The sequence below is a fragment of the Colius striatus genome, chromosome 4, assembly GCF_028858725.1.
Source record: "Colius striatus isolate bColStr4 chromosome 4, bColStr4.1.hap1, whole genome shotgun sequence".
Lineage (NCBI taxonomy): Eukaryota > Metazoa > Chordata > Aves > Coliiformes > Coliidae > Colius > Colius striatus.
In genome coordinates this window covers 37,982,470-38,046,833 of record NC_084762.1, presented here as the reverse complement: position 1 = coordinate 38,046,833, position 64,364 = coordinate 37,982,470, and the positions used below count along the sequence as shown (strand labels likewise).

The 64,364-nt window shown below is 37.2% G+C and overlaps 1 protein-coding gene across 9 annotated transcripts; it reads left to right on the top strand.

The window, feature by feature from the left end:
• The first annotated feature begins 15,571 nt into the window (after positions 1 to 15,571).
• SOCS6 (suppressor of cytokine signaling 6) lies at positions 15,572 to 43,182 on the top strand. 9 transcript variants are annotated; one of them, XR_009818676.1, is made up of 4 exons: positions 15,572 to 16,192; positions 16,664 to 16,830; positions 20,331 to 20,470; positions 23,544 to 23,622. XR_009818676.1 is itself a non-coding variant. In XM_061995715.1 (4 exons), the coding sequence occupies exon 4, from the start codon at positions 37,308 to 37,310 to the stop codon at positions 38,910 to 38,912; it is 1,605 nt and encodes a 534-aa protein (XP_061851699.1). In that variant the 5' UTR covers positions 15,572 to 16,065; positions 16,664 to 16,830; positions 20,331 to 20,470; positions 37,183 to 37,307; the 3' UTR covers positions 38,913 to 43,182. The 9 variants fall into 9 exon arrangements, 8 of the variants coding, with proteins under 8 accessions (XP_061851699.1, XP_061851697.1, XP_061851702.1 ...); XM_061995715.1 differs by lacking the exon at positions 23,544 to 23,622 and adding an exon at positions 37,183 to 43,182 and having other exon boundaries at positions 15,572 to 16,065; XM_061995713.1 differs by lacking the exon at positions 23,544 to 23,622 and adding an exon at positions 37,183 to 43,182.
• The last annotated feature ends 21,182 nt before the right edge of the window (positions 43,183 to 64,364 follow it).

The window sequence follows — 64,364 nt, the reverse complement described above, 5'->3', positions numbered from 1 at the left end:
GAAAGTTACCTTCATTCATTACCTTAAGGATTATGTAACTCATTTGTCATGTCAAAGTGCTGCATGCCAACATCAGCAATGACCTGGATGAGGGGACAGAGTATACCCCCAGCAAGTTCGCTGACGACACCAAACTAGGAAGACTGGTTGATTCCCCAGAAGGCTGTGTTGCCATTCAGTGGGATCTTGACCAGCTTGAGAGTTGGGCAGAGAGGAACTTTATGAGGTTCAACAAGGACAAGTGCAGAGTCCTGCATCTGGGGAGAAACAACCTCACGCATCAGTACAGGCTGGGGATTGACTTGCTGGGGAGCAACTCTGCAGAGACCTGGGAATTCTGGTTGATAACAAACTAACCATGAGCCAGCAATGTGCCATCATGGCCAAGAAGGCCAATGGCATCCTGGGATGCATCAAGAAGAGTGTGGCCAGCAGGTCGAGCGAGGTTCTGCTCCCCGTCTACTCTGCCCTGGTGAGGCCTCATCTGGAGTCCAGTTCTGGGCTCCTCAGCTCAAGAGGGACAGGGAACATCTGGAGAGAGTCCAGTGCAGGGCCACCAAGATGATCAGGGGACTGGAGCATCTTCCTTATGAGGAGAGGCTGCAGGAACCAGGGCTGTTTAGTCTAGAAAAGAGGAGACTGAGGGGAGATCTCATTAATATTTACAAGTTTATTAATGGTGGATGTCAGGAGTTTGGGGCATCCCTTTTTCTATGGTATCTAGCAACAGGACACGGGGTAGTGGGATGAAGTTGGAACACAAAATGTTCCATTTAAATATAAGAAAAAGACATTTCACTGTGAGAGTGAGGGAGCCCTAGCACAGGCTGCCCAGGGAGGCTGTGGAGTCTCCTTCATTGGAGGTCTTCAGGACCCTTCTGGACATGTTCCTATGTGACCTGATCTAGGTGAATCTGCTGCAGCAGGAGGGCTGGACTAAAGGTCCCTTCCAACCCCTACCATTCTGTTATTCTATGATGTCCCACATACATATGTAAATGTATCCTCAAATTTTGGATTTTTTTTCCTTTGTGATTAACAAGGTAAAAGAGATTAATTTTTGTTTTTCATGGAAATGTCAATAATGGAAAGACAAACTGCAGGGGACAAATACTGCAAAGACATTTGGCTCAAAGTGTATTAAGTTTTATATAATGCAAACTTATTTTATAAACATCTGATGAGTCACAAAAAATTATGTAAATTATATATAGAACAAATTTATAAGCTCAAACAACCTATCTCTTTGCTGTTACAGGATTGTTCTGTACTCTCCAGTAGAGTCCACTTCATTATCATCAAAAAGAGTGGTTAATGCAGTCTGAATTCCTCCTACTACAGTTTTTGCATTTCAGTGGATCTATCATGCCTAAATATTTAGCTACTTTAGGACAACTCTAAAGTGGTTAGTTCCCTTCTCCTTGCTTCTTCAAATTTAATATAATTTAAAGGGGCATCTTCAGGGTATGGCACATATCCTTTTTCTGGATCCTGACATTTGACAGCAACTGTCTCCATGAAAAACACTCTACAGTATATGCTACACTGAAATCAGTGCATGTTGTTAGTCACATTTAGCATCCTTTAAGCATCTCTTGTGAGAAAATGATATATGAATAGACATCTAAGAACATTTAGAGACTGTAATAAACCTGCTTCTAAACGTAATGCTTTTTTTTTTTTCTTCTCCCTGGAGTTTTGACAGATCTGAACCCTCTGATAAACTGGATTCACATATTTTCTTCCTCTTTCTCTGCAGGCTGTTCTCCATGGTTTCTTAGGTGCAAGACCCTTATTCCTCCACCCAGGATAGGCTAATTTATTTTTAGATATTTCTGCTATTAATGCCAAGAGATGTGGAAAACTGGGGAAAATCGATGCTAATTTCATGTTTCTTTCTTTGTATCTGTCTATTGGTTATTTGCATACACTGTCATGTAGTTGTGTTACAACAATGACTGTTCTAAACGGCACATTGCAGCAGATTTGCATGAATAACAATGATAAACAGTAAAGTCTCACAAATGGCTTTGTTTGCTAATTTGTAATGTGGAGGTCGGATATAATGGAATCTGACCTTTGAGGTTAAGAGGAATTGCCTATATGTTGTTCCCAGACCCAGAAACAAAAGCTCTACACATAAGTGAAACTATTGTTAAATGGCTGTTACATGGAGAACACTTGATTCTTTATTTCTTTGTTTATTCTGCAAGCTATTTTTTCAAAACTTAGTTACATTGGTGTAAATTGCAACCAAGATCTGCTCTAACTTCTAAGCTGTCTCAGTTGAAATTAAAAAAAAATTAAAAGATTCAATTATTATAGGAAATTTGAATTATTTTTTCAGAAGCTGAAAGTAGTCAAGAATGTAAAACATAATTTATCCAAGATAAAATTAAAATTGAAGCATCACAAAAGATATTATTGTTTTGTTTGTTTTCTTCAAGGAATTTAAGTGCTGTTACACTGAATGAGTATACTTTTATTTGTATCATTTCATTATTGAAAGAAGTAGTGAATGCTTTAACAGTAGAGCTGCATGGGATTGTTCAATTTCTGGAGACAATCTTTGTGAAAATACGTTTCAGTTTGAATTAAGTGGAACCCTGAAACTCAAATCATAGCCAACTAGACACAGTTTATATAATTGTGGATTTGGACTTCAGAGGACTTCATGGTCAACGAAATTGCTATAACTATCAGACTGTATCAATATTGAGGAAAATATAAATTTTAAAAGTTTTATAAAGCTACCTTTGAACGAGTCAAAACCAAAATTGACTAAGTTACTGAAAATTCAGGACAAACCTAATAAAGATTCATATTTCAAAATATTTGTGAACTTGTTGGCAAAGTACACTGAGGTTGTAGTTCTTGATTTTGTTACATAAGAAATAATTTGCTTAGTTTTGTTGCTTTGCCTTTAATGTATCTTGAAATAGGTGCATTTAAAAAAAAAATATTACAATTTCAAACTCCTAAACATTATAAAGGCTATTATTCTGAATGTTAGATAAGAATCAATAGTAATTAAAAAAAAAAAAAATCAAGGCTTGGAAAATTCCATATTAAAAATTTAACATGGTTGATTTTTAGTTTTATTCTTGGGTGTAAGAGAAATAGAGATCTATATTATCATATAGATTAGATCTTGACTTTAATATCATAAATTCATATGTCTCTTTTATTTTGTACATTACTAGTACAAAGATTTTACCATGGTCTTTGACTTAGGTTTTCATGTTATACATGTTAGAATATGTGGATGTTTCTTTCCTTAGTCTTTTTTCTATAATGAATATGGATTGGACAAAAGAGAGAGAGATAACTTATCCAGTCTGTCTAGAACTTGGATCACTTGACACAAAAAGCTGCTTTTCCAAGAATCTTTTAAATTTACTTTGAATTTATGGAGGATTACAAAAGGGAAGTCCAACTTCAGTCTAATGGGCTAATGTGCTGTGACTGGGCAAATTTTGACTATTAGCAGACTATTTGATAAATTAAATAAATCAGTGTTTAGTAAGGGAAATGGTACCTGGACTGTAAACACTGATTTTTTTTTTTTTGGCAAATGTTCCCAGCAGATGCTCAAGCATCTGTGTAATCATTGTTTTCTTCTTACTATGTTGCTAGCAGGTGGAAGAGAGGCTATTTATGGTTAGACCTACAAATATGATCTTGAACCTCATCAGGTAATAATATACTTAGTTCTTAATATTAACACTTTAACAATTAAATGAGCATGCTTTTCAAATGGAGAGTGGAAGTGCACAATTTTGAAAAAATTTTCCTGACTACAAAATTTTGTAATAAAATCCTTCACTATATACTGCTCCCCCTCCAAACACCCTAACCACTTTGCCTGTGTAAGACCTAACTGCAATAATGGAAAGGATGTGTCATGAAGAAAGCAGATACAGCTATTTAGAGACAGAAGAGCTGAGTAGTTTGTATCTATATTTGATTCTGTGCTTCTATACAGTTAAAAAAAACCTTCCAAACCCAATGCTTACACTGTTAAACTTTTCCCACAGTTTTACAAGAACTGACAAGGTCACAGCCTGAGGTAGTATGGTTGCCAGATGTAACACCATTAATTAAAATCTTAGACAGAATAGGTGTAAGTAAGGAGAAGCAAGACTTAAAATAACTCTTCATCCAAGGCTCTTCTAACAATGTAAGAACTTTTTCTTATTTCATAGTGTTAGGAATATCTCAGTATTTTTATTTGATGAAAATTAAATTTTTAGCTCAATTTATGGGTAAGTGGAAAAATAGCTATTGATCTTATACAAACTGTGTTTTTAATTATCAAGCTTTTCATAGGAAAAACACCCTTGACCACATCAGATCCTACCAGTGACCTGTAATTTCTTTGAACTGAACATTTGTACAATCACTTTCATATCTATATGTCATCCATTTCACTTTAATGTATCGTATTCAATAAAAAACCTAGCTTTTTTCTGAAGCAGAGACAATATTTTTTCAAAACACCTCTCTTACCTTTGAAAGTCACTTTCTAATACTGAGATGCACATAAATAAATCATTGCCTCGCTTCATTGGCTTTTGATGCAAGTTTTCTACAGGTCATTTTTCACTGAATGAAAGCTGTATATCTTTAGTAGCAAGCTTGGTAATATTAAGTGCATGGTGCTTAGATGTTCTGAAACTTTGAGAGAAAAACTGGAAAATTGGAAGTAATTTTCTATACTTTTGATTTTGTTCAGCCTGTCTCTCCTCAACTGTACATTCTTATTTCTCAAATAAGATTTAGTACAGGGAACTACTTGACCTGCTGAAGGTTTTCTAGAAGTTTGTCTTCATTATAAAATGACAGTTACTCTAATTTTCTTCTATAAGAAAATTAGTGATGCAAAAAAAAAAAAGAAAAGAACGTCTACAGATAAATAAATATATGTTAAAATACCTATATATGTCTGTACCTGTATTCTGTTTGGAAAAAAAAAGCTTCTCGTTATATCATTGTATTCAACTAATTGTATGCACCTGCATATATATGTAAAGGGATATGTAAGGGATATGTAAAGGGATAAGTCCTCTGTTTTGACATAGACTGGTGGAGGCCAAGATCTGGCACATTTCACAGAGTGGCTAGTGCTGCTATGCCAGTGGACTCAGGAAAACATATACTTCCTGGCATGGATTCAGTGCAGCAGAAAATGCTAGACTGGAAAGCCAATCTGTGAATCATTGTACTTCATCATCAAAACCACATCCAACCATGGATGTTTAATACAGGAAAATCTATAAAAATATCCATTCCTCTTCCAATGTGCTCTCAAAATCATCTTTAACCAGGCAAATGAGAAACTTTTAGCACCAGAAACAATAAAAATTGTGATGTTATCGAAGAGTAAATCTGAATTTTGAAATAAGGAAATGAGCATGATTGACTTCGTAACACTTAAAACTATTAAATATTATTGCTCTTTGATGTGTTTAAGGCTGGTAAACTATACACAACAGTATCATTCACCATTACACAGAGCATTATAACTAAAAATTCAGGTCAAAGTAATAAAGAAATTATTATTGATTAAAAAAATTCTTGTAAATAGGCTGACCAATGTAATATATTCAATGTCATGGTGAAGGAAGTAGTCCATGTACGAGACCCTAGTAAATCACTGCATGTAAGTAAATAGTTGTTCTATGCCTGTCTTCATATGGTATTCATTAGAAAAAGAAAAGAAATGCCTCCAGCATTTTTTCTCTAGAAGCAGACAATACAGCTTTTGTCTTTTGAATCTGAGTAAGAGAGTCACAGACTGGAAAAACATCTAAGTTTCCCCTGTGAATTAATGATATCTAAAAATAATATGAATGAAATATGTTTTGATTATTAGATGAATACTAAAGTGCAAGTAACGGTCTATTAAATTTCATTCTTAGAGAAAAATGACCCTTTTCAGATGCCTTGCCTATTTGCTTAAGGCAATCTCGTTAAAAAAACGTAACAGTAAATTATCATATACAAATTAAACTTTGATATGAAGGGAATCCTTAGAGAACTGGTGAGAACTACTTGCATATAAATAGTCACAATATGGTATGGAGGAATCTAGTGACTTACAAAGTAGTTTTAGGTAAAGAGGGATAAATTACTACAGAGAAATAAAGGCAACATAGTGATTCTCTTATGTGCCAGTAACCTGAAAGTTTTCACAGCAAGGCTTACATTCACTTTCTATTGCACCAGTGACTGACTAGTAAGTGATTGGCTGGAAGTATACTCTCCACTAGCATCAATTAGTGTAATTTCACTGAAATGAATCGATTTTCTTCAAAGATCATTCACTTAGCATACTTCCACAAGCAGACTGGAAAATCCGAAATCACTGAGCAGTCCCAGACGAGTCATTCCCTGGCATAAAGTGAGTAAAGTTATTTTGATAGTTGTGAATGAGGTTACTTCTAGAATCCTTTACAGAATTTTTCCTAAAAATGCTTTAGAGCTCTTACCTGGCAGGGAAGATAAATTCAGGAACCAGTACAGCAGTAGTCAGATGGAAAAATACTCTGAAAAGTATGCTGCTGAAATGCTGTGGAACCTTGCTTCTTCTATATATCTTTTGGCTATCTTGCTCATTCACATAGTAATATTTGTAAATCAGGGATTTCATCTACTCATAGTCCAAGAGAGTGAGATCTTAATGTCAGTTAGAGCTCTTGAAAGTCAACTCCCTGTCAGGACTGACAGAGCAGAGGTATGAGAACAGAAATACTCAGAACTGCTACAGTCCTTAGTTTGAGTCTTTCCACACAGGTGTAAAACACCTATAACTCATTTATTCTGTCCATATCGTAACAATGTAAATCTCCAGAAATTTCTAGAAGAAATTCTAGAAATCAGTTTCCATCAGTGTGCTTCATTACAAGCATGTTTTCCCATTTATATTTGTGGATGTGCTTTCTGCAGAGGAAATCCCATTTCATATATTTGTGGAAAAAGTGCAGTTTTTTTCCCACTGTATAAAATGATGCTTCATTAAGCGATTTATTAAATTATTTACAAATTGATTTAAAAGTTCCAACTCTTTTTTTAAAATGCTTTAAATATATATATATATATATTTTAATCTCTATACTATTGAAAACCTATTTTAAGATGTTTGACCAGCTCTTGCTTCACTAGCAAAAAAATTTCATGAAGGTATTCCTAAGAGATATGGCGTAGCTTCGGGCTCACGACCTGGATTTCATTGCACTAAGCAGCAGGTGCTGTCCCTTCTCCCTCTTCTGTCCACCAGCATCTGGACAGAATAGCCTCTGCCAATGTAATCTTGACGTAACTCATCTCTGTCCCACTCTCTGTCTTTCTGCCACAGGAATTTGGCTTTCTGGGACAGGCAGAGAAGGATGAACCCAATAATGAACCAGAAGACAGGCAGAAAAGACAGGCTGTGTCAGTTGCAGCCCATGTCAAAGATGAGGAAGGGTTAAGTACTGGGAAACTGATCTTTCTAACGTGGCAAAGTAAGAGTAGGATGGTAAGAGGAAATGGCTAGCAGGCTGGAAAGTCATAAATCCCAATTCTTACCAGGAAGGTGGGACTATTTGTAATACACATAAGACTGTGTTTTAAGGAGCAGGATTTTTTCTCATGTGCGCCCCATGTCAAATCTGCACTGTGAACCAGGCTGACAAAGTGATCTGCAGGGGACAGGAGTTTTGACAAAAACAAAGAGTTTCTTAATTTTTTTTCCCCCTAGATTATTTTTTCATCCTGTACCCTGTGCAGCTGCATAAACTATTGCCCTAGAAGAGCCATGAGGCTGTGCAGGGCTGGGAGGCCTCAAGAGAATGTGTATGGCTGCTCAGGAGGGCAGCAGTAGGGTTGTTAATTGAGATACCTCAGCCTAAGGATGAGGTTTCAGCTCACACTTCATCTGGTGGGACTGTGAGCTGCTGATAAAAGGGTGATCTCACTTTTCCTCTTTCCTGTTGGACCTTCAATCAGATCTAGCAATCACACATCATTGAGAGTTGAATCAGCTTGTTGATCTGTCAGAAATCTAACCCACTTCCCTGACAGACATGGGTATGGTTAAGAGACTGAATTGATTCTCCTTTGCAGCAGCACAATCTCCAGGCTCAGTTCAAGGGAAAGATCAGGGACACTTTGCTGGGAGCAGAAAATGAACAGATGTTTGCAGATTAGACCAGTTTAAATATAATATGTGACACCAAATCCCACACAGCATTATAACTGGTTTCAAAATCACAGTCCTGCTTACGGGTGTTGGTTTAACTTCACCTCCTGAAGGATGCCCTCCTCCCAGCCTGGTATGTGCAGGCTCAAGGAAGAGCTGCAAACTCCATGTTGCAGAGACCATACAGATACAATTACAGTTGTATCTTTGCCAAAAAAAAAACCCAAAAAAACCAAAATTACACTTGATTTTACTTAAAGAGATAAACTTAAAATGCTCCCTTCATCACTAAGTAAAATCCAAAAAGGTTCCTCCCACCACACACATCCCCACCCCTCTTCCACATACAAGTTTACTACTAATCAGCCACAGAGTTTGTTTTGGTGTTTGATAAGACTAGAAAGAGGTCTAGAAAATGACTGGCTTGTTTTTCAGTAATAAAGATCTAAAAGCTAGAGAAATAGAATTATTTGCTAAACATTGTAAGTTAATGAGATAAAAGTCTTATCAAACTAACTAAACTTTTTGTGACACTAAAGTTTGTCTGCTAAGTGAAATAGTATTAATATAATAGCCTGGCACTTATCTGACTATCAAATAAGTCTTTGAATAAAATTTAATAGACCTAAAAGAAAATGCTGTGATAACGAGTAGATGAAATCTCATTGAAATGATATATTTAAGGATTTTTTCACTTGCAATGCTGAACAAAAAACAGCTACTTCTATTTACAGCAATTTGCTTTTGACGTCCCATTTAGCTAATTCTGATGTTTTTAATTGAAACAAAAAGTAGTTTGACTTCGTCTGAATCTGAAGCAAGAGGATTTTAAAAAGAACCCCATTATCATTGTCTTTAGATTACTATAGGAAGGGTTTACTATTCAGCAGTATATGTAATAATACTATTCTAGTTAGTATTTAAGGAAGAGTGAGAAAAATACGGTCCTCCTCAAGTCAAGGTCAATTTTTCTAGGGGTTTAAATGGACTAAAGACTTTATTTCAAACTTCCCACTATACATTATTAAATGCTGATTGTTACTTAAGCATCTACCTTTAGTTATTCATATACAAAAAATTGCTCCCACAAGATACTTAGATATTACAAGCTTTTTCAGCATTTCCTTCTTTTTATCAAACATAGCTATCATTAAAAAAGTAGTAGTTTACATTTATCTGTGTGTTCTACAACTACTTAATAGTAATGTTTCACAATATAGTTTTTAATAACTTTATTTCACAATCTTTTTTCTTCAGATTAGGCAAACATTTTATTTTTCATGTATAAAATGGCTTTTCTGTTTTAATCATAGTGAGATTGCGGAGCATTTTTTGTAGCTGCTGAATAGTATCTAAATCAACATTCCTCAAATCATGCTCTTCACTTTTGCTAAATATCCTTCAGTATTACAGTGATTAATGTTTTCCATGCTGCTTATCAACATACTTATAAAACCAAGAGAATGTTTTATTTACAGCAAAGATACGATCTAGATGAGTCATAAAAGAAAATAAATTCTGCATTAAGAAAATCTTAACAGAGCAAGGAAGGATATTTTTCCAAAGGCCTGAAGATGCATAAGGCACCTAACTGATGTATGTAAGTGCCCTTCATGTCTTTAAAAATCTGCCCTGAATGCATGCTCCTTAGGAGAATGACATTGCTTCCATCAAAGGAAACATTTTCTTTTCTATGGCAAAATTGGATACACAGCTAAAGACTGAATTTTTACCCACAAGAGAGACTTTGGTTATGCATTCACCATGTGAGCATGTTTTGCAAACGTATGAACTTCTTTTTTTCTAAATGAATAGCCTTATTTATCAGTTTCATCTGAAAGCCCTCAGTTCTGGGGTTTAAGATTGTATCATTCTTAATATTGTTTTGACCAACGTAGATTTTAGTGGTGTATTGAGGAGCACATTCAAACTCATAGTATTTGGTGTGGGAAGAAGATGCAATGTTATTTTACATCAGCAATAATTTCCAGCTTTGGAACAACACATTACATATGCAGTGCTGCCCTTTTCTTTAGTAAAGAAGTATGATCTTCGGAATGTCCATGTTGTAGTCATTAAGTCTTTCTTTTATTTTTCTTCCAAAAGAAGCCTTCAGTCACAGAATCACAGAATTACAGGGGTTCAAAGGGAACTCTAGAGATCATCTAGCCCAACCCCCCTGCTCAAAGACGTCACCTAGATCAGATCACACAGGAACATATCCAAGCGGGTTTTGAAAATCTACAGAGGAGATTCCACAACTTCTATCCAGAGCAGAGTAGAATGATTAAAAAGAGGTTTGCTATGCTATAAGCACAGTGACAAAAATTATTGCTTCATAAATAAAAAAGTAGAAAAATGTTCATGCTTTTGTGGAAGAGGGCTTATTTGGGTCATTACTAGCAAACAAAGAAGATGATAGAATATTTCCTGGCTGTTTTGTATACTGAAAACAACCTGTAAAACCAATCACAATTTGAAGATTTTTCACCCTTTTGCTTCTGAAGCTGTGAAATATCATCTTGTCCTCTTATATTTTTCAAATTTGCAAGGTACTTTGTGTGAAGAAACTTATTTCTGAAGAACAACCCAAATTCAATGAACAGATCATAAAGCCTGCTCATATTTAAATGTAGACTATATTTCAGCCCAGCTCTATACTTGCATAGAAGTCTTCATAAATGTTGTCAGGATGTTTTTGAAAATGATATGCAGAGGCACAGTAGGCTATTTCCTAATGAATGCAATGCCATTTCAGGATCTTACAGTGATCTGACTTGTGACTGAAGTCTATCAAAAACATATAATGTGGGCAAAATGGCACATTGCTGGTCAGCTTCACCTCTACTGAGAGATCAGTACATACATTAAGTTGTAAAATCCAACTTTAATGAGAAAGGATGTTTTAGGGTACAACAGAGCTTTTAATGTCAATATTTTATTACTTGTTGGGACAACAGTAATAAAAGTGTTCTGTAAAATGTAGAAGTTTATATTGTAGACTCCTTTTTGAAAAACGAGACAAAACATATTGAAATGTGCATGTTTAGAAATACTTCACCAATTATGTCTTCTCTGCTATCTACTGCAGCTCATTTTCTATTTGCTATGTAACAGATGTCAGTTATTGATAGTTTTAATTTTCAGGTAATGAAGACCATGTTTGAACTTGTGACCTAAACGTGAAGTTACATATGTGCCTCTGTGAGTCATCTAGATTTTAAAATAGTTTCTTCTACAATAGGAAGTTTTATACCCAAAGGCTGTTAACCGTATTGCTTGACTGATATGGCCTGAAGTTTGTGGTTTCTTTTTTTTTTTTTTAACTTATTTCACCTTTATAAGCCTAATAGAAATGGATAAAACTATTTACAAACTATATTCAATTAAAACTAGCAGGTGCAGGTACATCGTCTAATGATAAGCTCTTGAGAAACAACAGTATCGGGGCAACTCTTGATCTACCTGTAGTCAGTGGAGTTCAGAAATCAAGAGAATTGCTCATGGTATTACAGGCACAGCCTTAGAGTGCTGAAGTAAATGTGGATGTTTCCTGTGAACTGGAAGGAAAGGACAATGAAGGCCAGACAAGAATTGCTGCTGGCATTGTGAAATCTGCTGACTTCCTGCAACCATTTTAGGGTACAGGTTTGGGGTTTTACTGAATATGTTTCTGCCCACTAGTTATTTTATTTGCTTTTATGCTTGAAGAAGACTGAAAAGAATCTCTTTTACCTTCTTTTTGATAACTAAGGAAACGGCTGCAACACTTAAAGCCAAGAGAGACAGTCGTTACTCAGAAAGTAGAACATTAACTCCTAGGCACATCTGCTACTATTGTTTTTGGCATTCTAAAATGAAATATAATCTTTTGTAGTGAACATTCTGACCTAATATCTAATATCTTTACTTTGCTGTCTTTTATGTAGTCTAATGAACTAGGTATGATTCTTGATTAAAGAATCCATCTTGTAATGATTTATTGTGTCTTTTAACCAGCTTTTGACCCACAAACAACTAATAACCAGAAAATTAGGCCACAGTTACCACAATCAATCAGCAATATACAGTGATTTTGTGTATATAGCTTTCTTTAAGATTCTATGATTTTCCAAGGCCATTTGAACATTTACCATCTATCAAGTTCCTGGAAAGTCTTACAATCATTTTTCATCACTGTATTAAAATTTTCAAATTGTTTTAATGCCTTTTCTGAATTATACTTAACTGAAGTGGAAAAGAAGACATTTGTGTCCTTAAAATTCGATTACATACAGTTACATACCTGCAAAGGGCGGGAAGAAGAGAAAGCACACAGCAATTTGGGCCAAAGAGTCAGGGGGATGGTAACTTATGCCAGGCAGGTAGACAGCAGTAAGATAAAAAGTGGATATGGTGGATGTAACATTGGCTTTGTTGTCAACGAATACTCATAACTTAGGTTTCCAACCTTCAGATTTGTAGACATACAGATTGTACTCGAAAGTAATGAAATAATTTGTAATCTAAAAGGAGAAAAAAATATAAGTGTGTCAAAATAGGGAACTCATCAACATGCAGCCCTCTATCAAAGTAATGAAAACTGGATTTGAAGCTCCTGCTTTTAGAAAGCTGACATGTATAAAGGCATTGGATATGAAAGATTTGAATTTTATATTACTAAGCCCAACTTTCTAGTCTTCATCATTTTGAACAAAAGCTAGCAACTGTGAGGCAAGTCTAATAGATGATACACGCAGAGAGTCTTAAAATAAGATGTCTGAATGTTTGAACTGCCCTATTTAGTTCAATACAAGTTTTTAACTTGAGAAGAAATCTGAGTGATCCTGCTAACACCTTCCCTATCTGCCATCCAAGTTGCAACACCATTGGTACATGTAGGTGAGTTCACCCTTGGTTGCTCTAAACATCACTGTTGCTCTTTCTGGGATATGGCTATTTGCTGACACACAAGGATGGGAAAAGGCCTATCCTCAACATGAAGCTGTATGTTAAGTTTGAGATAAACCAGCAGCACACTGATAGCCTGTATAGGAGATTGCAATCCACAGTTATCTCCTGGCCTTTCCCTCTCTACCACTCTAAATGCACAAAGTACCTCTTTTATTTGTGTAGACTGTGATACTCTTCTGGTAACTGGTGGAACTACATCAGCTACTAATACAGCTAGAAAGCAGTTTGGTTTTGTTTACTGAGCTTGTGTGTCTGTCTTGAAAGACCTGACTTGTCATAAACTGTTAAATACTAACAATCTGAAAATGCTGTCTTGTGAACTCTTATAGCAACAGATGACAGTTTCTGCATGATGGGACTGAAAAATAAGGCACCTGTTCTAATTTTATGCCACGATTTATTTATTGTTAGGTAAATGAACCTCAAGAGATTTAGTTATCTGACATGGCTTAAGATAGGTCCAATGAGGACTGGAGCTAGTATGAAGAAAATCAAAGGGATGTACGGGCAGGAGGAGGGAGAGAAACACAAAGAGAAAATAAGGAAGGTCACTACTTTGAGTAGTGAAACTAATTTAAGTCATATTTAGCATCATACTTTGTGAAAGACAAACTGAGGGAAAAAGCTGTAGAGTTTTTTGGATTATTTTCCTTAAACTCTGTAAGTTTTTCAGTGCCACTTCTACAAAAAGCTAAGCCTTTTGATTCATGAGTGACAAGCAAGCAGTTTTTGACACCTTTGGTCAACACACAGGATGGAAAACTTCAACATCCAGAACCAACTTTTTTTTAATAGTGTGGAAGGCTGTGGAATAGGATTCCCGAGACTAATTTAAAATTTTTGTCTCAAGTGCAGTATAGTCTGCTGCAAAAGTTGTTTATGGTAAAAACTGGCTGAAAGAGGGAAGACATTTTTAGCCCAGTTGACTTCTTCCCACATGGCTGCTATTGTTTCACAGTTGCTGTTGAAGACACTGCTTAAGGTAAGAATGTAACCAAAAGAAAGACTTGTTTGAGGAACTGACAGAATTGTACAAGAATTAAACTAAAATATTCCAAGTCAAGGCCTTCCTTTCTTGCATGTCTGTCTTTTGATTCCCCTTTTGGATTAGGCTGCTAAACTACCAAGTTTGTCTAGGAAGGGAGGAACTTACAATGTAGGGGAAAAAATGTTAGTCTTTTGTTACTTATTTAATTTTCTTTCTTCCTTTGAATGCCATTGCCAACCTAGAAAGTCGCTTATGTTTTTCATACTGACAGTATTGATACAAATTAGTATTACAGGCAAGTGTTATAATTCATAAGGTTTCCAAAATGATCCACTTGGAGCTATTCTTAGCTTTGCTTGTTGCACCACTAATAACATACAATCGTAATTGTAAACCAGACAGTTTTAATATAAAACAACCATAAATCATTCTAGATACATCTGAAAAAGCTGAACTTCGTATTTAAAAAAATATATATATTTTTACAGCTCTTTAAAAAGAGCCCTTATCTCCCGAAATGGTCCTGGCCTGCCAGCAACTGAGGTCAATCAGACACATAAAGAGGCATATTGACCCTTGGATGAGACTCAAGAAGTCTTTAACTCTCAATAAATGTCTGAGATACAAAAATGTAAATGCAGTTAGGACACAACTTGGCCTCAGATAACTTTAGCAATTAAACAATTCACTGACTTCAACTAACACCTTGGATCTCAGCAGAATTTAGGCAAAATGTGCATGAATATCTCACAATCTTGTGAGTTTCAGCAAGATCTTTTCAACTTTGAAATCATTAAAGTAGTTGTGTAACAAGTCACACAGTCTCACTGCCTCTCATACGATTACATAGGTAAGCAAATTATGCATTATCTTTGCAAATCAGGTCCTTGATTTCCATCAGTTATGTACCATAGGCAGGAAACAGGCAATGTTTCACTAGCTTCATATGGTCAACAAATATGACTTGCAACAGCTTTTAAGACCCATATTGTCCACAGATTTTAACTCTTTGTTCCCTGCTAGTTGCTTCTATTGGTCTCACATATCCTAAATTGAGACTCGTTTTGCTGTTCTCGATTTAGCTTTTTATTTTTAAAAAAGAGACTGGCAAACAAGCAAACAGGCCTCTTGGCTGAAGTTGCCTCAGCACAGCTGATGCAGCTGAAAATGAGTGGCACTCTTTTGTCGTGACGGTCTGTGAAGCAAAGTTACACACAAAAAACAATGCTTCTTGTCGCGCCTCGGGTTCACGCCAAGGGAGGTGTAAGAGAAGATCAAGCGCGGGAGACCACCTCTGTACCTAACTCCCCCTTGCCAGCACGGCGCCTCCGGGCGGGGCGGCAGCAGGCCTAGCCCGACGCCCCTACTCGGGGCGGGGAGTGGCCGGGGGTGGATCAGGAGAGCCCCTCCGGCCGTGCGCTACCGACATGGCGGTGCCCGTCGCCAAAACAAACGGAGAGACATTAGTTGCATGTGAACTTTATTTGTGAGCCAAGGGGAAAGGTCCAAAGCCAGAGCAGGATGGGGGACGGAAAAACGGGACGGGGCTAACAAAAGCCAGCCGCTCCTCCCGGCTTTCCCTCGTCCGCCGACAGGCGCCCCGAGCCGGGGAAGGAAGAGGCCCGAGGCAGACGGGCCGCGGAGGACCGGTGGCGGGGCAGCGGGGAAAGCGGAGGGCCGGAGTGGGGGCGTCCTGGGCCCTGCTGACCCCGCTGGGCCGAGCACGGGCGCCGCAGCCGCAGGCCTACCCCCGGCAGGCGGCGGCCATCGCGGGTTCGCCGCCCCCGTGCGCCCCTCCGAGGACAGAGGGGTGGGGGCAGAGGAGGCGGAGGAAGCGGCGGCGGCGCCAGGAACAGGGAGGAGGCGGCACGCCGAGGGAGGGAGCCGGAGCCGGGCCGGGCCCCGCAAGAGCAACAGCAGCGCCAGCTCCTCCTCCTCCTCGGTGAGTCCCGCTTCGCCACGCCGGGAGGTTGCTCGCCGCCGAGCCCGGATGCCGGCGCAGGCCGCGCCGCGCCGAGGTGTCCAGGGAGAGGCCCGCGCCAGGAGCGGGACACCGCGGCCTCCGCTGGGTGAGCGTCCCCAGAACAACGGGCGAGCGCTCCACGGCCCGTTTCACCTCTCTGTCTCCGCGGTAGCCGGGGAGGGCTGGCGGGCCAGGGGGAGAGCCACGGAATGGGGTCGGCACGGCTCGCGGCTTACCCTCCTCCCTCCTCCCAAGCCGCGGCCCCAGCCTCCTGTCTCTTTGTTTGCTTGGCTCCCCGAGCGTGCGGCGGCGCGAGGCCCTGCGGAGGCATCGGGGCCGCGGCGCGGCCTGCACGGCTGGCGGGGAGCGGCGCGGCGCCGGGCCCGCGCCGCCGAGGCGCTGCCCGATCCCCGCCGTGACGAGAGGGGCCCGCGGCCGGCCTCTCGCCTCACCCCCCCCCACCGTCGCCTTGGCGGCATAGTCCGCCGTCCTACCCCTCGCCTCCCTCTCCCCCAGAGGCACCCAGCTCCTACCGGTGCTATTAACGCAGGCGGATTAATTAGGTTGTTCCCCCCAGTTCACTTTCCGTTTTGGAGGTCGGAGGATGGCCCCGTCTCCAGGTGTGCAGGTGTCCCCAGGTGACGGTTTCGAGCCGCCAGTGCGAGGCTTGTGCGGCGGAGGAGCCCCGGGGTGCGGGGCGTCGCGTCGTTGTAAGGTGCGGGTGCGCCAAGGGCTCCTGAAAGGGTGAGTGAAAGGCTGCTTTCTGTGACAGGCGGCACCTGAAAACTTGCCTTTGACCAGAAAATAACACCAACCCCCCTAACTTTGCTGGCTTTCATTGTTCTGGAAGCTGCTTCCCACATTCTCTTTCCCTAATGGTGCGGCTTCTCGCAGAAAACAACTGGTCCTGGCCCATGCCTCCACTTTCGCTGAAGTTTTAGCCTTTGCAAAACACTGAGATTTTAAGAGGTGCAGAGGATGACACTTCTGTAATGTGAGATGCTTTCTTTCAGCCTCCTTTATTCTTTCCCCTTCTTATCTTTTCAAAATCATCTTGGTAACTTTTTTTTTTTTTGAGGTGCAGGGTACTCTCTTGAAGAGGTTGTTTGCAGAACACATTTCAGTCAGGAAAAGCTTCTCTTCTTATTAAATTATTGTAACTCTCTTACTGTTAGGTTCCATATCCTCTTTCCTATGTGCCAGGAATGTTTACACCATATCCTATTAATATACCTGTAGTTAAAAAAATGCCTGCTGTAGGCCTGCTGTCTTAGGCAGATGCTGTCTGCATAAGTGCTTGAGGAATAGTGCATCTGCATTTCTGTTTTGGGTGAAAAAAAAGCAATGTTTTTGTTTGTTGTTGATAAACACATCACCAGATTGTAGGAAATATGGAAGCTTTGGTACAGTTGTGAAAGAAATAACTTAGCTTGGCTGGAAGACTTTAACCAGTGGAGAATGTGTAGGTATTTTTGGAGCGTTCTACAATAAGGCAGTAATTGTAGCTCACAGTTTTATATCAAACTTATGAAAAGCAAACTTCAGCTTTTTCAGAAGTCTTATTTTAATGAAATATTGGAGTCTGCTACCTGTTACATATTTCTTGCTTTTATAGCATTGCACTCTGTTTGGAACCAGGCTTTTACATAAATCACATTTACCTGTTGTTTGCTTAATCAGACATATTCCCTATATCCTGAGTTTTGAGATTTAAGTAGACTTTTTTTAAAGTTGAAATTCAGTTCACTTAAGCCTGAATACTTAAAAGTATGAGTGGTCACAGTGTAGAGTTACATAGAGATACCCCCATTTGCCAGCTCCCTGAGAAGCTGAAAGGCTGTGGAGTCATAAGGAAGAAGCACTGTGTTGTTTCCAAGGCCTTTTTAAGCCTCACTTCATTACATTGCCTGTGTGCAGCATCAAAGTGTTTGTGTGGATTCAGGAGACATGATGAATAATCCTAAACTTCCTGAGAAGTTGACATACTGAAATCTAAAAAAGATTTATATTAATTTATACTATGCAGTTAACTTCTTTGATCCTAGTTTGTGAAGTCCAGTCATATGCCTGGGGTTACTCATAGAGAGAGATGGTTTCAAGAAATAAGTGATCACATTGTTCGGCAAGTAGATTACACCTCCTAACCTTTCTTAGTGCTGTAGAAGTGGCACAATGAGAGTGTGAGCTCTTAATTAATAGTTCTTCTGAGGAAGCAAGTTAATTCTTTTTGCTCTTATGAAATTTTCTGTAGTCTCACAGTAACTTGAACATAAACTTTTTAAATACTTTAATAGTGTTGCTTTGAGTTCACTACTTATTTGCTGCTTTTTTTTTTCTGGCAAAACTGAAAACAGTCCACTCAAGTACCTTATTTGCTATTGCTTTACTGCACTTCTGGGCCTACACAACACTAGTTGGGTAGTGCATACTAGTGCATCATGTTACAGGGAGCTGAGTGAGAACATAAAGTAGCTAGAAAGGAGATTGTACTCTCAGCATTTTGTTGGTAATGCTTTAATATGTATTAGCCACAAATTAGAGTGTAGCTGAAGTGGTTGGGATGCTCCAAAGAGCATCATGACACAAGTAGTTTAAAGGTAAATGTAGCCTAATTTAGGAATGCAAATGTGAAAATTTATTGAATATAAATTGGATAGGACAGACTGAAAAGGGGAGTAGAGTCTTATGCAACTTGACTTCATATTGTAAAGGATTAAAGTGAAAAAAAATACAGAACTTTGAGTTAAAGAGAAATAACAATATCTAATAATGTTCCTTATGTTTGTGCCAAAATCTAATTTCATTCCATTATAGTGTATGCTTATTTTTTCTGCAAATATTTATCAGTTTTCAAAAGATAACAGATGCAAAGCTCCCAAGTTCTTACAGATTCTCTCTCAGTACCTCCCAGTAAAGCTGTGGTAGTAGCAGACAAGGAAGTATGCCTAAAAAAAGAAAAAAAACCCCAAAATCTCAAAAATTTTCTTGAAGATGTCAGATGGCAGGTTACATACAGTGGTATTTGTCTTTTGTTTGGGTGTTGTTTTTGGTTTTTTGTTGTTTTTTTTTTTTTAAGAAAACAAGAAGATTGTGCTTGTAATGGAATATTTATTGTCCACAGTTAAAAAGCATACCACTCAAATATACTTCTGGTACCACAGAGGATAAAGATTTATGGCACACAGTGAATTCCTTCTTTTATTGTTATTTTTGCTTTTTCCTCTAGAAAGAGTTGATTTCTGAAGTAAAACTCTGTACTATTTAAGTTGAATAAATTTCTGTATTAGAAAGTTAAATTAGTTTTGAAACAGACATTTTAAAACTCATAGCCTTGAGTATTTGTTGCAGCAGGGTTTTTTTCCCACTCTTAACTCAATATTCTTAAGCTATTAAAACAAAAAATATGTCTCCCACCAACCTTTCCTGGTGTTTAAAACCAAAAAAAGCTGGACTTGAATTACTGCTGTGGGTGAAAATGTAAAGCTGACAGTACATTAAGCATTGTCTAATATATCAGATATATAAAGAAGGTTACACAAACTTTGCCAGAGTCTACACAGGATGAATGTGAATAGACAACATGATGCAGAATCTGAATCTGCTTATCATGATAATTAAAACTTTCAGATTAAAGTGTTAGAAATTTAGCTGTCTCATCGCTTAAGCTCTCTTTTAGTAAAAGTTACACCAATTTTTTTCTTCTACCAGTTTTCATGGCCTGCTAACTCCTGCTTTTGTCATGTACAGACATGCAAACAATAAGCATCTGCAACTCCAGGTAACTTCCAACAGGTTTTGAGGTGCATGGGTTTGCAAACCTGTTATTCTTTCTAGTCGGTACGGACTTACAGACCTATCTTTAGATATTTTATTATAAAAAAAATACTTAAACCAATATCTGTCATGAAATTTTCTTTTGAAAACGATAAAGCTAAAATACTCTAGAAATTATTGGCCCTTTTTTGTGTCCTTAAGCATTTGCATAACTGAGTTCCTCAGAGTCCAAAGTGTTAGCTTCACTTATGACAAGAATGTTACCTAAAAAAATTGTTCCTTGTTTGCTGCATCACCAAGAAAACTCTGCAAGTTAAATACAAGGCTTTATTTGTTTATTGTGGATGCAAGTATGTCTGCTGGTGCTTCTGCCTTTGACTTGAAAAATCCATTGGAGGAATTTGGAAAAAAAAATCTTGCTTGCAGGTAGCTCCAACCTAAGGATTCTGTGTATATGTATTCCTGTACAGGTGCTGCTCTCCAGACATTGCTTCCTATTGTGTATATATGGGGCACGTGGAGTTCAAGAGGCTTCCTGTCTTCCATGGAACATTCTTTTATCCTGTCATCTGCCAAGTGCAATAGGTTGATAATTTAAAAGAAATCTCAGGTCTGTAAAATATGTGGAATTTTTGTTATAAACATGAAATAATTTTGCTGTAAACTGCTGTAAAACAGTTTTGGATTAAAGCCATTTTCTCTGGCAGTGAAGGTATAAATAGTATATGTTAGTGTTGTTTTTTTTTCCAGAGTTTTCTTAAATAGTCTCTAGTTAAAAAAATTTAAACAATAAAAATGAATCTATATGTACTGTTAAGTAAATCACATCGATATGGGATATTTTTCTTGGCTTCCCAGTGCAATTTACATTTAGCAACTGTATTTGAATTATTTAACTTGGAGTGGTTTACAATACTGATCTGTGAGAGGACTTGTTTAAGATTTTAGTGGTCTGAAGTTTATATGGTAAGTGCAGTGAAGCAGATAAATTGATAAATTTTACGATTTGAGGTTGCAGGCTTAACACTTTTGGTATTGTTCCTCAAGGATATTTTGTATTACTTAAAACAATAAACAGAGTGCTACTCTTGACAAAAGAGTTGGAAATGTTGTTCCAAATTGTTGGAAATGAAATTCCAGTCAGGCTTGATTTTATAGTGTGTAATCTCTGTTTTACTTGAGTAGTTTTATTCTTAATTAATCTTGATATTCTCTGGTAAATGTGCTAAAACAGCAGTTTGTAGGAGTCTTGAGTAGGTGATTGTTTTTCCTTCTCTAAAGCAGTCTGCATTCCTCAAATAGGTTGAGAACAAACTAGTAGGCTACTCGAGACATTTCCAAAGCATGTTTGTTTGATTCCAAGATGTTTCTGATACAGTGGTCAAACTTGCTCTTTTTTTCTTTCTTCTCATTTAGGGAACCCTATCTCTCCCAAGTATGCCTTATTAAGTATTACAAGACCAGGCAGTTACAAGCTATAATGTTGACTGTGTGTTTTTGGCACGAGTAGTGACTTTCAGTACCATTGGAATCCTGTTTGGTGGTTAGTCAGGTATCAAATTAGGAGGTTTAATAAAATAGATATAGGTGAGTGATATGAAGTCAAAAGGTTTGGGTTGCAGATGATGTGCCTTTTGGGGTGAGATTTATGGAAGCTATACTCTGAAAAACAGGGTAGGCAGCTTTTCAGATTGACTTTCTTCATTTGGGATCTGGTGGAAACTGCAAGTGAAGAATTCTTGCTAGATTCACTGGAACAGAAGCTGTTTGTACAGATCTACTGAGAAGGGAAAAACCTATGCTGACGAAGTTTGCCAGGCTGGAATTTTGGTCAGCTTGAGGAGACAGACTCCAAAATAGTTGGTTTGTGCATTCAGAGGTATGAGTTGCTACGTTATGTGTAAGATCTTAAGACTGGATCTCTGTAATATAGATGACTGGTGGCTATTATTTTTTTTCCCCTTTTCCCAGTTCTCTCTTCAGTTGAAAACAGAGGCAAAACAAATGCTGATCCAAACATTGCTCCGAAACATTGACTTTTCTCCTCTTCCTGGCTTTTGAAAGGAAGAGAGCTATTGGTTAGGAATGACCAAAGAATTAGCCTAGGCCTTTGGTATGGTTTTGTGCAAAAAAAACTAGAGTTATTTGGGAAAATGATTACATTCTGCAGACTTGTATTGAAGGGGTAACAGACCAATGCACTAGTCTTAATTTGCTGTTGAATCCAGTGGTGGTCAAAAGATGACTGAAGGGAAGTTGTTACATCAGTACTGACTCAGATGTTCTGTATGTTACAACAAAAAGTGGTTTTTGAGATCTGCAGTATTTTAAATGTTGTTTGTCATAAAAAACAGGAATAAAAATTGTTTCAGCATTGAGATGTATTGTCTAGTCTCTTAAAAAAATTGGGCTGATCCATTTTTTCATTTTATTTATAGTGTATGTACGTTTGAATGTATGTCGGAGAGAACAGGAGAAAAAACAAGTGTGTGTGCATATACATGACCCTCTCTGTCTTTGTTTTTTCATGTGTGGACTTTCAAGCTTAGCTAGCTTTTTCAGATGGGCTTCTGCACTCCTGGCTCTGCAGAAATTTGAACTTGCTCTAGAGTTAGCTATCTTAAGGGCTTTGAGTTTCTGAGCACATTACTTCATGTGGACCGTGAAAATTTTATCTTTGATTCTGCATGCGAGAATTTGTACAGTAGTGTGAAGTTGCTTAGGGTAAGGCCTGAATTCATGTGCAAGCTAAGCATAATGTACTATGAGCAATCTCATTGATTTAAATATCTTCTTAAACTTAGTTAATCTTTACTGGATTGGGACTGAATATTGGCAAAATTAGTTTAGGGATATGTGGAAAATTATTGTCTGCTGATGTGGAACATTATTTAAGCACCCTGACCACCCCATCCCCACTCCTTCCCCCAAAACAATAAAAACCCAAACAAACAAAACCTAACCCCAAAAGTCTTCCAGTGTGCATCAGGACAAAGCATTGTGTGTCTAAAAGATTTAACTAAAATATTCTCCATCAGACTGTCTGGTTGAGTGAGATGTCCTATCTGCAGGTAATGAAAGTAGAGGTGTTGGGGGGGGGCGGGGGAACAAACAAACCAGACTTCCTGATGTTAATCATGAGTAATTAAGAGTCTATTTAATTTTGACCCAAAGTTAGAAAATTTGCATGTAGCATAAGCCTTGTCAGAACTGATATAGTCACATGAAAAGCTTTTATTCTGACAAGTCAGGACTTTCTCAAAAAGATGGCTTATCAGAGTTGCCTATACTGTCAAAATTCTGTTCCCATTCTGGTCAGTGTGCTAGTTGTGCAGTGTTAATGTATGTGCCTTCTTAAAAGCACCCCTTGGGCTTTAAAGGACTGTCAGAGAGCCTATTTAGAGAGCCTATTTAATGTTTCACCTTCTGTTTCAAGGGAAACAAAAAATTAAAGTTATTCTGTGAGATTTGACTGAGATAATGCTCTCTGTACAGGTGTGTTTATATATTTGACAGTACTTCAAGCACAGCCATGTCTACTGTTTCCCATATATGGGTAGGCTTTAAACCATAAAGAAGATAATTAATTTACTCTTTGTCCTTCCTAAGCCTCCTGCCAGTGAAAATGGAAGGGAAATATTTTAAATAAGATGTATTTTGCATTCTCACTTTTTCAAATACAGAGCTTTGGTTGCTTTCTGCAGTGGATCCTAAGACCTTGGGAGGAGCAGCTAGGCTGAACACAAGATGAGGCAGTAGGCACACACTGGCTGCCACTTCTGCTTGACTCATCCAGGTTCTGCTGCTGGAGTGTGTTCCAGGGGCAGCTGCTTAATTAGAAGAGGTACCCTATGAAGATTTCCTCTTAGGCACGTACCTGACTGCAGATCCCCCAGTCTTTAAACAGAAAGAAGGCACTCCTTTTTCTCTGATTTGTTTTTTTGTTTGATTGGTCAGTTTTTTTTCCTCCCCTCTAGTTTGTTGCGTTGTACTGGCTTGTCTGTAAAATAATTTACTGATTGTATCCGTTTTACTGACCATGATAGACTGATCTTCAATAGCTGATACTGTTTGATATTCTGTACATAAAATTGTTGGATTTGAGGTTGACAGTGGTCCTAACCTAATCTTCCTGTATGTGGTTTGATACAGGTACAAACTTTCTTTAAGTGAGGAATGTTTGTGCTCTTAGAAAGCTTTAAAACTGTCTTAACTTTGTTTAGCAGTTGACAGGCAAGTTTATAAATCAGAGTCTAAAGGAGGAAGTAACATGTTGGAGATAAGGGAAATAAAATACATTGAAATAAGGATTGCAATAGAAATATTTTGGAGTTGTAATAGTGGAAAAGAGCCTTGTTTTTGCGTGTTGTGCTGCTGAGAAACCTGATAATATGTGACCCTTCTGTTGCCATTTTTTATGAAACATATTTTCTGATTCTGAAACCAATTTCAGAATCAGTAATGAAACATTAAATGTTATAGTATTGTTTTACTTGGATTTGTTAAGGTGAACATGTGAGTAGCTCTGTTTAAAACAGTCTATCTTTTGGTGCTTAGAGTTTTGGAAAAGTGAGTGAGACTTCTACCCACACACACATTCCCTCCTGCCCTTGCAAATTTGATTGTTTTTAACGGAACTTAAAATAACGATTGGAGTACTTAAAATTGAAGGTCTTATTATAAGTATTTATATAAGTACAAATAGTGGGGAAATAGACTTTTCAAACAAGAGGAGCACTTGGATTTGTTTTCACATTACTTGTTCAGAGGCAGTATGAATTCTGTCTTGTATCCCTCAGAAGTGGCTTTTTTCCTCACTTCAGAATATACCGAATAAATCCAGTGTAATTAATCACTTTCCAAGTACTAATAGTTTTTCAGAAAATTTATTTCAAAAAAAAAGAAAAGAAAAATATAATAAAATTAATATTTTTTTAACTTTGTGGATTAAATTACTTTTGTGTTGTACTAGCTTTTGTCTGCCACTGAAAGACTCGGTGCTTATCACTTTGTCTCTTTACTACTACATAAGTCAACTGAATTTTTAATGGTAAGTAGTATGTAAATTGGACTTTGGTTTAAAAAAAGAAAAAAAAAATTAAAACCTCCTCTTAGAATACTTACACAAGTGTATGGGACATTAGCAGTAAAGTAGTTCAGCAGTGTGGAACATGTATTTTTCTGGGTGAAGTGTTTCTTTGAGGCTTAAACTGCAGGTGCTTACAGGTGCATAATGGATAAATCCATTCTACTAACAGTGACAAAGGCAGAAGTGTGTTCACTTGGAAAGAAGTTATGAATAACATTTTTCCGATAACATTGTTTATGTAAACTTCGAGGAAATTTTCCCTTCTATTAAGTACAAGCAGAGCATAGATCTAACTAGTATTAATCTCAACTGAATTGTGTCTTGTTAAATAGGTTTTCCAGAATATAAATGAGACATAAATATAACTATGTGAGAGTGTGTTCCTTATGCTTGATATATTAAATAATGTTTCACCTTTAAAATAGATTCCCAAGCATGTATGAGTGAAGTATATTGTTGTCACTTACTGGGGACCATATAATAGGTGGACTTTGGGCCTAGCATCCATGTGATGAACAGAATTTATTTGCAATGAAATAAAATGTAAAATTATATAGCTAAACAATCCCTTGTCATTTCCACATACCAGTTTCACAGCCTGCAAGCAGTACAAGCTGCATTTCCCAGTGATGTAAAATACAGGATGTAACAGCTGGGTAGCTAAAGTCCTCATTTATGGTGTAAAATAGCCAAGTTTAATTCTCCATTTCAGTCCTTTCTGGATAAGAACTACTCAGGAAGTCAGTCTTTTGGCTGCTCAATAGAGAAACAGAAAGTTTCCTTTTCCTCCTTTTAAAGCTGTTATGTAGAAGATTAACAGAGGTGAAAAAGAAAGGGCTAGAGATGGCCTGTTTTCTCATCCTGGTGGACTAAGCAACTGCCTTGGAGAGGGAGAACCTGAGACTGATGTTCTGGCCTGGTTCATTCTGCATCTGAAACTGTTGCTGCACATTTTAATCAAGAATAAGTGAGAATTTCCCTTCCTCGATGGCTAAATGACCAGTATCCCAGTTGCTAGAATTTGTAGTTCCACTTCCATTGGTGCAAGCTCCTTATGTGATCCAGGGGGTTACTGTGGTCATTCTTCCACTTCTCATGATGTCCATAAGAAGAAGTGGTTGTCACAGTGTTTTTGAGTCGTGATTCTGTGAGGTGATGATAGACAGTTTTAGAACATGCCTAAGGAGGCAAATGAAGGTGTAGTCATGAGGTAGGCATTGATACTGTTCTACTAACACTTCTGCTTTTATATGGAAAAAATAAGGCTAAGGGCTACTGAGGAGATTTTAAAAACCCCAACCTTTGAAATTTTTGTACTTCCTAGGTTAAGTAGCTTTGTGCAAGTGAAGGGGAGAAGGATTTTGATGAACAACATTTTAAGGGTCTCATGTCTGAAGAGTCTTAAAGAACCTAGCTCTTCTGGTGTGACCTAAGTAGTTAAAACTTCTGTTGATTTTGAGAGGAGCTTATTTTAGGGGAGCCTAGTGGAAAAAAAAAATCTTAACTTGGACAAAAATCAGATGTTTTATAGGTAAAACTGGTTGTAGTTCTGGCCTTTGCAGTTTGTCAAAATGTACTTTCCTTTGAGTTGTATTTTTGGAAAGCAGGCCATCAGCCTCATATCTATTGTGTTGCAAGCAGAATATGATTGGGTTTGTGAGAATACTATGTGCCTCACTGGAGACACCGGTTTAGCAAACTCAGAGTTTGTGTCATGTAAAGGTTAAAATCTGTGCAGAAATACTGTTGGTCTGTTTGTTAGTCTGAAAATAATGGAAGTGCAACATGCAAAGAAAATAATGATGTAGAATTTTGAAGAGTGGTTTAGGTTTGGGGCAGGGGGAAGGGGTTGGTTTTGGTCTTTTTTATTAACCGCCTCTGTAACTTTGGTGTCTTGGTCTTTGTTTGTGATTTAGGCTGTCTTATTGTTTTATTTTGTTTTCCCCCACATTTTAAAGTCCTTTTGATAATATATCACTGATGGATCTTCTATGTGTCATCCAGCTACCTGATACGTCTTTATTCCTGTAAGATGGGTGATTCATTTGCTTACTGCTTTGATAAGTGAAGTAGTTGGGCTGAAAAGACTTTTTAAAATATCTGCTGAATTGCAAAGTTTTAAATAAAGTCAGGAAGTTGAATTATGACTAACTAGAGGACAGTGACAGAAGATATCCTGAAAGGTTGCATATGTCTCCATAGAATGATGAAACCCAAGGTCTTATGTTGCTTATTTCTTCATTGTCAGCAAACCCCTGAAAGAGACCACAAGCTTTAACTGGTCTCCTTTAGTGAGTGACTGGAATCATGGTAATTTGGTTCTGTTGTCATACATACATGGAGAGATGGGGGAGATTACGGATTTAAGTAGGTAGGTATTCACTCAAAATTTCAACAGGTCACACACCACCCGCTCATCATTCTGTCTTCAGAATTCAGGTTTCAGAGTTAAATGACCTTACTTTGGCCTGATGGTGCATATTATTCAGCTTATCGATCCATCTAAAGATATAGAAATTGAGCTCTCGATGTTCTGGCTCGTGAAGTGTTGAATAGAACATTAAATGCCTGCACATTAACATTTGAACATCAGATATAGAGGCGGCAAAAATTCCCTCAGTGAAGCCAATAATTCTGTCTGTGAGAATTTGGAGTTTAATTAGTATACTGTAAGTAAATGATAGGATCATACATTTTAAAGAATGATGGAGAGTAGAATGTAGATTTTTGTCCCATATGTGAGGCAAGGAAAAAAAGAGAATTGCTCAGCCAACTCTCTAGGCTTTTCTCAACTTCGAGTTCTTGAACTTCTAGTGTAATGAAATAGCCTCCAATGTTTCTTATATAAATAGTTCAGACAAAGGATATAAAATGATTTTTCTCAGTATTTTGTTGTTCAAGAGGGAAAATATAAAGGGTTTTCCTCACTGATAGATGTTGTCTAGGACTATTTTAGTGGTTGTATTTTAAATTTTCAAGAAAGTGAAATTGCTAGGGGAACTTACTGATCACTTTCAAATAAAGACTCAACACATGGAAATTTTTTAAAATTTCGAATTTTTTTTTTTTTTGCAAATGATTTATTATCACAGTGATTACCTTTCTCAGTAACATCTGATTAGCAGTTAAAAAACCAAATCATAGTAACAAACCACTTTTGCTTCTAATGAACAAAGATGCAGTCTTAAGGGTTGGAGGTTTCTATTACAATAAAGAGGTCTCTGTGAGGAATGGAGTTGTTTCATGCCACTTTCCTCCTTGGTTTTGGAGATACTTCTGAACCCCAGGGAAAGCTTTTCCTTTATTTAGAAATGTCCATGCCTTATATTACTTTTAACTTCAGAGTAATTTGAATTTTTGCTATGGTTGCTCCCCCAGTTGAGACATTACCTATCTGCTTATTTGCTAGAACTTTTGTCAGGCAGCCCTGAAGAGGCTGCAGGGCATACAGTCAGAAAGAGCCTTGCTTGGTCAAGCTTTGTTTCCATGTGTGAACATTGTACAGATAACTGTGGGAAAGATCCTTGCACTTTTGTTTCTCTTTAATCAAGGCACAGTGGTCTCTTTTCCCCGAGACTGTAAATGGGTCTACTTAATCATTCGATTTATGTAGACTTAACTGTATTATAAAGGATTGCTGCATCATGGCTTAAATTGAGAGGATAGAGTGTTATCTTCTAATAAAAGAAAGCTTTTTATTGGAAATGGCATGGTAGATGTGGCAGGAGTGATAGTTGCAAAGAACTCTGAGACTTTACCTGGTCCTGTGAATTTAAAGAGTAATTCAGCCCTAATCATAAACTAACCTAGCTGAGATTAGTTTGAAACTAATCCAAGTTCCATGAGAACCAAGGCAGAATGGTAGATACAAAAGCAGTTTTAAGACTGCGGTATATTGGCATTTGTTCATAGCCTTCTAGAGAAGTTCAAAAATAGGAAAATGAATCTTCCTTCAAGCATGAGTCCTCCAATTGTGCTTCATATGGTAAAAAAGTGTGATTCTTTTTTACTGAATTTGCAAACAAATTTATTTTAAAAACTTTTTTAATCTACTTTTGTTTCAGCTCATGTGTTAGACAAATTTGTATCAAATCAATTTCTCTTAGAGTTTAACAATATTTCTATTGCTCCTAGTGGAATAGATTAGATAACTGAATTTGGATTATTGCTTGAAGAAAAGTATGTTCTTAATTTGATATTTTTGGGGGGTATTTTTATGAAGATAACTTTTTTTCCTCTGGATATTTTGAAAGTAGTTATACTACCTTGAAATACTTTGTACAGATTTTTTTTTTCTGTTTTTGCATATCTCTGATGCCAAGTGAAAGTTATTTGTAGGAACAAAGGCTAATTACATACGTTTTCAGTTGTCTATTTGATAAGCATAAATGGAAGAGGGAAGATGAGCAGTTCACAAATTGCTAGTCAAAATACCAGTTTTACAAATATGTGCTATGGAGACCTCATTTGGCTAGATAATGTAGCTTCTGAGGTGTTTGAAAGTGAAATCTAACTTTTTTTAAGAAAACAGTTCTATATATGTGCCTTTAAAGCTGTTCTGATATGTTGCTTAGGGTTTTTGTTTCTGTTCCTTAAGAAGAGAGTATCCCATGTTTCACCTTAAGGAAAGCATAATTCTTATTATCAGTCATACTTGCTTGGTGCTACAAGGTGTAAATGCTACTTCCTCTCTTTTCATTTTCATGTCCAATGAATTGGACAGTCAGACGCAAATGTGATGATTGTAACAAATGAACAGCTTGTAATTTAGGAAGAATGGCAACATAAAAAAAAAAAGTTATATCAGCAAATAGTACAGTGAAGTATGGGAAAATCCTGTGTAAACCCTTATAGTTTTCATCAGATATATGGTGTGAGGCTTCTTTTTGTTACTTTTCCTGTATTCTCCTTCTTTCTCTTATAATTTCTGCACTTGTTTCCTTTCTTTTCTAGCGTTATTTTCCTGGATGCAGATAAGCACATATTCATGTTAAAACTGAGTGGTGTATTTCTGTATTGTCTGTTGGTTACATGCCCTGCATACTGTGGGGTTGATCAGTGGCGGAGGTTTGGCCTGAGGAGCTGAATGTCTCTCCTGACAATATTGTAGGAAAAATCATTCATGATACCTGTTTTATGTCTCATCATCAAAATATCTCTCGGCAATAGGCTCTTTTTCAGCTGGCTTTGTTCTTGTTTCAGAAGTTGCACAGTGACAGTGTTTCTCTGCTTGCTGTAGAAATAGGAGCCCAAAGTAGCCCAACATAAACTTTGAAAACGAAACCAACATAAATACAAGGCAATATGAAGTGGTAATATTTAGCTGTTGCATGTCTTCTAGGTGTTTCCTTTCCTTTTTGGGAAGAGTTGGAAAACAGTTTCTCACAATTATGTTTTTTAGTCACTAATATTAAAAGAATTGCTGACCACAAAAATCAATGTGACTGGTTTATTTTTTCTGTCTTTCTGGCATATGCTTTAAATGGAAGGGCAGTATTTCTAAAATTACATTCTGAAGTGCACCAGGATTCAGAAACAAACTGTGTTTAGAATTAGGTTTTAGTGCATGCATCCGTGCAATTAGATAGGTTATGTTATTTTCAATACATGTTGCAGCATTTAGGTATTTGTGGATACTTGTTCATAAAAAGCACAGAAGTGTTTTTTCCTGAGTGTCTTTCCCTTCTTCCTTTCATTTTCACTGTATTAGTTTAAAACAAACTTCTCAAGTAGCAGGCATAGAATCATATTTTCAAAATGATTAATTTTTACAGAACACTATATTGATCCTTATTGCTAATTGAGAAGCTGGCTCATAGACCACTGTAGTCTTACAAGTTTTCAGACTCCTAACAGAACTGTGTTAAAGTTTAAGAGAATTGCTCAAATTTCCTCCATAAGCATAAAGTCCTCCTTGTTATCATGCTGAAGGTACCACTTTACCTTACAACTGAGGAGAAACATTTTGGTGTATCCACCTTTTGTTAGGATGGAGAATTGGGACAGACCCTTACTTGGAAAGGAATTCTCATACATGATCTCCCAGCAAAGTTACATTTCCATATGAAAATAAACTTAATTTTTGCTGACAGACAGCCTACTTCAACGCTGATTGCTTGAGTCTTGTAAAACAGACAGAAATTAAAACTGAGCTTGAATGAGCATCATTCTCATTCTTCATCTGCTTCTGCACAACTCTGTGGAAAAAATTAATACAAAGGTTTATTTGCCATCCATGTCCTGAAATGAAACACATTCAAATGGAGTACACACATCAGATTTCTTCAGTGACTTCTCTTTTTTTCATTGAGGAAGATTGTTTCTTTTTTTTTTAGTAACTTGGCATATATTGATCTGTTGTGTTATTCTTTTGTTTGCTCCTTTTTTCCTCTCTGATGGTTTATCAGGGTCTTAGAGCCAAGTTGTGGCTTTTTTTCCTGAAGTTTCTCAGCATGAAAGATTTGGTTAGTGTATTTTAACAGATGTCTGCCTGAAAGAAAGTGATGAAAGGTGGTATTTGTGCCAGTCTTCTAATAAGTGTATAACAAATACAGTCTGCTTTGTTCCCCTATTTAGGTGTTGATTCTCAGTTGGTTACTGTTCTGGCTGTCATCCATCCAGCTCACCCAGAAGTTCCTACTCGAACAGCAGCACTGGTATCGTGATGTTTTGTGTGTGCTTGAGCTGGTACCAGCTGATATCAACTGGTACTGATTTCAGTTTAATACACCAGGTTAGTGTGTCTGTGGCAGCTCAGGAGCAGACATGCATCCCAGTCAGCCATCCTTCCGTAAGGGAGATGTAACCTTGAGTGAGGAATGTGAGTGTTAGTAACTGGTTTTGGCGATTGTAGTGATGAGATTATTGTAGTTACAACACTGTATATACACAGAAGAACTGTAATACAGAGATGCCATTTAACACTCTTCAGTTACTCCCCAGAGGAAAACTACCAATCAGATAGAAATATTCTGTCCTGCAACCAAATATGGGAAAGAAGAGCAGGACTTAGTGCAAGCAGCCATGGATTAAGTAGTTTAAATAATAAAAAAAAAAGTCAGGGAAATTCAGATGTTAAGGGACATCCGTTTTCAACAGAAGGCCATAGGCAAGCAGTCAAGGTGTTCAGACTTATTCAATGGTTCTGTTCCTGGATTTGTATACAGTTAATTCCACTAATAATGCTGAAGAAAAAATGCTTTGTGTCAAGTTTTCATTATTACTTTACCTGGCTTTTCTACTTATGTCATGCTTTAGGCCCATCAGGGAACAAAAGACCACAATTAGCCTCAAGTACTGAAGACCTGAGGATTGCCAAAGGGCAGGGAGAGCTTAATTGCTACTTAAGGTCCAGGACAAAACAGACCAAGCTACTCGGTTTTGGGAAGAAAACAGAAAGTAATTCAATGCAATACCAACTAAAGCATAACCATAAAACTGCAAAACATAACCAAAATAAAACAACACACAGAGTGGTACAACAATGAAGAGTCCAACCAGCCCTTTAAGAACACCTTCTCCCCACTTCTCCCCTCTTCCCGGGCTCAGAGTCCTGGTCCTGGTGTTTTTACTTCCTCCAGTCCCCTGAAAGGCCCAGGGGGGCAAGGAGTAGGGGTTTCAGTCAGTCTGTTCCCGACAGCTTCTGCCGTTTGTCTCTCCTCAGGGCAGGCTGGCGCCGCACCAGTCCTCCCTGTAAGTCCGTGAGGTACCTCACACACACAGCAGCCCTGCACGCGCAGCTCTTATGTGCATTTATCCCAAAAGCTGCAGCTCCATTCTGCCTCTTGTGTGGGTCTGTTCTGCAGCCTGCAGGCTCTACAGGATGGCCTGTGCCATGGCCACCTCCCCACACAGTCCCTCACCTGTCTGGGTGCACTCACACAGAGCTGCTGGGGGCTCTCAGTCCTGCCATGGCCCTGCATGGGTTGTAGGGGTACAGTCTGCATTCTCACCACTGCTTGCAGAGGGGCCTCTGGTCTGTTACTCCTCCTTCCTTCCTCCTTCTCTGACTGTGGGGTCCACGTGCTCGTCTCCATCTTGTATCACTCTTACACCTCCTACCAGCACTTCAAATTCCCATACCTAAATAATGATTGCAGACGTGCCACATTGGCCCAGCTGGGCTGGAGGTGGATCTGAACCCAGGAGCTGGAGGAGAGTCCAGAAACTCTTCACCAGGTCTTTGCTGTGACCCACTACCCCTGTTACCAAGCAAAAAACAGCTTCTTGCTAAACCATGACAACTTATTATGAAAAGCATACCTTGCTTATTCTCTGCTAAAGGTTACTAATAGTGGTTAGGGTTACTCTATATGTTGTTAGAACGTTAGTGCCCGTGAACGGCTTTCCCTTTCATCTTTGCAAAAGGAGGAAAATTTTAAAAAAGAAATTACAAGATTACTGTTGGGATTTTTTGATTGTTTGAAGTTTTCATCTATGTAATAACTACTAAATTGTATTGGCCTCTAGAGAAGCTGACAGTACTTTCCTCATGTGTTCAAATCTTACAGGGTGAAAGTTTAAATTTGCAGTAAATAACATCTATTCAGTGTTTAGGTCTTTGATTAATTATCTTAAAAATAAGAGTCCTGAAGTACTTTTAAATTGTATAAAGTGCTGTCAGGTGAGCTTCTGATTTGTTTTTTACCTTGTTCCAGTTTTATATGAGGGTGTATATCTGAGGTTCTCCACACTTGCTAGAGAAACAGGTACACAGTCTTAATACTGAAATAGTTTATCTGTTAGCAGGCAAACAAGTACTAAAACTATCTCCCATTTTTTGTTGTTTTCTGGATGTAACAGTATGCAATGGAATTTAGATTACTGTTCATAATACAATGTAGGAATTTATATGAAGCTCGGGCAAACTCATTACCATCTTTAACGTTAACTGTGTGTATAGTGAGAAAGCTGAAAGCTGCCATATAGTGTATGCATTCTATCAGAAACTGTTGATGTTGTAAATAGCTGTTTAATTTCTCATTACTTAATGAGTATTGTATGTGTAGTTTTTGTACTCACATAGACTGAAACTGCAAGTACATGGCAGGAGACAAATAATATTTTGTTACTGATTTGAAGAACAACACCAAACTATGTGGTGCAGCCAACACGCTGGAGAGAAGGGATGCCATCCAGAGGGACCTTGACAGGCTTGAGAGGTGGCCCCATGCAAACCTTGTGAAGTTGAACGAGGCTGAGTGCAAGGTCCTGCACAGGGATTGGAACAATCCCAAGCACAAATACAGGATGGGTGATGAAGGGATTGAGGGCAGCCTTACAGAGAGGAATTTAGCGGTGTTGGTGGATGAAAAACTGAATATGAGGCAGAAATGTAGGCTTGCAATCCAAAAAGCCAGTGGTATCCTGGGCTGCATCAAAAGAAGCATGACCAGCAGATTGAGGGAGGTGACTTTTTCTGCTCTATTCTTCTCTTGTGAGACCCTACCTGGAGTACTGTGTCCAGCTCTGAGGCCTGCAGCGTAAGGACATGGATTTGTTGGAGCAAGTGCAGAGGAGGCCCGCAAAGATAATCAGAGAGCTGGAGCATCTCTCCTATTAAAGCAGGCTGGGGTTGTTCAGGCTGGAGAAGGCTCTGGGGGGACCTTATAGCAACCTTACAGTACCAAAGAGGCCTACAAGAAAGCTGGAGAGGGACTTTTTACCAGGGCAAGTAGCGATAGGGCAACAGGTAATGTCTCTGAGCTCTACAGTGCTCTACTGTTTCATTTTATGGAAATAAATGAGCAGGTAAATATCTGTGTTAGGAAAGTCTAAGTTAACTGAAGCATCGTTAAGGATTCCAAGCTATTTTTGTGATAGTGGTTTCATTAAACTTTTTGAAAACAATTCTTTTTCAACCATGAGTTATATTTTAGTGTATGTCTGCAGTATCATAGAATCATAGAATGGTAGGGGTTGGAAGGGACCTTTAGAGATCATCTAGTTCAGCAGTGCTACAGAAGCAGGTTCACCTAGATCAGGTCACATAGGAACGTGTTGAGGCAGGTCTTGAAGTCCTCCAATGAAGGAGACTCCACAACCCCCCTGGACATCCTGTGCCACTGCTCCGTCACACTCACAGTGAAATAGTTTTTTCTTATATTTATGTGGAACTTTATGTTTTCTGTCCTAAAAGTTAATGCTGTTCTACTTACGTAGTAATGTATTCTAGCAGCATTGTTTATGGTATTTGTCTTGGGAAATGAGTGTGCCTAACCAAGAAGTTTGAAAAAATAAGAAATTAATAAAGGCCAGAAAAATATAAACAAACTTTTTGTTGAACTACTTTTGCAAACACTGCATTGAGATAGCTTTATGATTATAGTCCATAAATATATTGTAGTATCAAACTGAAACTACTATGCAGTGTTAAATAATCAAACTAGATTTGCACAAACTGCCTTTTTAAAAAAAAAAAAAAGTCATAAATTGCTGCTGGCCACCATAATCACAATTAACATGTATGATTGCATGACGTAATCTTCAAATTTCTGAGAATCAATCTGTAAAGTTTTAGGTTTAATTCTCTTTACTAATAATTTCACGTTTGTATATGATTATTATAAATTGCTCTATAAAATGAGGTGAGCAAATTTAGGGGTTTTTTTTTTATATATAAGCATAAAGGGAACCATGGGTAGTAACATGGTAGTTTACTAACATGTTATTTTTTGTCCAGAGGTCTGTGTTTCGTCCACCTTTATAATTTTAAAGATCCTAAGATGCAGAATTTGTGACGAAAGTTCATAAGCCAGAGTTTCATTTAGCCTGTAATTCTGTGTGTTAACATCTCATTCCTTTTCTGGATCTGATTAATCTCCTATTTTCCATCTGTATATTCCAGGTATTTCAGCATGCATAGCCACCAGGCTTTGAGAGTGCATTAGCATAGTTCAAAGTCTGCTTATAGTTGCAAATACCCACCAGGAGATCTTCTAGAGATGTCTCTACTGTTTAAATTCACTGTACAGCAGATGGCACTGGAATATCATGAGGTGGGAGACTTCAGTGGTGGTGTAATTAGTACAAAGTACTAGCAAAGCTGTTGTAATGCTGAGTATTGCAAAGAAGTTGCATAGCTCATATTAATGTATTCCTGTGAGGGGTGCATGCTGGACTCTTCTGCTTCAGCTTCCTCTAGATGTAGACCGTGGAAAATTCTACACTTGCAAATATTGCAGAATTACTGATATTCTTAAGTACATGCAAAAAAGGAGGAATATCTGGATCAATTAAGGTGTTTGACTTCAGAGTATATTTACTTCCTCCTATCTTGGATAAAATATGTGCAAGAGATGTCAAAAAGTAGAGTGGTTATCATATGGAAGACTTGTTTAAAGGCTTGCTCTCACTGTAGGTGTGTTCGGTTTACTTCAGAAAACTTTGACCTGGCTAGCCATTCCCTAGATTTTTATGATCTTTCCTGGATGAATGAGCTGAAAAGTCAAATTTATGGAGGAGGTAGGCACCTGACTCTGAAGATTCCAGATGGGAGCAGTTGACTGGGACTTCAGCAGATGTGTCCACTTGGCAGAGATGCTGGAGGAAGAAAATCTCTTAATAGTACTAAGGAAGGGAAAGCCTGTGATTTTTCTTTCTCTATGCCTAAAACAAGAGTTTGGAAATTAACTTTTCATAGAATCATAGAAGTTCAGGAGGGGACTTCTATGACTTATTCTAAACAGATGTTACTTTTCTGTTAATGTCTTGATTTTTTTCACTAGAATTAGTTTTCCTGTAATTTTGTAACTATTTGAATATTGCTTAACTTTCCTATGTAAAAAAGTATGACCTTTTAAGACCAGATTTTTAAGACAAATCACAGTTTAACCCGAATGTAGGAATCCTGTTATTTAGGGTATCTTCTATAGTTTCATTTTCTATAGTTATTTTTGTGGGGAATCTTTTAGGAGCCTTCTGAAGAGTGAAGTGTTCCAGTGCTTCAAAATTTTATGTATGTCCATTAAAACACATGCCTATGAATGTGATCTGATATGTGTGTATATTTAAAAAATGATATGCTGAAAGCAGAAAAAAGTTGTAGAAATGTCCAAGGCAGATGTAGCAGGTTATTTTTTTGACCCTGATTGATTTCCAAGTCAACCTCTCTATATTTACTTTTATTTGATGCCTACTACTACTTAAGTGATGCAATTTCTATTCTGTAACCCTTATGAATAATTTTGAAAATACCTCTTTTGTGAAGTTAATTGTTTTTTATTTGTTTCCAGGAAATGGCTCTTGAAGTTAAATGAGGCTGGATAAAACACATAAATGAAGCAGAAGCTGCTCTGCGTGTGTTAAGGCTCCATCACCACAAGCACTGCTGATCAACCAGACTTGGTAACTTGTCATAATGAAGAAAATTAGTCTCAAAACAATTCGCAAATCCTTTAACTTAAATAAAAGTAAAGATGAAAGCGACTTTGTAGTGGTTCAACAGCCATCATTAAGTGAATTTGGAAAAGATGACTCCTTGTTTGGCAGCTGCTATGGCAAAGATTTGGCTAGCTGTGAAGTCAATAGTGAAGATGAAAAAGGAGGCAAAAACAGATCAAAAAGTGAAAGCCTAATGGGTACGTTAAAAAGGAGGCTTTCAGCAAAGCAAAAACAGAAAGGCAAAGGCAGCACACCATCTGTAAGCTCTGCAGATGATGACACCTTTTCTTCCTCATCTGCTCCAATAACCTTCAAAGATGTGCGAGCTCAAAGACCTCTGAGATCTACTTCCCTCCGTAATCACCATTACAGTCCAACTCCTTGGCCCCTTCGACCTACAAATTCAGAAGAGACTTGCATCAAAGTGGAAGTGAAAGTTAAGGCCTTGGTCCATTCCTCCAATCCAAGCCCAGCACTGAATGGCGTTCGAAAGGACTTCCATGATTTGCAGTCAGACAATGTGTTCCAGGAGCAAAATAGTGTGTTAAAAAATACAGAATCTCAGAACGGGGACTTGCATCTTCATATTGACGAACATGTGCCTGTAGTTATTGGATTAATGCCTCAGGACTACATTCAGTATACTGTGCCTTTAGATGAGGGAATGTATCCTTTGGAAGGATCACGTAGTTACTGTCTGGATAGTTCCTCACCCATGGAAGTTTCAACTGTTTCTTCTCAAGTGGGGGGAAATGCTTTCCATGAAGAAGAAAGCCAGGTGGATCAGGATGTAGTCGTTGCACCAGATATCTTTGTGGACCAGACGGTGAATGGTTTGTTGATTGGTACCACAGGAGTCATGTTGCAAAGCCCAAGAGTTACTCACAGTGATGTCCCTCCACTCTCACCTTTGCTACCTCCAATGCAGAATAATCAAATCCAAAGGAACTTCAATGGATTGAATGGCACAGATGCCCACGTGGCTGAAAGTATGCGCTGCCATTTGAATTTTGATCCTAACACTGCCCCTGGAGTTGGACGAGTTTATGATTCTGTACAGAACAGTGGTCCTATGGTTGTGACAAGTCTCACAGAAGAACTGAAAAAGCTTGCAAAGCAAGGATGGTACTGGGGCCCCATTACACGTTGGGAGGCAGAGGGAAAATTAGCTAATGTGCCTGATGGCTCATTTCTCGTTCGAGATAGTTCTGATGACCGTTATCTTTTAAGTTTGAGTTTTCGTTCCCATGGAAAAACTCTTCACACTAGAATTGAACACTCAAATGGTAGGTTTAGCTTTTATGAACAACCAGATGTGGAGGGACATACATCTATAGTTGACTTAATTGAACATTCAATCAGGGACTCTGAAAATGGAGCTTTTTGCTATTCAAGATCCCGACTTCCTGGATCTGCAACTTATCCAGTGAGACTGACAAATCCAGTGTCTCGTTTTATGCAGGTGCGTTCTTTACAATACCTGTGTCGTTTTGTAATACGTCAGTACACCAGAATAGACCTGATTCAGAAACTGCCTTTGCCAAACAAAATGAAGGATTATTTACAGGAAAAGCACTACTGAAAGCTTATGGGAATCTTGCATCTTGCACTTTGGGAATGACAACAACAAAAAGAGATTGAATTACAGTTTACAGACTTACATTGTTATCAAAATCTTTTGCTGCCATAAAAATATTTCTTTTTTTTGTGTGTGTAAAAGAAAAGTAATGCATTTGGATTTATGTTTGTTTTGGGTTTTTTTTGTGTATTTTGGGGGGCATTTTTTTTTTGGAAAGAATGATCTCAAGTTTATTTTTAGAAGTGTGAAATAGCTATCTTTCATCAATGTGCAGATTAATCACAATGTGAATGATAAAATTCTCCTTAATTTCCCCCAAGTCCTTTGCTGCTATCCACTGTGATTTTTATGCATTGAAAGCACATTTCATGTGTATTCAACTATAAGTAAAAGTCAAATAAAACTTGTTGAATGGATTTTTTTTTCCTTTAAAATAGCCTATCTTAAAAAAAAATGATCATGGATGAAAACATATTGGTGTTCTAAATTGCAGAATTTATATCTATGTTTAAAACCATTTCCTAATATCCTAATTATAAATTTCTAGAGAGATATGGCCTAATGTAGAAATTGTAGACAGAGATGTGTGATAAGAATATGGTTATGCAGCATATCTTTGGAAAAAAAAACCACCTTTCCCCTAAGCCTTGTGTTGTCTGTACACTTTTTTTTTTCTGTTGTAAAAGGTTGGTTTAGCCTTCCTCTTGTCTCAGCATTTTGTCCTTCTAAAAATGGCCTTTAAAAAAAAAAAGACAAGTCTATGAAAGTCAGTGTGTAGTACCTATAAGGAGCTTGTGATGTTTGGGTCCAATATTACCTTTTAAAATCATGCCATCAGCTAAATGAACATCTAGTGGGTGTCCTGTTTCTGTCGTTTTCTCTCTGACCTTCTCCTGGGGGGTGGATGGGCAGGGGAGAATTGCCTGCATTTGTAGGAAGACTGTAGGAATTATAATGGGAACATAAATTGTCAAGCCATTTTAGTGATCAGGTAGAACTTCTGACAGGACAATTTCTACAGTATATATTCAAGCTACTTTAAATTTTGTCATTTTCCCTTTTCTGCACTTTTTCCTCTTCAGAAATGCAGTAATACACTAATATCCTTTGGAACATTTTCTCTCCCCCCCCCCCCCCCCCATTTTTTTTTAAATGTGTTTTGGGGAGGAATGAACAAGACTGATACCATTTTGGATTGAAGATGCTTCAGATGTATCTCTAAAGCTCCATTCTCATAGCCTTTCAAAATAAGGGGAAAGAGGTTTGGATATTCAATGACCGCAGAAAATGTTTAAGTTTATTGTCATGAAATATATTTTCACATATAAAACACTGAACCAATTAAGTAAATGTTTATGATATCTGTCAAAGATTCTGGCATTTTAAAAGCTTACAGTTATTCTAACCTTCTGTAGGGTAAAAAAGACTTTCAGCGGGGAGTATAGGTTCTACACTAATATTTCTGTCATGCGAGGTTAATTCATGGCATTTACCTGTTTTGTTTCATTTGTGTCTGTGTCCTCTTGTCGTCCTGTGTGCCCTCAGCCCGCTCCCTTTTGCCCTTGATTCTGTCATATCTCTGAGTTATTTGTTGAAGGGGTCATAGCTAGCTTGGAGGAGAGGCTAGCTTTGCCTGCCTCTGCCACCGCTTCCTGTTTTTGAATGTCATCTTCCCTGTCTCTAGTAAAAATGGCTAGTCAGTAAACATAAGCTTAGAAAAGGCTATTCATCCTTGATACAGCTTTCTTGTTTAGGTCATTTTCTTCTTATTTAATGTAGCCTTTTTGTCCCCTGAAATGAGTCTTTAGTACTGAATACAGTATTGCTGCAAGGTGGTGCAGTAGCACTACATCTTGGGTTGCCTGAATTGATAGACAAAATTTATATTTTTTTAATTTATTTTTTGACCATAATGTTTAAAAGAAATACATAAAATAAAATCAAAGGTAGGTAAGACTGCCTTTGCTTTTAAGGGAGGAAAAATAAGGAATTTTTTTTTTTTAGTCTGATAAAGTTTTAAGAATTAAAAAAATAATCTAGAGCAGTCTATATAGGTTATTTGTTGGCTCTGCCATTGAGAGATATGTATGAAAGTGTGAATTCTGTTTTCTTTTTTTTCCTCTACTGACTGAATTCCCCCCAGACCCTCCCACCCCCACTGAATCAGGATCACTAAATTAAAAAAGGCACAATAACCTGTTGTATGGTACAGTGTTCTGATTCTGTCTGTGGGGAGGAAAAAGAAAATAATTTGTATGAATTTCAGATACATACTTTTAGAAGAAAATCTCTGGCATTTTCTTCACTTTAAAAATTCTTTCCCCATATAAGCTAGAGGGTCTATGCATTCTACAGAATCTTTGAAAGATTATAGTATATTAAATATTTTCTTTGCCATTTAATACCACTATTGAGTACATTAAACATATGTTCATGCTATGCCACATGCATTAAATTATTGCAGTGAAACTTAAATGTTTGAAGATATAAATAATATCCAGGTCTTATTGCTGAATTGAAAATCATGCAAGAACACACATGCCAAATTTTTTGCCCATGCTTTCAGTTTGTTCACTCACACATGTTGATTTTTGTTTTTTAAAGAAAACCAAAATGCAACAACTTTGCTTTAGTGATCCATTTTTTTAAAATTGCCTTCCTTACTGTGTTCTTAATCTGTGAACTTAATCAGGTCGAGTTAACTTTGTCATTTTTTTTTTCCCCACCATAATGCTTCCTCAAAAGGAATGCTGTAAAGTGATTGAGGCCTGGGATATGAGAACCATATAGCACTTGCTTCTAAATAAAAAATGGTGGTGATATTTCTACTAAGACTCAAAAGATTTTAAATCAGTAGTAAATAGACATAAGTACTTATTTTTACAGGTTTCATTAATCGGAGCCTCATGGTGTTTTTTTTTCATACTGAGGTAACTGGCCAACCATGTGAAGGAACCCAGAAAAATTACTTTGAAAACATTAAAGATACTTACAATTTCTTACAATAAAGATTAATATAAAAGAAAAACAGTAACATTTATGTATGAGAAAATTGAAAAGTACTCAGAGTAACCACAAAAATTATGTTCTGCTTCTTGAAAATTAGAGGAACACAGTGTCCTTGACAAATAAAAGGAAAATGATTGAAGATATTTTGTGGACTTTTGGAAGTAGATACCCTAAGAGTAAAAGCTAACTGACCATGATCCTTATAGAGTAGAAATGTGGCTATTTATTCAGCACAACAGTTTAAAGTTTCAAAAGGTATGGTTTTTATGCAACTGAATTATAGAAAAAAATGCTTTTGAATATGAAACTTTGAAATAAAGCTCCTTTTTTGAGCATTTGAAATTATTGACATTATTGATAATATTGTTTACCAATTAGAAGCATAAAACAACACCTTGTATTTGGAAATAGAAAAATAAATTTGCACAATTTTCTCTGTGTGGGTTTTTTTTTTGTTTTTTTTTGTAAGTCAGTGTTATAAACAACTGAAGGTGATTTGTGTTCTTTGATCTATTTGAAGGATATAGCACTTACCCTGCTGTTGACATAGTGAATGCCATCTTTTTATCAAAATATTTTTCTGTCAGAAGGATCAGGAATGCAATTGTTAATTAAACTCTTTGTTCTCATATGAGCTGACTTTGTATTTTGTTAGAGCTGTTTTTCTTTCTGTGAATTTTGACTGCTGGACTAAGTGAAATCTGTGCAGTTTTTGTTTTGATGCATTTCATTTATGTGAATACTGGAATCACACATTTAAAACAACATACCAGCAATATACAGGCTATGATTCTGATGAGAAGTATTTCTCTGTCATTGAACTTTCAAATTCTGAGCAAAGCTATGGATAAATTAATGATTGCCAATTTAATTTCTTAAAATCTTTTTATAAGAATGAAAATTTCAAGCATTCTTTATAAATAAAAAATGGACTAAGTGGTAGTTCATAATATGGGAAATATGGTGTTGTATCTGGAAAGGGTTCTAAATTCTATACAGATAATGAAACACTCTTAAAGAATTTAATGTGAATGCCTCTTGGGTTAAAGAATTTTTATAGTGATGATTGAGTGCCATGAAGTTAATACTTGCAATCCATATTGCTGTAGTTTACACTTTTCTCCGTTTCAGACCTGGTGTGCACTATTTGTACTAAGCATACCACAAAGTGAATTATCCAAAGTCCATTGATTTTAATGTGTTTTGATTTGTAAACAAACTTATAGTAATTTCTTGCACATTTTTGAAACGTAATTGTATAAGGATTTATGTATCTGCTTCTGGATACAGTGTGTAAATAAAAATTTCATTCACAAAAAGGTTTGTGGCATTGTCTATACCCTAATGATGTTCTAAACCAAAAAAAACCTGAAAGACATTTTAAAATTTGGGCATCTGATTTCAGTGTTTAAATTTTAATGGTTACAGTTTTAATGGTTACAATTTAAACCATTCTGTATTTTTTTAACCATTGCTAGTTGACTTTCCTATATCTTTCTGTATACTGAATATATTAATCCCTACTTTTTAAAGCAAGAAAATAAATTTCCAGAACATTACTAGAATAAGATCTTTAAAAGGTCTGCATACATATAATAAGCTAACTTTTGGATCATTTTTATCCTTTTTTCTTAAAAAAATTATGTAAATTGTAAGAAAAATCTCCATTTCATCCAGATGTATATCAAAGGTAATGTACTACCTCTTGGCTTCCAAGCAAGCCAAGCAAGCAAGCAGTTCTTATTTAAAATTCAAAAATTAAAAAAAAAAAAAATCATATATATGGTGCTATCTTCATATATTTACTTGATCCTGTTCTAGATGCACTTTATAAAGGGAGTGGTATTTTAAACTCTGGAAAAACACACAAATATCATCACACAGATCATGATAAAAGGATAAAAAATTTCTGTATTACAAGATATATACATAATTGTTCATATGTTTTCATGGAATTGGGACTTAGACTCACTACTCAAATTCAAGAAAAGACCACCAGCCCCTTAGGTCTTGGTTATAACTGGTTTTGTTTTATTAAAAAAACCAAAAACCTAGGCTTGGTTGCAAGTAAGATTTGATCATATTGTCTGCAGCTCATAGACCTTAAGCTTCAGAATATATAGAAAATACCTGAAACAGTAACTAGAAGTAATTGGTAATTTTTACCATTTAAGAGAAAACTGCCTTCTGTTTCATACTGCTGGGACTTGCATTGCATGCTTAGTATAGTAAGTGATTGTTCCCCTAGTACATGGATAATCTTCCAGGTGTTTTTTTGCAAAGTATGCGTGATGCTCGTCTCTACATTTGTTCTGTTCAGTCTAGAAAATGTATCAAAAAATAAACTTACCTTCAGATGTTGCCTTGGTAAGTGGTAAAAAGTGTTAATTTTACAGCTATGTATAAAAGCAGCGTGATCTGGGCAGAGCTGAAATATTTATGGTCAAGATTCCTGTAATCCTAATTATTTCTACCTCACATTCTCACAGCTGTGTGTGATGCAGAAAGCTTGCTGTGTATCTGATAACATAACCCTTACACTAAGGCAGGGCTTGGCATGGCAGGGTAAATTAAGTCATCTTCTGCATTTAAGGTTAGAAAGCTGTAAGATCTAGTAGAAGTCCTTGATCTTTCTTATGAAGGTAATTTAATGCTTAGAATGAAGTCATAACCTCTCGTAATTTAGTCATTACCTTTACTCCAATTAACAGTGGTATTTGGGAAAAAATAATATATTTTTCTTCAACCTATTAATTTTGGAAAGCCTTTCCTTACATGTAAAAATAAATAATTTTTTTTCACTTTCAAATCTTCAGCTGAACATTGACCTCAATGAATTTTCAAGTGTAATTGATAGTAAGTGTAATCATATAACAGTTTCCTATGGATAGTTAAGAAGTAGAATGTTAGGCTGGATTTTGTTAAAGAAACAGTAATTGCTGTTGTAATCATTAAAGACTACCTTCTGTCTCAAAATATCCTATAATATATAATTTTAGTATATTGTTCTAATAGAATAGAAATTCTACTACTCTAATGCAATAAAACAACTAAATAATACTTTCACTGATGGTCCTACTGAACTACTGAGACATAAGATGAGAACTTCCAAATGTCATGGCTAATTATGTCGTAGTTCAATGACACAAATTGTCATAAGAAAATTAAATAATCCTGGTTTCCAGCCACCCAAAAAATTCCCAAGTCCCTCCTTTTATACATGATTGCCATGCACAACTGTGAATGCAAAAATATTTGAAAACCACAACAAAATAGTCAGCGCTTAATATTTGTTCAAGTACTTTCCTGGTTCAGTGGCATATGGTAAGTATGAATAGGTCAGTGCCAAAGACAAGAAGTTTTTCTAGAGTGAATGATACTGTCATATAAAAGAGATGTACATAACAAATAATTTCTAAAGAATTTGAGAAGGACAGGCAGTATACCTGAAAATGAGTTTTTAATAACTTTCCTGTGAATTAGTTATCCTTCCAAGAACCACTTACAATTTGATTCAACAGAGGTTGATTTTTAGGAAAGTTGTGACTTCTTGCTAATACTCAAATAATGTGATTGCTTTATGTAATTTTAATAGATCAGACTTAAACTGGTGATGGAATCTTAAGATTTTTTTTTTTTTTGGAGGGGGGAAAGGGTTGAGTTTTTTCCATTATTGTCAGGTCTGCTAGTACAGAAATGTAGACGTTACGTTTTGCACAAGCTGAGTTAGGAAACGTGTTTAGTTTCATAGAGAATTGCTTTTTTTAAACTCTAGGTAGTGTGTTCCATCACTGGAATGATACTGTGCTTGTAAAACTGTAAATCTTTTGTAGTATAGAATATGTGATGTACAGTACAATGCAAGAGAACAAAATTGCTTAAAAAGTAATAGCTCTGAGCCCAGATGAAAAACTGGAATAAATGGTTTTATAATTTGGATTTTAAAAAGATTGTATTGCTATGTATTTTTATTTTCTATCATTAAATGTAAGGAAATTTACCTTAAGAGTAGCAGTGTTTTAAAAATAATTATTTGTGTCTTATGATGCTGACATTTCTTAATATACACACCTACCTCAGGCCATATGAGAGCGTGTACAGGTGTCAGTTCTGTTCAACACTTAGTTCTGACACTTCCCCTACCACCACTTCATGCAGCCTGATCATTCACAGCTCAAACTTTAATCACTCATTTTGGTGTCATTTTCCCCAACTACCTTTACAAGCTACTGTGCATACTGTATCGGATATTAGTTTTAAAACTGCAACGTGACTTAAACTCTATCACTTTGTATTTGAGAGAGAGGGGAGGTAACATAAGCATCATTCAGTTGGCTGGCATTCAGTTAAATGTGCTGTCAGCTGCATCAGGATTCATACAGCCCTGTGAAAATGCTCCATGCAATGCCTCTGGTTGAAATCTTTGGTTTCAGCAATATGGTAATGATTGCAGCTTAACAACTTGAGAGGAGTTATGCTAGAGTTAGAGAGAGTAAATAAAATACTTCTTTCTGAAAGTCTCTGTAGTAATCTTCCACATATGTATTGGTGCTTGGAGCTTTTAATGATTTAAGAAGGACATTCTCAAGAGTTGTCATAACAAGAATAAGAATATTATGGCAGAGAAATGAGCTTCTATATCTGATGCTGCTAATCACATTTTACCTCCCTTGAGTGTGACCTGCAACTACTCAGGGCCATCACAACTAGACCACTGTTGAAGCAACATTTTGCCTCCCTTGAGTATGACCTGCAACTACTCAGGGCCATCACAACTAGACCACTGTTGAAGCAACATGCAGGTTGCTTACCAGGGGCAATGAAATTATATCTGGCAGCTGATGTACTGAGGGTGAACTGAGAACAATGATTCATTATCTTCCCCAAAAGAAAATCTAGAGCAGGAAAGATGAAACTAGGAGGGACAGGTCCAAAAATAAAGAGGAGGAGGAAGTTCTTCATACAGCTGATCTTGAGGTGTGAAGCTCCTTTTCACAGGATGTTTTAAGTGCTAAGAATGTGTGTGGGCAAGAACATGTTGAGGTTCATGTGTTAGAAACACTAAATGCAAAGATGGTGCAGGATGGCATGGAGGTCATCTGAAGAGTAGACCATTTATGCTTTTTTATTCTGGTTGTCTTTTTCTGGAATTGGGACCTAACTGGACAAACATCATATTGAGCTGCAACGATCTTTGAAATTACTGTATCTGTGCTTATATTTTTGGACAGAGTGAGAAATTTTAAATCTTGAAATCCCATCTAACAGATCTTGTTTTTATATTTTAGGGTCAGTAGGAATTTTAAAGATGAGTACATTTTTCAGCATTGTGGAAAGTGTTACTTTTTTTCTTTAAGGAAACATTAAACAGAACAGTAAATAGTTTGACATTTGCAAGGCAAAAGATTGCTCCCAGTTGGAGCATCTAACAGATTTTTCAAGAAACTCTTGTACTTTTTTAGTGCAAAGCCACTGTTAATTCAAGATCTGCTTCAAATTCATTCCAGCACTGAAAGCTTTGAAAAACACCATATCCAAGAGAGATTTGTGTTTGAACCAATATAAAATCAGTATAGTATAAATATTTCAGCACACAAGAACAAGAGCCTATCTGAAATTACTTTATTTCTCCTGTGTGTGCCAAAGTATTGCTTCTGTGAGTATTTGCACAGAAAATTATGGAAGTCTATCAGTTTGTGTCAAAAGAAAATCTGACCTGCTTATCCTTATAATTGATTGGAAGCACACTGCCATTTCTTTCAAGTCATACTGTAATTGTTGTATTATAGGTTGATTTGTTTAAGTTAGAGGTGATGAAATAGCTAGGGAAAAAATGAAGGGAAAAAAGATTAAAAAATATTTTTTCTCGTTTTTATATGCAAATACAAGAAAGAAGAAATACTACTTGAGGGATTGGAGACATCTTGGGTGAAGAAGACTATCAACTACTTTACAGAGTTTCTTTTATGTGTGTATGTGTGTGTCTGATTGTACTACCCAAATAAATAATGTCTAAGCTTACTCCAAAGCAATTTACAGCTTACTTCTGGAGATTTTTCAGAGACTGTGTTTTCAAAGACCTATCAGAAAACATCTACATTTTATTTGTTTGTTTTGTTCTTTTACAGATTACATTGCTGTAGGAGAAAAGTAGCAAAGTCTAATTTTTCTGTCCTGAATAGTCTTGGAAAAGATCAAATACTCTGCTAATGAATGTATTAGTGCTTTTTCTCATTGCTTGATGAGTCTGAGATATTTCCCAATGGAAATATATAAATAGATTTTGATAACGAACAAAGAGATGATGTATTTTATTTCGGAAGTACTAATGCTGAAGGGCATGTCAAATGCTGCAAGATCTTTTTTTCTCTAGGAGAGAAACTGAAAACCGCCAAACATGTTGACCAAAGATTTTTTTTAAATGGTTGGAAGTAATTAAGAGAAGTACATGTGTAATGATTGATTTCCTAACTCTAAACGGGTATTAAAAGGATCTGCAACATGGAGGTTTAAGAAAATGTTGGACCTTATACATGCAGAACCATAAATGTTTTTGCATTACCTGTTCACTTTCATGGTTGAAATTGAAAATATTCTATATTTGTAATTGAGCCTGTCGATGGTATTACAGCAAGAAAAATCAGATCTCTTTTACTTAGTAGAAGAAAGTTGGGTTTTTTTACACTACTTAAAAAAAAAAATCTCAACTTCTGATTTGAGATGGTGGATATTGTGAAAATGTGGCAAGCAACTGAAATTCTTGCCTTTCTCTAGGGATCTGTTTGGAACAGATGCTTATTCTTTTGAGAGGAGGTGATAGTCAGTGTTTCATTTAAAATACAAATTATGCTGGAGTCTGAGGAAATGCAGGGAAAAAAAAGGATGAACATGAAATTTTTCTTGCCTGCAGACCTTTTACAAGTTTCAAATCTTAGACTTAAAAACGTACATACTTTAAATAAGCATGTTGCAGTTAACATAGGGCTTAGGAAAATGACAAGAACTAAAATCATTCACATAATATATAGAGGCTATATAGTATTAAAGTCTAATACATCCTTAGTAATAATATGGGTGGGTTTTTTTCTGCATATATTCCTTATAGTTCTGTACGCTATATGTTGGAACTCTATCTTAACACATTTTGAGCCAACCTGAAGATTTTCCATGCTTCGCACACCAATCCTATTTGGATTTTTGTGTTAAGTAGACTCAGGGTAAAAATTGCATTTGGAGATGGAAACCAGGTAGCTTACTACAAAAGTTTTGATTGAATGGTATGAAATGCCTATTCCTTAAAAGATAATCCCCAGAACTCTCTAAATGAGTGGATCTGTTTCTGGTTTGCCTTGTAAACTAAATTAGCCCATAGTTTCTTCTGGACCTATGTTTCATATTTTAGCTTTAAGAAAAAAAAGTACTAATAAATTTGTGATCTGTGACAAAAGCATACTCTTAGTCTTTTGCATTATATACCATTAAAGGAAATTTGAACCATAAATATAAACAAACAGTTCCACTTGACCTTTTTGGCCAGAAAATCAGGAGCAATTCATACAATGACAAATGTTCTTACTAAAAACTGCAACATTGCTTTAGAAGCTGCCAAACACTGATGAGGCACTGATGTTCAGAGCCTGTTGTTAGTCAAGATGTTGGGGGCAATTATGCCTCTGAATGTTGATAGTAGTTCATCTGTATATTCAATTCAAGGAAGAAATTTGTTCAGGCATGAACATCAAATTGTAATGGAGATATTTCTACAAAATGAATCAAACCAACAGGTTTTGCCAAACAAACAGAAGTGCTAATTTATCAGAAGGTATAAGAAATGACTGGTCTCTGTGTTGTGAGGGATTTTTGTTAAATAATGTTCCCAGGCTGATAGATCCTGACTTTAGGGAACATGGATTTACTAGGAACTTTACCTAACTATTACTAGGCTTACTTGTGTCTTACGTTCTGTTAACTCTGATTTCTCGAAGTAGCTTGATAATTATTTTAGTGGTGATCTGGAGATAAAAAGCAGTGAACAACACACTCATTTGTGTATTTTAAAGTATGAAAATTCTTTCTATCATGTTTACATTTCCTGGTTGAACACAATAAGAAGTAGCCTAAAACCAAAGGGAAAATCTTGTCCCTTGCTAGAGGTTTCAAAGGTTGTCATTGTACAAACAGTACAGACATTGTACAGACAGAAAGCTATAATTTAGAAATCATCTGATAAACAGAGTATTTTGTAATTGAATTGATTATCATGTTGTAAATTTTGTGTGTTCTTGGAAAGTGATTTGGAGGGATTTCACCTTCTGCTTGCATTGAAATCAAAGCATGTTGTCTTCAGAGGCATTAGAATATACTTAGTATTTTTTTCAAATTTCACAGTATGATTTGGTTTATTTTTATCATGTGATTTAGCAGCTAGGATAGCTCTGGTGGCAAAGGAATCAGATTCAGGTAGGTACTGTAACAGAGCCCTGTCCAACCTGACCTTAAATGTTTTCAGGGTTGTAGGGCCATCTACTGCCTCTCTGGGCAACATGTTCCAGTTTTTGACCACCTTCATTGTAAAATAAAATCTTTAGTCTAAATCTACTCTAAATTTAAAACTGTTACCCCTTGTCCTGTCACTACAAGCCTACTAAAATGTCTGTCCTCATCTTTCTCAAGTACTGAAAGGCTGCAATACAGTTTCCCCAGAGCCTTCTCCAGGCTGAGCAACCCCAATTCTCTTAGCTTTGATTTGCAGGAGAGGTGGCTCATATCTGATCACACTTGTGACCCTACTCTGGACTTGCTCCAACAGTTCCATTTCTGTCCTGTGCCGATGGCTCCTCGATAGAGGTATTTAATAGCATTATCAGATTTTGCTGATATACACTGAGAAGATTGCCATTTGTTATGTTTCTTTGTGAGAGTGTGACCATGATACCTTCCCAGTTTGACTTCTTCAAGTTGCAGCTTTCAAACAAGCAGTGTCAGGCATACTTGCTCCTTTAAATTAGCCAAGTCTTGAGTTTTCAGAGACGTTAATGTATACTCTCAGCTTTCACGCCTTTGTGCTATACTGAGACTCATAAAGCAAGAGACATTGACAGGTTCAGCATTTTGCTCATCCAACACAGAGAAATAATTTTGAAGAGTGATTTGTGGTGTTGCAGTGAAACAGTTCATAAAGGATAGTGTCTTCTACTTAGAAATGACATGCTGTTACATAGCAAAAGGCTTTGACATTTGAAGGAAAAGTCAGCTGTGATTTCCTCAATTTACAAAAGGGTATTTGAATGTGAGACAGAGGGAAACACCTCATCAAACACCTTGTTTCTGGGAATGTTACCTTCCCTGATAGTTAAACTTAATTACTTATGGAGGATGCCATTTGACAATTAGTGATAGGTTTGTGATTGTGGTGAAGAATGGTTGGAAAAAAAAATGAGACAGTAATTCACACAGCATATGTAGAAGGCATAATTTATTAAAGGACAAGCCTTTACATTTTCTGTCTTTGACATATTAAGATGACATGAAATGGGAAGGTTGAGACAGGCTTACCTAGTTTATTCTCACTTCAATATTCAGCAACAATAATAAGATTAGAATATATTTTCTTATTATCAACTGACTTGATACTTTTTAATACTGAGTGAAAGCTGTGATAGCAGTCCCCACATATTTGAATCTATTCCCAACCTCCTTTGATCTTTCAGAATTTTTATTACTAATTCTGACTTAAGTCTTAGCTCAGTTCTTCACTCTCTTTAAAACTAGCCAAAACAGGTCCTAACTATCAGCTTGACTATTCATTGAATTTTGGAAGCTACTTTGCTTGTGGCTACTGCTCCTGCCTTGGTGATTGTGGGAAGCAGGCAGGTACCTGCTGAAACACCAATTATACAACAGGTGCTCTCTGGGGAAAAAGAATTTATTTTTCTTAATGTATCATTAGGCAGGAAGTCAGCTGAAGTGATTAGTTAAGAGGGGCTAATTTTTAAATGAAATATGTAAGTTCTAAATCTTTGTGAAGAGTAATTTGGTCTAGTACTAACATTAAGTGGCTGAATAAGACAATGCCTCACTTGCTAAGTTAAGTACAGTGAAAAATCAGAATAAATCTCCTTTATATCAAAGACAAGATTAACCCTGCCTGCTTTATCCTTCTTCTAAATATGAAGTTTACTGGATGGTGGCAGAAAAATTGTGGGATTTATATCCTGACTATTGGCATAATATGGAAAAGTTTTGGCAAGTGCTCTGCCTAGAGAGGTTGTGGAATCTCCTTCCTTGGAGGTCTTCAAGATCCATCTGGACATGTTCCTATGCGACCTGACCTAGATTGACCTGCTTCTGCAGGGAGATTGGACTAGATGATCTCTAAAGGTCCCTTCCAACCCTTACCATTCTCTGATTCTAAGATGCAATGTAAACTTTTGCTTATTCTTAAGTTGTCTCTATAAATTTTAGGGGAAAATTTGACATGTTGCTAGTGTGGCTGTATGCAAATACTAAAAATCTGGGAGGAACAAAGAGAAGGAATGTAAGCTGATCCTATTCCTTATAAGAAAATATTATTATTATAGCTTAATGAACTATATGAAAATAAGAACTTAAAAGAACAATAAAATTCATGATGCTAAGATGAAGAAGATTACAAAGTTGATCTTAATTTAGACAAGTATAAAGAATGTCTATATTAGATTGAGCTAAATCCACAATGAGGGCAACATTGCAGTGCCTACTAGCCACTGGCTGGAGCATTTACTGGTGGCTGGTGGTGAAACTCAAGTAAATCGTATATACTTACTTACCAGTGTAGGCAAATAAGATGCAAGGGTCAGAGGAGATGAAGGCAGTGCTCTGCAACTCATGTGCTTGTAAGCTTGAAACCCAAATATCCTTTGAGAATGAATTGTAATTCACTCTCAGTTTTCTGCATAATGGAGGATTTTTTTGCCTAAGATAAAAGCACAGATAATACAAACCTATGCAAATGAAGTTTGAAAATAATGGGGTCTGTGCAGAGCCCATGCAGCCCACTGTCTTGCACAAGAAAAAATTACTCCTTTCAGTCCAGAGCTGAGTTGCATTGACTGTAACCTCAATCTCTGACAATGTCTGCTTTCAAACATATAACATGGACAGATTTTCACTGTAGCAGGGTGGATCTAAGAGACGTTCTACAGTTTTTCAAACATGGGACATGATGGAATTACCAGATGCCAAAAAAAAAAGAAAAGAAAAAAAAAACATGGAAGAGTTTCCAATGTCATAGAATCATAGAATGGTAGGGGTTGGAAGGGACCTTTAGTCAAATGAGTACTAGTAGCCTGATATCTTGTGAATGAGAGAGAGAATCAATGATTTTTTTTTGTATCCATGCCCACATAATTGAAAGCAGAATCTTATCTGGGAGTTTAAAAAAGGTTAAATTACTTGAAAACCCCAGCCTTATGCTCTTAAAGTTATGAAGAAAACATCTGTGCATGAAAATTAACAACTGAGTGCTCAGCAGAATTCAAATGAAACTTACTAGTCTTTCTTCAATGAAAACTGATGCTGAATGATGCATTAATTTCCGGTGCTCTCTAAGCAAAAAATTTATTTTGAAGTGATTTCCATTAGATCCTATTGTGTTATGGATTACTGAATTTCAGTCTTGAATTACAAAATTAATTACTTATTAATTACTTCTGTGCAGCATGTTACACACAGTTCCTGCTGAAATCATGTAGCCTTAAGAGATACTTATGCATATGGTGCTAAACCCTAGAGATAATAATTGTCAGTTAATTACAAATTTCCTGAGTGAAGGGTAGAAAAACCTGGAATTTATTTTTGCAATTTAAAATATATATATAAGATACAAACACAGCTAACCTTTTGGTGTGAACTTAGTCATAGCCTCTTTTACCAACAACGATGCTCTATCACTCTGCTTTTGACTTCTGCTGCAATTATTCTTTAGAAACCTTGCTTACATGAGTACGTACATAGCTTATAACATGATATGCCTAGCACCAGTGGAATTTCACAGTGGTGCACCTGATGTTTTTTGCAAGGTAGCATGTTTATATAAAGATCTCAAATCCAACCTGCCTCTTTTAACTTAAATGTTGTACTTATGACTAAATCTTTTAAGAATTAATGTCTCTGAAAAATTAGCTCTTATATTTTTCAACATTTGTCTTAACACCATCTTTGCTAACATAAATTTGCATAAAGGATGATCTCTCAGCAGAGGGGCAAAAAACAGATGGTACCAGAGTTCCGACTGTATTTTCAGGAATTCTGAATCTGGCATGTAGTTTTATCTGAGAAACACTCTGGTGCAGGGGAAGAAATTCAGAATATAAAAATATATTTTGTCACTTTTCTCCAAATGAAATTTTTCACCATCTCATTTTGAAACTTACAGACACAGTGCACAACCAATTGATATTTTCAAAAAGCTTCTGGCTAAGATATTAGATTACCAAGACCACAATTCAGAAATTGTGTTATATTCAGAAACTGTCTTTACCATCTATTCTTCCAGTTTCTCTGTACAACTCCTCCAGATTTATTCTTGCAAGTTTTATTTTGAAGTATTCTAACACAGAGGAATTAAAACCGATGTAGATATGTGTCTCATATTTAGGATTTGTTATCATGGGTCTTTTATAAGTACTTCATTGCTATATGTCATTTCTAGGAACAACCTTGTATATAATGGTCTTCATGTATTTGCTGTATCTATGAATTTAATGTTGTAGAGCTCACAAAGCTGTTGTCATGGATAACCTCTCTTTTTATAGCTATATGCATACACATTAGGTTTCTGTGGTTCTCCCAGACATTATTCTAAGCATTTGATATTTAGTGTACAATCTATCTCATTTCTGCTATTTATTTTCCATTTTTGAGGTGTAAGGGAAGCTTTAGAATCTCCTGGGATTCGTGGGCTCATTTATGTACACTGTTCACTACTGCACCCTTCTTCAATGATACTTTTATTTATAATGCCAATAAAGTGGATCATTGTCACAGAAAATGCAATGATGGACTAGTAAACGACCACTAATTCTGAAGCTTTTATGCCATTAAACTATGTGCAGAGAGTTAGGGGTGGAGTAGGAACAGGCACATATTCAGGAAAATGCATTTCCTTTTTCAAAGTGAAATGTTGGGTGGCTTCACTCATACTATTGGTAAGGGGATCCACCTAGTTGATGGGAGCACTGTAAGCCCTCTGCATCATCAGGGGAAGAGCTGGGGTGTGGAGGAAGTTGATTTGAAGATTTGTCAATGCCTGGATCTAAATACCGTTTCAAAGAAGTGACACAGTACTTGACTAAGAAACAATGGTAACACTTTGCATTTTCTTCCAAATACCTCAAAATCCTTGCAAATACTATTATACTTGTAAGTGTCCATTAATAAGAATAAGTAATATTTAATAAATGTGGAACATGCAGTGAAAGAAGTAATCCTATTTACTAATATTAGTTCACTTTCTGAAACTCTTTGTAAAGTCATGATACCATTTTCAGATAGGTTTCAACAGAGTATACATCTCAAAAGAGGTTCGCGTAATGTTACATAGGAAGTCTGCTGCAAAACTGGGAACAGAACCCCAATTTCCAGTTTTGTGGGTCTGCTATAACAAAACAATCCTCTTTCCTTCATATAATTAATAGTTTGGTCATACAGCCCATCTAGTGTTTTATTATTTTTGAATTGGAGTAAGTGTATTAAAATGCATAATGGCGTATGAAGTAAAGTCCAAGACTTTACTGTAATAAGGAACAGCTATACCCAGGCATAATCTAGCTCCTCCTTACATGGCCTCTGTCCGGGGTCTTCTACAGGCAACAAAGCTAGTTAAGGATCTGGAGAACAAGTCTGATGAGAAGTGGCTGAGGGAGCTGGGAATGTTTAGCCTGGAGAAGAGGAGGTTGAGAGGAGATAAGATCACTCTTTACAGCTACCTGAAGGTGAATTGTAGGGGGGTGGGAGGTGATGTGGATCTCTTCTCTCCTGTAGTGAATGGTAAGACATGAAGAAATAGGCTCCAGTTGCACCAGAGACGGTTTAGGTTTGGCATTAGGAGCAATGTTTTCACTGAGGGTTATTAAGTATTGAAACAGGCTACTCAGGGTGGTGGTGGAGTCACCATCCCTGAAGATATTCAAAAGATGCATAGATGTGTGGTGTTGAGGGATATGGTTTAGTTAGTGACAGGCCTGGCAGTGTTAGGTTAGCAGTTGGACTCGATGATCTTAAAGATCTTTTCCAACCATGTAAATTCTGTGATTCTAAGACCATTTTGTACAAAACATGGTTGTTTTCACTGTGTATACCCCTAGGATGTGGGTATTCATGGCATTGTATCTCAGTTACTGATGTATCTGTTTTCCTGTGGTCAGTGTTGCTGTGCCAGTGCTCATCCATGCACCATTGTGAAGTGGCATTCTGGACTAATTTTGATGAATTAATAGTGCGACACCTTATGAATGACTAGTGTGGTTCTCGTTATTCTTGGCTGATTTTTCCCACAGCTGAGGACTTGGACTGTCCAGCTGCTTCTGTCCTCTGACAGCTTGCTGCTGTCAGTGTTACAAGCCATCAGTGTGATCGTATGCTTTCAAGTCACAGGTAGTAACTTCTTTCATTTTTTTGTTTAGATGTGTCATTCTGGTCTTGCAGAGATCGAGACAAAGTCCATCTGTCAGCTGCTTACTAGCCATGTCCTTTGGGGGGCCATTCTGAGGCTGATTCTATGTGATATGGTCTTAATTAACTGAATGGTGTGACAGAGACATTTGCTGTGCTCTCAGCAGATAATAGTGGGCAAGTCTTCTGTTCAGAAGGATCTTAGCAGGCCAAAGAAATGGACTTACAGGTACTGTGTGAAGTCAGTCAGGTGCAGAGTCCTGCATGTGGAACAGAATAACCCTGTGCACAAGTACAGTTTGAAGATGACTAGCTGAAATACAGCTTTGGATGAAAGGCTATGGGAATCATGGTGAGCAGCAAACTGGCCATCAGCCAGAAGTGTGTTTTCACATCACAGGCGGCCAACTGCATCCTGGGTTGTATTAGTATGACTGTAGCCAGTGAATCAAATGATGTGACCCTTTCACCCTGTTGGGAAGTTGTGGAATCAATTTTGTGGTATTGCATCCCATTTTGGACCCACCAGTGAGATGCTCAAGAGGCTGGAGCACAAGATATATGAGGAAAAAAGAACTGAGGTTGAACAAATCCAGCTTTGAGCTGGAGGCTTTGAGAGGAAAAAGCTGAGAGGGATCTCTTTTCTCTATCCAGAGCTACCTAGTGAGAGACTGTAGAGAAAGTGGAGTACGACTGCTCTGGGAGATGCATGATTATAAGATGAAGGACACAAGTTTGTACATGAGAAATTTCTTCTAGATGTAAGAAATTTACTTATCTATTTTTAGTCATAATGGTGCTTAAATGGAATGAGTTGCTCAAAGCATCTGGGGAATCTGTGTTTTCAGAGATTGAAAACTCAGCTAGACAAGAACACAGCACAAGATAACAACCTTACATGGTCCTATTTTGAGCAGGGAATTGAACTTGACTTTCAGAGGAGGTCCCTTCCAACCTGAATGATTCTGTGATTCCTCCCAGGTTTGTGTAATCTGATCTCATGAGCACTGCTGTACCCTTACAAGCTTTGAAGCAGTGTGTTAGAAACTGCTTATCCTTATAGTTACTGGTTTGAATCTTAAAAATGAGTGTTATACAGAAAATGAGCAGTTGTAACCATAGTGTACAGCTATATTATCTTTAAGGATTTTGACCCTCTGTGGTTGTTTTAAATTGCTGTCCACTAAAAAAAAATAAAATTGAAAACCGAATTATTGATTCTATTATAGAGCTGACTGATGGCAGATGAAACCAACCCCATTTACTTTCCTCCTCCTCTGACGTAGTTTGAGCTATATCAGTCTTCATTACAGGAGCTTCTATTTTTACCATTATGACAGCTTTCCTGCGAGATTTCTCCTGCTGGTTTGATTCTGTCCTTTTGAACTGATAAAATGACCTCAATGCCCCAAAGCATATAATTCTTCTCTTCACATCAGTAGATTTTCTTCCTATCTCCACCCATTCATGCTTTTTGCTGCTGTCTGCTATAAATAACTCTGTGGTACTTACTCCAGGATGCTGCACTTTCCCAGCTTCATTTGTCATTTATGTTCAACATACATAAAGCAAAGTACACTTAAAATCTTATAGCTTAACACTTGTACCTGTCACTTCCTAACATTCTGATTATGGATCACATGTATTGAAACGAAATCATTACACATTTCAGTTTCTGCATTGTTTCATAATTGTTTGATCTGTGTTATCACAGCAGACACAGCTCTGCCTTTATGAGACAGGAAGCAGGAAATATTAAACAAATGAGAAGGACAAAAGTAGCAGCTCCACTGAGGCAGCATTGCACTTCGCATCAGAAACTACAAGATGGTCTAACAGGCTCAGTATATTCATCAAACTGCTGATAAGTTTATGTCTCTAAGAGCACCACTTTTAATCCATAGCCCAACCCCCCAGGTCATGAGAGATGTGTCTGCAATAACTGGTGCAGTATATTTACAGGTATCTGAATACAAATAGAAAACTCATCTGTGAAAATATATTCCAACTGTACTCACAGAAGAGAGAGCAAGAGACTGAAAGCAAACAGTGGGAAAATAAGGTATTTGAATATTTCACACCTGATTTCTGACTTTCCCATAATTGACAAAATAAAAATTTCATGCTGAGCTATGTTTAATATTGTCACAGTAAAATAAAAACAGGCTGAAATTTATTTAGGTGTTCTTGGACTGTTGCTGTGGACTTGTCTAGGCTGGGAGAATGATGTTTTACACTGTTTGTTAATACAAGTTAAATACCATGTAGTAGAAAATTGTGCACTGATGTGTAAAAATGTACTAGCTTAAGGGTAGATAATCCTAGGACTGGCTAGAAGAAAATAACACTGAAGCAAGAGTCACACTTCATGTGGTGACCCTCTTTTTAAGTTCAGCCTGTGTTTACACTCAATAAGGGTAGAAAATTAAAGTACAAAAACTGAAAATCAGTGTGGAAATGAAGAACTGCCTCAGCACTGTGTATAGGATTAGGAGAAGGGTGTGTCTTTTCTTTGTTCCGTTATGCAAACTAGACAATACATTCAGTAATTCAATCTAATCAGACTTTCACAATCAGATGCTGGCATAGAGCTATAGCAAATATTTCCTGAATCCTTAGCCAGGCACATTTATAGCAATTGGCAAAAAACATGACATGGTAACTCCTTCATTGCCTACATTCTTAACATATGAAGCTGCAGTCTCATGGACTCTCTTTTAGGTACTTTGGCCATTGTGACTTCCCAAGAAGAAAAAATGCTGCTCCTATTTTTAACTCTCTGTCAAGGCTATGCCATTGCCTGCCAGAAGCAGCTCTACTCATGTAATAACCAGAGCGCATGCCTGTGGATGTTGAGACAGTAGAGAGGTTTGGCCAGAGGAGGCACTGCAGCCTGGTGAGGTTCACCCTAGGTCACAATCAGTTCCCTTTGAATTTTCCTTCTTGAGATTCATCAATGAAAGATTTTCTTTTGGGAGATATTGGGTATTTATTAGGCATTTGCAGGTATCCACCCTTATTGTCAGTTGCAAATCAGTCCTCTAAATTACAAATAAATTATGTATTTCAGCAAATGTATTTAAAAATTATCTGAGTATTCATGCAAGTTTTCTAAAACAGCTAGAAATGCCAGGCAATATTACAACATCACAGCTTTTTCAAAACAGGCTGTTAAAATGCCATGGCATAGGCAATGCCAAACTAATTAACTTATAAACATAAACACATTGTAGAAAGTTCTAATATACAATGTTAAAAAATTCCAAAAATGTATATGCAAACTGCACAGTGGAACAGCATTGATTGATTCACTTTTTAAGTGACTAAAGATAATATTCAGAAACACAGAGAAAATTTTTACTTCAGTGAATGACAGATTTTAAGGTAGCTGTGCAAGAAATTATTAGAATAGTGAAACAAGCCCCATGCCAGAGCCTATAAATAATAGAAGTAAAAATTTTTCATAGCTGCAACATGAAAACATGCATCTCAAAAATAAAAATCTGGATGCAGCTATGTATGCATGCAAACTGAAAGTGGATTCAGCTTCCCAGGAAGGTCATTATTACCCCCTCAGCCGCTCAGAAATGTAAATTTACTACAATTCCTTAGTACTGCTTTTCTTTTCCTGAGAGACTCCTAGTCCCAGCTGCTTCCCTCGACACTTTGATGATGGTAGCCAGTTAAAGGGCAGAAACAATATTCATGACCCTCTGCAATTAAAAAGATTTTAGGTTTCAGACATTAAATATAAAGTTCTTGCAAAGTGTGTGTGGGTGTGCAGCCTAGAGATTAAAAGAAATAATTCTTGCCAGTTTCTGTTGAGTAAAGTAATAAATAGTTTTAATTAAATTAATGTATTCAAGGATACTAACTGCTTACAGAAACTGTATTAACAAAAGAAAGTCAAGTTAATTATTGGAAATACTTCTGTATTTCCTTGTCACTCTCTGTAAAGACCTAGCAAGAATAAGGACCACGAAAATATTTGGGTTGATATTTCCATTCCTTAGCTGCTGGGCGAATTCTCTGTTATCTTAAAATACATTTAATCAGAAAGAAATGTATGCCTTTTCTATTCTCAGTTGTATTTTTTCTTCATTTTCAGTTTCAAAAAGTTCCTTTGTGGATGAGCATCTAGTTTGTTTTCACCAGTTTATCCATGGCACTAAAACTCTGGGAGCTTGCTATTGAAGCAAAGCATGTACTGATATCTAAAGATGTTATTTCATGCTTGGGAACGCTATATAGCTGTTCCTCACAGCCTCTGGCAAGGTAGAACAAATACAACTATTCACAAACTACAAGTGGTTTTTATTCCCTTAAATCTCCAGATGTGATGTTTTAATAAAATACTTGAATTTGAAGTAAAACTAGTGAGTTGGAGAAGGATGAAAGTTGCTTTGGAAGAGGGATAATTTAGGTGTAGTATCCTAAAGCTGTTAGGCACTTAAAGTAAGAGTCCTTTGATTTAAAAATCAAATAGCGCTTCTTACAAGCCCATCATGTATGAACAGTAGTTTTGTTGTGAAATTCCACGTGTTTGCAAGGTCTGACAGATATTACAGTTTTCCCACTGTTTAATTTTTCCTTCATTTCTGTTAGTAACCTTAAGTTTCACACGTATGACCTTCCCATCCTTAATTCTTTTTCCATCCTTTATTTTGAAACTCTCTCTAAAATGTTTCTTAATTGTTTAATAAGTAATTTTAATTGAAAAAGTCTCGTTATTTTCTTGTTCTGGTAGTCAAGGATTTACTCCCTGCTCATTAAGACTAACTATAAAACCTGGTCCTAATCAGAAGAATCTAAAACTCCTTCTGAGACTGAAGCTACAAAGACATTTTGACTCCTTGTTTTCATGAAAAGAAATGAATTTTCATTATCTGGAGATGTTTGTGTTGTGCAAGCATGAATGGGGAAACAGCCTATGTGTGTGCACCTGAATGTAGCCACCTGTACCCTATTACTCACAACTGAGGTCCCAGTTAAGATTCTCTCTTGGGCTGTTTTTTCTGTTGTTGCTGTTGTTGTTTTTTAGTTGGTTGGGTTTTGGTTTTTGTTGTTTTAGATAAATATTTCTCTTTCAGGTTTACTAACTTGCTTTTCTCATAGATGTCTTTCAGATGTATCCCTCTAAGGCAGATATGGATAATTCAGGGGGGCTGGATCAGGATGATGTTGTGGTTTGGATGTATTTTCAGCGGTTTGGTTGCACCCGTGATAGAGTTTACTGGTGGAGATCAAGCAGCTCATTTCTGGCCATAGTTTACAAAGAAGGGAATTAATAATTTCTTGCTGAGCTATGTTTAATATTGTTACAGTAAAATAAAAACAGACTGAAGTGTAATTAGCTGTTCTTGGACTGTTGCTGTGGGTTCATCTAAGCTTTAGTGAATTACTAGGCAATTAATAACTCTTTCTCCTGAAAATTGCATCCACCCTGCTTGGGACACAGAAGGCTCTAACAAACAGGCTGATGTCAATAGTCAATATGCTTTTTTTTTTTTTTTTTTTAATTAGCATGGCCTGAGCTGGATTTGTATTTGTTTCTCACCAGGTAAAGAGAACTATCTCTGTTGCTTTGTCACTCCTGTATCATTGTTATGGATATATGCAGCCTTAGAAAAAACAATCAGTTGCATTCATATAGATAGGAATCCTGGAAACTAAATGATATTACCAACTATTTAATATAAAAAATGTTATATATCTAGAAAAGGAGAGTTCTGGGTTTTTTAAATACTTTTGAGTGAATTATAGAAATAATATCACTTATGCTTCTATTTCATCTTGTAAGTTAAGAAAAAAATTAAAGAACCAAGAAACCTGATAGCCTAAGGGAAGCAGCCTAAAGAGATGGTGAACCATATCTGTCATGGTTTGACATGACAGCCTTTTGTGGTAATGAGGTAAAGATGGCTCCTGGAAGAAGTTGCTTGAAACACTCCCCAGCTCTGAGACAGACCCGCTTCTGGGGCTGAGCCAATTAGACGCCTCCATGATAATTTTTTAAGAAGAAGTCGGAAGAGGAGGCTGCTTCCTGTTTCTTCCTTCTTCTGTCCCTTCTTCTCCAGCTAATGGTGGTGCAAGGAGTGGGAAGAGTGGGAGAAACAACCATGTGGACTCCAAGGTCAGTGAGGAAAGAGAGAAGGAGATGTGCTGGAGCAGAGACTCCCCTGCATTCTATGGAGAGAACTGGTGAAGCTGAGATTTGTTTGCATTTTGTTAAATATGCTGCATCAAGGCCAGAAACTAATTTTGCTGAAGACCCCAGACCAGAGGCAGAGACTTATTTTGCTGAAGAACCCACATCAAGGCCAGAAACTAATTTTGATAAAGAAGACCCTGTGCCGGGGCATTGACTATGACCAGGGGAGGCTGTGTCCTGGGGAAGGACCCAATATTCAAAGAAGCAGTAACTGTGGGGAGTAACCCATGGCAAAGAAGCTCATTAAAATTATGCCCAGAAGAGGCCCGAGAGAGGGACTCTGTATCTGCAGAAGCTGCAATCATGGTTAAGAATCCACACCAGAGATATTCACCAAGGACTGCGTCCCATGTGAGGGAACCTGTATTGGCAGAAGCTGCAGTTGCTGGGAACAACCCACACCAGAGAAGTTCATTAAGGACTGTGTTCCGGGGGAGGGACTCCATATCGGAGCAGGAGAAGAATGCCAGGAGTTGTCTTCATCTGAGAAGTGGCAGAGCCCATCTGTGAGAGACTGACCACATCCCCCATTCCCTGCCCCCCCCCAGCCATTGAGAGGGAAGGAGGTAGAGATATTGGGAGCAGTGATCTGGGCCCGGGAAGAAAAGAGGGATGGGGGATGCCCATGTCTCAATCCACAACAACCTTGGTTATTTTTTTGTCCTCCCATTTCACTGGGGCCTCTGCCATCCTAAGGAGGAGGGCAGTGAATGGGGGGCATCGAGTGAGAGACTGTTGTGGTGCTTCTGTGCCAGCTGGGTCAAACCACAACAATATCCTTCCTTGAAAGTCTTGTGCATGTGTTGACAAACAGAATTATGGTAAATGGATCTGTTTGGAAACCAGTTTATTTATGGGATGAAGCAAAATAAATAATGATTATGATCAGACCTATTACATATGGGGAGTATGTTTTCTCTTTTCATTTTGCAGTAGTTCCCTATACTTTCTCAATAGTTATACAGAGTGCACAGAGCATAAATTTCATGTGTGGAAATATATTGGAGTGAGAAAAATGCTGATCTGAATTTCTGGCTTTCCTCATGTGTGGATATATACAATTACATGATTCTATTGATGCTCTGTATGTAGTTTCACTGTTCTCAATGCTGAAGAGATGTCAATGTTATTAATGATGACATTACCAGTGCTATTCCACACAGCACTGTAAAGGCCAGTATTGTTTTACTTCTGTCCAGCATCGCCTTCTCCACTCTTCCTCAATCTGTTGGTTTTGGCCGGGATAGTACCTAGTATGGGGCTATGGTTTGGATTTCTGCTGAAAATAGCCTTGATAACCCAGAGTTGTTTTAATTACTGCTGAGGAGTGCCTACACAGCATCAAGGCCTTTTCTGCCTCTCACACCACCCTACCAGCAAGTAGACTGGGGTGCACAGGAAAATGGGAGAAGACATAGCCGGGACAGCTGATCCCAGTGAATCAAAGGATTATCCCAGACCATATGATGCCAGGCTCAGTACAGAAAGCTGGGGGAGAGAAAGGAACAGGGAGATTGTTTGGAGTGATAACATTTATCTTCCCAAAGTAACCATTACCCTGTAGCCCTGCTTTCCTGGAGATA

Coding starts and splice junctions, on each gene's coding strand:
- SOCS6 (XM_061995712.1), top strand. CDS start 37,308: ATGAAGAAAATTAGTCTCAAAACAATTCGCAAATCCTTTAACTTAAAT.